Source organism: Oncorhynchus kisutch, linkage group LG8, assembly GCF_002021735.2.
Source record: "Oncorhynchus kisutch isolate 150728-3 linkage group LG8, Okis_V2, whole genome shotgun sequence".
In the NCBI taxonomy this organism is placed as follows: Eukaryota; Metazoa; Chordata; class Actinopteri; order Salmoniformes; family Salmonidae; genus Oncorhynchus; species Oncorhynchus kisutch.
In genome coordinates, this window is record NC_034181.2 from 10,384,973 (window position 1) to 10,457,061 (window position 72,089).

At 42.6% G+C, this 72,089-nt stretch overlaps 2 protein-coding genes across 2 annotated transcripts; both read left to right on the plus strand.

Annotated features, from left to right (window-relative positions):
* Positions 1 to 5,018: 5,018 nt before the first annotated feature.
* On the plus strand, positions 5,019 to 8,232 carry LOC109896202 (interleukin-1 beta-like). The gene is made up of 6 exons (XM_020490499.2): positions 5,019 to 5,137; positions 5,419 to 5,470; positions 5,658 to 5,850; positions 6,237 to 6,410; positions 6,736 to 6,872; positions 7,377 to 8,232. Exons 2-6 carry the CDS (start codon positions 5,438 to 5,440, stop codon positions 7,641 to 7,643), a joined length of 804 nt encoding a protein of 267 aa, XP_020346088.1. The 5' UTR covers positions 5,019 to 5,137; positions 5,419 to 5,437; the 3' UTR covers positions 7,644 to 8,232.
* A 1,278-nt stretch (positions 8,233 to 9,510) lies between these two features.
* Positions 9,511 to 43,035, plus strand: ckap2l (cytoskeleton associated protein 2-like). Its single transcript, XM_020490498.2, has 9 exons — positions 9,511 to 9,695; positions 10,199 to 10,265; positions 11,791 to 11,851; positions 12,182 to 13,803; positions 14,219 to 14,417; positions 24,013 to 24,168; positions 24,568 to 24,628; positions 31,031 to 31,202; positions 42,260 to 43,035. Exons 1-9 carry the CDS (start codon positions 9,626 to 9,628, stop codon positions 42,588 to 42,590), a joined length of 2,739 nt encoding a protein of 912 aa, XP_020346087.2. The 5' UTR covers positions 9,511 to 9,625; the 3' UTR covers positions 42,591 to 43,035.
* Positions 43,036 to 72,089: the final 29,054 nt, after the last annotated feature.

A 72,089-nucleotide genomic window follows, 5' to 3' on the forward strand; every position in this document is an offset into this window, starting at 1 on the left:
TGGTATGTGACATGGGCTCTAAAGCCATTCAGATGTTACAATAATATTACACTTACGAACACGCTATGCAGACACATCGACTGACACAACTTCTTCAAACATGAATGAGGTGTCATTGTGTGACAGTCTCTTTTTGTGTATTCTTCTTTTCTGTTGTCAGAAATGGCATGGCCCGTAAACCGATACCATGTGTGTAAATCAGGAAGTGAAATTCAAAGATTAAGAGCTGAAGTGCGGTAGTGCCTGTCAAATATCATCTTGAGAAATACTTGACATGTTTCCAAAGATGTTGCATCACTGGGAATTCTGTTCCTTGTTCGGTTCTGGGATATCCATAACAACAAAGACCCAGTCTGAATCCAAAATGGCACCCTATTCCCTAAGTAGTGTTCTACTTTTAAAGGAGGTGGGGAAATAATAGATTAAGTTAATTGTGACTTCACAATATGACGAGCCGAGATGATAAAAGGAACTATCTCACATCTGAAAGTCCTCGAAATGTAAGCAGGCTTGACATCACAGGATATTTTGATTGACGATATTAAGAAATGATAGAATAGAATCAAAATTTCATTTCACCTGAGGAAACAACATGCTCACTCTCCATTTAGCTCTATGACCTCGGACGTCTTCAGGAATGAAGTTTCATTTCCAAGGCCTTTAGGAAGAAAGGTCGTGATTTAAACATTCAGTAGATGCAGTGGTGTAGTGCAATTTGTATTTTTTTAATGATGTCAATTTCTCAATCAAAGTTTGTACCGACAGATGTAGCCTATTGAATATTGTGGAATAGGCCCACATACAGTGGGGCAAAAAAGTACTCAGTCAGCCACCAATTGTGCAAGTTCTCCCACTTAAAAAGATGAGAGAGGCCTGTAATTCAATCATAGATAGACTTCAACTATGACAGACAAAATGAGGGGAAAAAAATCCAGAAAATCACATTGTAGGATTTTTAATGAAGTTATTTGCAAATTATGGTGGAAAATAAGTATTTGGTCACCTACAAAAAAGCAAGATTTCTGGCTCTCACAGACCTGTAACTTCTTCTTTAAGAGGCTCCTCTGTCCTCCACTCGTTACCTGTATTAATGGCACCTGTTTGAACTTGTTATCAGTATAAAAGACACCTGTCCACAACCTCAAACAGTCACACTCCAAACTCCACTATGGCCAAGACCAAAGAGCTGTCAAAGGACACCAGAAACCAAATTGTAGACCTGCACCAGGCTGGGAAGACAGAATCTGCAATAGGTAAGCAGCTTGGTTTGAAGAAATCAACTGTGGGAGCAATTATTAGGAAATGAAAGACATACAAGACCACTGATAATCTCCCTTGATCTGGGGCTCCACGCAAGATCTCACCCCGTGGGGTCAAAATGATCACAAGAACGGTGAGCAAAAATCCCAGAACCACACGGGGGGACCTAGTGAATGACCTGCAGAGAGCTGGGACCAAAGTAACAAAGCCTACCATCAGTAACACACTACACTGCCAGGGACACAAATCCTGCAGTGCCAGACGTGTCCCCCTGCTTAAGCCAGTACATGTCCAGGCCCGTCTGAAGTTTGCTAGAGAGCATTTAGATGATCCAGAAGAAGATTGGGAGAGTGTCATATGGTCAGATGAAACCAAAATGTAACTTTTTGGTAAAAACTCAACTCGTCGTGTTTGGAGGACAAAGAATGCTGAGTTGCATCCAAAGGACAGCATACCTACTGTGAAGCATGGGGGTGGAAACATCATGCTATGGGGCTGTTATTCTGCAAAGGGACCAGGACGACTGATCCGTGTAAAGGAAAGAATGAATGGGGCCATGTATCGTGAGATTTTGAGAGAAAACCTTCCATCAGCAAGGGCATTGAAGATGAAACGTGGCTGGGTCTTTCAGCATGACAATGATCCCAAACACACCGCCCGGGCAACGAAGGAGTGGCTTCGTAAGAAGCATTTCAAGCTCCTGGAGTGGCCTAGCCAGTCTCCAGATCTCAACCCCATAGAAAATCTTTGGAGGGAGTTGCAAGTCCGAAAACATCACTGCTCTAGAGGAGATCTGCATGGAGGAAGGGGCCAAAATACCAGCAACAGTGTGTGAAAACCTTGTGAAGACTTTCAGAAAACGTTTGACCTCTGTCATTGCCAACAAAGGGTATATAACAAAGTATTGAGATAAACTTTTGTTATTGACCAAATACTTAGTTTCCACCATAATTTGCAAATAAATAAATTAAAAATCCTACAATGTGATTTTTCTGGATTTTTTTCCCCTCATTTTGTCTGTGATAGTTGAAGTGTACCTATGATGAAAATTACAGGCCTCTCTCATCTTTTTAAGTGGGAGAACTTGCACAATTGGTGGCTGACTAAATACTTTTTTTGCCCCACTGTATATTGTCAGAAGGACATTTTTCTATTTTTGAATAACCTCAAAAACCAAAATAGGCATACGTATTTCAAAATAAGCCATCGCTGTCGATCATGAATGATAATATCAGAAAGTGAAATTCCGATGTTAAGAGCGAAAGCAGGGTAGTCAAGTATCATCTTGAGAAATCCTTGACGTGTTCCCACACGTTGCATCACTGGGAATTCCGTTGCTGATCCGGTTCTGTAAGATCCGTAACAGCGAAAGACCCAGGATGCGTCCGAAATGGAACCCTATTCCCTACGTAGTGAACAAATGTTTTATTCGACCAGGGTTCATATTCCCCTATAGGCCCAGGTCAAAAGTAGCGTGTTGTACAGGGAATAGGATTGGCATTTCAGACACACCCCAGATATACATTGGGATGGTTCTGGGATATAGTCAACATTCTAATGCCATGTGTTTCACCCAGTTTACAGAGCTGATTATGATTGATTTACTGTTCCACCACTTTTTTTTTATTGAGAGTACAGTAGTTATTCTTTCCAGGTGAAACCTTATTGAGCCAAACACAATATACTAGAATAATACTTGTTTTGTGGTATATTATTGAACATACTGACCGGATATTAAGCAGAGCTCCATAGGGAGCCTACATATTATAGACATAGTCCTGATATTTTAGTGAATTGGGGAGATTCCCCTGAACGAGTCTTAACAATGTCTAACACCTTATTGGCAAGGGTAAAGGCTAATATAGTAGTAGGAAGTTGGACACAGTCCAAGAGTCTGCCCGTCTGTACTGGAAATCTATCCAGCTGGCAGATTCTAGACTCTCGTGACATCACACAGGAAGTGAGGAAATAATGTAGTCAGTTCCTTGTTATTTCACAATATGGTGAGGAATTTTCTCACATCTGAAAGTCCATGAAATTTAAGCAGGCTTCGCAGAATATTTGATTGACAAATTAGGAAATTAAAGAATAGAACCAAAATGTTGATGTCAAAGGGTAACATAAAAACTCAGACATCTTTAGAAATGGTTGAAGTTTAGTTTCCTAGGACTTTAGGAAAAAAGGTAATGATTAAAACACAGTATATTGTATTAGCACTTACATTTGCATTATATGACATTTCAGTCATTTAGCAGAGGCTCTTATCCAGAGCAACTGACAGTCAGTGCATTCATCTAAGTTTAGTAGGAAAAAACAACCACATATGATATTACAGTCATTTAGCAGAGGCTCTTATCCAGAGCGACTGACAGTCAGTGCATTCATCTAAGTTTAGTAGGAAAAAACAACCACATATGATATTACAGTCATTTAAAGTGTAGACCCGTCCAGTAGCGGATGTAGGTATAGGTGACATGGGCAGCCGCCCAGGTCGGCATCTTGCCGGGGGCGACACGGGGCGCCCGCACAAAAACATTTGGAACAGTGACATTCGCGCGATCGGTTTTCTATCGCTCATTTGCACGTCGTGTCAATGATATCATGTCACCGTGTGGGACTGTGGGTCAATTAACCTTGTCGGAGTCGGCGCCCTGATTCTAGTTTGTGAGCTAGGCAGGTTACTGCCTGGGAAGGTCTCCCACTCAGAAGTACAAGATGGGGAGGGGGGCGGGGGTAGGTTGACCTCAGGTCTCCCACTCAGAAGTACGAGATGGGGAGGGGGGCGGGGGTAGGTTGACCTCAGGCCTCCCCACTGCAAGCCTGAGGTAGCGGGGCAGGGGTAGGTTGACCTCAGGTCTCCACACTGGAAGTCCGAGGTAGGGGGCGGGTGAATCTATCAAATAGCGAGCCTCTAACTTTGTACAGTACTGCTACCAGTACTGCTACCAAATGCTACCAAATAGACCACAATTCATTCATAATACTGTGAATATATAGTTTCACAGACATATTGTTGCATTTTTTTCTGGTTTGTGTGAAATCGTTAAGAATAATATAAAACCAGTCTGCACACCACCAAGGTGAATTGGCTCAGTCATGACTCTTGGTTAACAGTGTTGTGGGATGAGTAATGTATTGATGCTCGAGAGCCAAATCAACACATATTTGTTTCTATTTGTCTTTGTTACTTCTTTTTTTGTGTCTTATTTTTGTATATATTTTTATATTTATATAGTTTTAAATGTTATGATTTATTTATTTGTGTTGTTCCAAATGTCTGAATAAAATGAAGGTTAGAAAATAGCCCTTATCAACTCTTTAAACGCATAATGTATGAGAAGTCCTTTAGAAAAGGAAGTTATGCAAAGTATATTATAATACAGACATGTACATGTGTCTAATCGTAACTCATTTTACGTAGTGTTGACATGAACAATATATAATATTTTGTTCATCCAGTAATATTGAGATCTGAAATACAATTTCTCAGGGAATCCTGGCCAAGAACAGCATGAAAACACAACATCAATTCTTTGAATAAAGTATATTGGCAATATTACAAAACAATTACACCCCATCCCCCCATCCTGTTGGGTGTGAGTCCAGTATTTCATCACCAAAGTCATTAAAAAATACCTTGTCACTCATTGGTCTGGTGAGACTAAACCATCGTCCTTCCTCCCGTGTGCGTAGAGGGGAATTTCTGGAGAGTGTGGCCAGGATGTATATAAGACATACAGGTTACCACATGTAGTCAGAAAACATTGGTTCAGAGAACAAGTTGGGACTCACAACAAGGACCAAGGACTAGAAACAAGACGTTAGTACCTACTATCTACAAACTACAAAACAGCCAACTACAAACCTATTCATCCAGGTAAATGAAATGTAGAGTCTGTTTTTATTCACATTGGCAACCATAAACTTACTCTTACTGTACGGCTGACCATGTATTATGTTGTTGATCTGTTGTGGCAGTCTTTATTTCTATATAGTGTTTAGTAAAAACTTTTATTTAGGACTAACTGTATATTGATTGCCTGTTTACACCAGATCTCTGAATGTGTTTTCAGATCTTGGCCATCTTTAAGCAACTGACTAAGCATGATACAATCTATGATGGACAGGAGTTTTAAAATATCTGGTTTTATTTTCCAGATCTAACTACAAAGACAATATGGAATTTGAGTCAAACTGCAGTCTAATGAAGGTGAGTCCCAACTTAGACATGATGATAAGACAGACCTACAATATTCAGGCATGACAGACATTCAAATGTTATTATATAGTAAACGTTAAAACAGAAGAAAGGGAAAGAACAGACCAACCACAATTCTCCATACACTGATGCAGCAATGTTAGATGAATGTTGAATCGACTTTCTCTGTCCTGGTCAGAACACCTCTGCCAGTGTAGCATGGAGCTCCAAACTGCCTCGGGGTCTGGATGTGGAGATATCCCATCACCCCATCACCCTGCGCTGTGTGGCCAACCTCATCATCGCCATGGAGAGGCTAAATGGTGGCAAGGGGTTTACCCTGGGAAGAGATGAGAGCCTGTTAAATTTCTTGCTAGAGAGCGCAGTGGAAGGTAGGTCAAAGATCACTGGACTGGATTAGAGGAGCCCCTTCGGGGCTAGCCTGGCCCCATGTCTGATTGTACTGTCTTGCTTCTGATGACAATGACCATAGGAGTTGACAAGACAGCACAAACAGAACGGGGTATTTTCAATGTGTACCACTATAATACCATTAGCTATCACCACTGGGCTATGTTCCAATGTTCACACTATAGAATACCACTTAGAATGCATGCCCAACACATCGCTTAATTCTAACTGGCATACTGCTAGTGTGGATATCTTAGCACAACTCACGGACTAGTAGTTCTGGAATTCAATCAAGCGTATTTATTCAATCATTCACTCATCTCCTACATGCTTTCTCCTCTCTCTCTCTCCTCATCAAAACATATAGTGTTGGAGTTGGAGTCGGCGCGCACTGAAGCCAGAAGCAAAGCTGCAGGGTTCAGCAGTAAAGGAGAGTACGAGTGTAGTTTCACTGACTCTGAGAATAAGTGCTGGGTGCTCAATGAAGGGTCTATGGAGCTGCATGCTATGATGCTGCAGGGAGGCAGCAGCTACCATAAAGGTATGTTAACAACCAAGGCTCTGTACCAATTTGCATTTGTCTTAACATAGTGCGTTACATTTTGCCAAAGAATTTTGAGTGTGTTCTTTGGCGACCATAGATCATTAAATTAATGAAATTACAATTTGCCTTGGGGCACTAAGCAGTGGCACTTCCTATGCATCTGAAATAATTGGAAAGGTTAGGTACATATGAGCAATATGAGATTCAGTGGAGAGTTTAAAACCAACCCCACCCTGAGACTGACAGATAGGTAGCGTACTTTAGTTCACAGTTGAGTTCTGATGAATGATGCTGACTGACTCTCTTCTCCTTTTGAAACTAGTGCATTTGAACCTGTCTACGTACATCACGCCTGTCCCCAGTGAGACTAAAGCAAGACCTGTAGCCCTGGGCATCAAGGGATCCAAACTCTACCTATCCTGCATCACATCAGAAGGCACGCCCACCCTGCACCTAGAGGTAAATAGCACTACTACTGCTGAATATATTGTGATTCAGTATTGATAGATAGGATAATTGGCTGTTGAGGCTGGAGTTGTTTGAGTCAGACCTGGACCGTATCATGCACCACGTAGAGATGGCAATGGAGATGGTGTCTGAGCTGAAGAATACTGACATCATCAACATTGTGTCTGAATCATATGTGGAATGTAAAAGGTTGAGTTGCAGTGTAATTAAAGGAAACTGCCAGAGAGACCAAGAGAGACCGACCCTGGTGAAATGTGACTGGGAATGGGATACAGCGAGGATGACTATTAAGTAGTCCTGGAGAGTGACAGTGTGTCGGCTTGTTCCAACCAATGATGTGTTGATTATATAAGTCATTGGTTCCAACAGCCACAAACTCAAACCAATAGCCAGAGTAACATTTCTATCCACCCCTGGTGTATTTGACCTTTAAGTCCGTTTTGAGTCAGACCATTGATTTTAACCCCCTGACCATCTATCTCTCTCTCTCTCCAGGAGGTGGCAGACAAGGAGCAGCTGAAGTCCATCAACCATGAGAGCGACATGGTGCGCTTCCTCTTCTACAAACAGGACACCGGAGTTGACATCAGTACCCTGGAGTCTGCCCATTACAGGAACTGGTTCATCAGCACGGCCCTACAGCAGGACAACACCAAGATGGTGAACATGTGCCAGAGTGCAACCCCCAACCGCTTCACCACATTCACTGTCCAGCGCCACACTAAGGTGGGTGCCGAAATGGACACCACAGATCTCTCATAGATATCCTATATAATTCAATGTTATTTTTTATTTTTGTTGAACCTTTATTTAACTAGGCAATAGAGATTCTATATGTGATTCTATAGGACCTTTGTGGTCAGGGCTGGATTGTCACTGTCTGTACGTCTAAAGATTAGGTGTATGTTTGTAAGACACAATAACCTCTTCAGGGTGTATGTATGTATGTGTGTGTGTGTGTGTGTGTGTGTGTGTGTGTGTGTGTGTGTGTGTGTGTGTGTGTGTGTGTGTGTACTACTAGAGCAATTCACCATTGTGGTGTATTGACTTTGTCAAATTTTACCACAAGATGGCGCCGTTGAGTCAGATTGTGGCAAGCGCCCATGATATTTATTGTACCGTATTTATTGCTGAAAGCCAAAATGAACGTATTGCTTACTGTAATTACATTTCTACTAGTCATAATATTGTTCTACTATTTATTCATGTATTTATATTTCAGTGATTATACTTATTTATCATTGTATTTATTTGTCAATATGTTGATGTTGCACTTATTCATTGATGCATGCAAACATTTGAATTGTCCTACATATGTGCTCTTTTGAATAAATATTCAAATGAAAATTGATATTCTCTGTCATCGATTATTATGGTTGGCTACTGTAATAACATGGTTATTGGAAGAACAATGTGAAGAATCAGACAACATCCATCAAATACCAGAACCACAATAAGAACAAATATGAGAGGTATACCTACATTATACCAGTAATAATATCAGTGGTGTAAAGTTACACTACTTTAAAGTACTACTTCAGGAGTTTTCTGGGGTATCTGTACTTCAGTACTTATATTTTTGACAACTTTTCCTTTTACTTCAATACATTCCTAACGAAAATACTGTACTTTTTTACTCCATACATACATTTTCCCTGACACCCAAAAGTACTTGTTACATTTTTGAAAACAAGGACTGGAAAATGGTCCAATTCACTCACTTATCAAGAGAACATCTAGGCTCTTAAACATCCCAATGTTGAGATGGAATTGTTCATCAGTAAAGCAGACGCCAAGGGATTAGTAACAACAGAGGTTACAAATGAGTGGCAAGAGTTGTGGATCAGGAAGAGTAAGGGAAGACACCTGTATAAGATCTTGGAAAAGGTGGTGGCAGGGGGGTCCTCAGACCAAGAGAGAAGGGAGGAAAGTGTAGGTACAAGGCTGAGACTGGGACACACAAGGCTGAGACTGGGACACACAAGGCTGAGACTGGGACACACAAGGCTGAGCCTGGGACACACAAGGCTGAGCCTGGGACACACAAGGCTGAGACTGGGACACACAAGGCTCAATAGTAAGTTGAAAGTGGTGGGGAAACATGATCATGGTCACACGTCTCAGAAGGAGACAGTGGAACATGTTCTCTTTCAGTGCCAGAAATACATGAGACAAAGGGAGCGGTTGTTATTAGATTTGAGGAGTAATGAGGTTGAAGAGCATGGATTAAGTGAACTGCTGGGGGAATCTTCAGGGGATGATTTGAAATCCTACCCAATAATCTCGTCTCCCTAACGAAACTAAATACATAATTAAAAACTACATCACCTAAAGATTTCCCCAAAAATGCACTTAATCCTGGCTCTTCAACCCCACTACTCCTCAAATCTAAAAACAATCGCTCCCTTTGTCTCATATTTCTGGCACTGAATGTTCCACATGTTCCATCATCTCCTCCTGACAATGATCACACCTCCCAGTCAGATGTTCCCCACCACTTTCAATGTTACCATCCATATAAAACCTACAGAATTAAAAGAAGCATTGGAGTAGCTGTCTGATTGGGCGTGTTTTTTTTTTCAAATATTTGAACGAGCCAATGGGAGAAGAGTGGCGTTGCCCCGGCAATTTCAAAACAGACCACGAAATAGATGAAGTCGGTTTGTTTATGTTAGCTCGCTAGCAAACCATAACTTGTATTCCACTAAAATAGCGAAAAATTTTGCTAGCTACACTAAAATAACATGTCTCAAGTGACTAGATTACAAATAGCAATGGACGCGGAAGAAATTGTTGCCCAACTTAACAGAAAAGGTATGGTGTAGCTAACATGAACTAATATTCCGCTAGCTCTATTTGCTTGCTAACAATGCTTGCTAGCTTGTTAGCAGGCTTCTTCAGCTTACTAACTATAGTTGTCGTTAGTCATAATACAATGTAAACAATACGTTTTTTATTTATCATTCGGTCAAGTTACAGTGGAAAAACTAGATATAGGCTAAGGTACACACTAACGTTAGCTTAGTTCAGAGGAAACTTATGGAGTCTTTTGGGACATTGGGCTGTCTTATTGACTCCATAAACGAGTAACGTTAGCGTAACTAGCTAGAACCATCACCTGTTAGAACAACAATGTTACAGCTAGCTGTCTGACGTTGGCCAGCTAATTTAATGGTAATGTTAACTAGCTAGTTATCTTTGCCACTATTGAACAAATAGTGGTAATGTTAATTAGCTAGCTATCTTTACCACCATTGACCAAATAGTGGAGGAGTAAATTTAGGGTTTGTTTTAAAGTTGCTTCTTGTCATTCACAGAATTGCGCAAGCAGCAGTTGATAGAGTACTTAGCAGCAAAAGGAAGACTGAAGCCACCAAACCCAAAGTAAGAAATCATCATGGCTTGACGGCTATCTTCTTGGCCATTATATAGCCTATATAAGATGATTAATTCATTCAAGGTTTATACAAATGTCTATATGTTTATACAAAATCAGTCAAACAAACAATAGTCCAAACCCCATGTCTCTACCATATATGGTTTAAAAGTTGCCGAAGATTTACTCTGAGAATTTAGCGTTAATGGGATTGTTATGATCAAAATCTGGTCATTGCTCCGCGGCAGCCGCTAACTACGAACATCAAACTGACAAACTATCTCGTGGCTGCAGGTTCGTGAGTGAAAACATGGCATTTTTCAAAATTAAATCCGCTGAATAGAGAACTGAATAGCTTTGTAAATAAATAATTAACCCTAACGGACTGAATTGCAATATCCACTCACCGCTAAAACAATCGGTTCTTGTTTGCATTGTATATTATTATTCTGTGGATTTTATATGGCGGTTGGTAACCAACTTTAAACTGCATTAATGGCACCAACTGGACTGGGGTGTGGATCAGAGACAGTGAAGGTCTAAATCCAACCCAATAATCTTCTCCCCCTAAGGAAACAAAATACATAATTAAATACTTCATCCCCTGAAGATTTCCCCAGCAGTTCACTTAATCCAGGCTATTCAACACCCATTACTCCTCAAATCTAATAACAACCGCTCCCTTTGTCTCATGTATTTCTGGCACTGAAAGAGAACATGTTCCACTGTCTCCTTCTGAGACGTGTGACCATGATCATGTTTCCCCACCACTTTCAACTTACTATTGAGCCTTGTGTGTCCCAGTCTCAGCCTTGTGTGTCCCAGTCTCAGCCTTGTGTGTGTCCCAGTCTCAGCCTTGTGTGTGTCCCAGTCTCAGCCTTGTGTGTCCCAGTCTCAGCCTTGTACCTACACTTTCCTCCCTTCTCTCTTGGTCTGAGGACCCCCCCCCGCCCCCACCTTTTCCTGGATCTTATACAGGTGTCTTCCCTTACTTCCTGATCCACAACTCTTGCCACTCATTTGTAACCTCTGTTCTTATGAATCCCTTGGCTTCTGCTTTACTGAAATGATGAAAGCCAAGGATCTGGAGGTGAATCATCTCCAAATGATACCATCTCACAACACCTTAAATGAAAGGGATACAACCAAGAGAGGCGCCGTTTAAACTAGTAACGGTCACAGCAAATGAACATTCTTATTTCATCAACACTTGTCAAGTACTAGTATGTTAACGTTGTTCTCTACAATATTATAATCTAATGATTATTAGCACTTTGGGACATCGGCTGATGTAAAAGGAGAAAAAAAGGACTTGATAAATAAATTAGATGAATTATATGTAATTTATGATGACATTAGGCAACGAGAATGACGTTTTCACATTCATTTTGGTGCTCCCTCTTGAATTGCCCTGTTTTTCTATACATGGTATTGTATTGCAGCGAGTGAAAGCCCTACGGTATTAACTAGTTGCAATATGTTTTATCCATTGTCTTTTGTAAATAATGTCCTATCACACATGACTGATTTCAGACCTTATCTTCGAGATGCCGTTAAAGCAAAGCAGATCACCATGTCTACCGTGAAGGATGATGTAAGTATTGTAGCCAATCACTTTCCTCTCCTTGACACCATCTCTCGCAAAGCAAACCTGGCAGTTTGCTCACTATCAATTATATAGTGAGGCTTGAATTATAGTAGGTACCGTGTGGCTCAGTTGATTGAGCACGGAGCTTGCAATGTCAGGTTTGTGGTTTTGATTCCTACGAGGGACCAGTATGGACATTTTTTAAATTAAAAAGTGTGCACTCACTACTGCATCTGCTAAGTGACATCTAAAATACTAATTAACTGACACGTTGAGGTGTCTTTAAGCAGGAAATAGTTACGAACTATATCAACTGATATTGTTTTGTAATTACAGCTGGACCCGGGAAAAGAGAACAGGGGTCCAAATACTCTCAAGATGAAAAAGAGAGTGGTGAAGGTTCAACCTCTGATGGCCAACGCCGTTTCCCAAACCACAGGCACCTTCTGCAGTACCACCAACAAACAGAGCTCCGCCAACGGTCTCCTCTCTGCAGCATCGAGTACCGCACATCTCAACGTGCTCAAAGGCATTACAAAGCCTTCTGCGATTGCCCCAAGTCACTCAACCAGCCTGAAGATGGCTCCAGCCAGATCACAATCTACTGTCCCTACCAAAAGATGCCCAGGCACCACCAACCAACCCAGAACACAGCCTAATCCAGCTGTTAAAGTCGGCAACACACGCCCTAGCTCAGCCATACCCCTGGCAAACACTGGTAGAACACATTCAGCCAACACAACCAGACCAAAGTCAAATATTACTGTGAAACCCGCTAACACTCTCCACACAGCCGGCACGCGGCCCAGCACAGCCGGCACGCGGCCCAGCACAGCCGGCACGCGGCCCAGCACAGCCGGCACGCGGCCCAACACAGCCGGCACGCGGCCCAACACAGCCGGCACGCGGCCCAACACAGCCGGCACGCGGCCCAACACAGCCGGCACGCGGCCCAACACAGCCGGCACGCGGCCCAACACAGCCGGCACGCGGCCCAACACAGCCGGCACGCGGCCCAACACAGCCGGCACGCGGCTCAACACAGCCAGCACGCGGCCCAACACCGGTAGTGCCAGAATGAGTCTGAGCACAATGGTTAAAACCAAGACAAGTCTTGTGTCTGTCCAGGTGCAGCCTAGAAGCACCACCGTCCCTGCTCCAGCATCAGTCTCCTTCACCCCCCTGGTCTTGAACAGAGCATGCCCAAGCACCAGCCCAGTCCCAGCTGTGACCCAAAAGCCACCAGTTACTACTCAGAGGAGAACGAATCCCTTCACTGGCGTGAGTGAGACTAACCAGAGGACAACTGCCTTGGCTGCGGACAATGGGCAAAGGAGGAGCCAAGCTGTGAGCAGGACTGATTCCAAACCACTCCCAGAGAGATCCAGTAAACCAGCAGGGCAGAAACAACCTGTCACTGGACCTAAACCCATCATCCAAGGCCCTACTGGTCCTGGGCACAAGACTGCAGCTACGAAGCCAGGTGATATTCAGAGGGCTGCATCACAGCACAGGGCCGAGGCTAGAGGAGCAGGAGCCAGCACTCGGATATGGAAGGCTGCCTCTCGAGCCTCCACCGGGATAACAGGAAGCCAATGGCAGAACATGGCTCTGAGTAGGGCCATGCATGCAGCTGTGGCTGCGATGGGACAGAAAAGCAGCGCAGAGGAAAACCGAGACATGGAGAGTGGGTCGGCAGACACCGACACCAAGAATGAACCCAATGCTCCATCGCCCTCATCAACACCTCCGGCGTGTTGGCCTAGGCCTCACAGCAGCACAGCAAGTGGTGTGTGGATCCCCCAGACGGTGCCTCGCTCTGCCAAAAAGTCCAGCCATGGCCAGGAGGAGGTGGGGTGGGAGGCTGGTGTTGGCCTTAAGACACCCAGAGACCAGGCCAGGGTCGTGCCCAAGACCGAGGGCCGCAGGAAGATGACAGCTGCCCAGGAAGAGAGAATGTACGTTTTTTTATTTTTTATTGTCAATTAGATAAGTACTAGGAGGTAGAATACAGTCAATTTAAATTTTTGTGATTTTAGCAGACAATCTTATACAGAACGACTTGAAGTCTTAAAATATTAAACTCTAGACTGGTTGAATAAGGCCTTGGATTACACAGTGCACATAACTACTGTGATTTTGTTTGTTGAAATAACAAAATAACACCAAGATAACATTGTCATTTCACTTCAGTAAAAGGTATGTGTGTTGGTATCGTAGCATATGAATGTGCTGGGTCTTTTCCATTATACCACCATATTCTTTCCACCCAGCACCTCATTTAATAGTGTGGTTGAATTGGACTACAAACATCTGACTTTACCCCAACATTTTACTGAACAACCTTATATTCCACTCTGTGTGTGTCTTCAGGCAGAAGCTCCAGGAATGGCGTGAGAACAGGGGCATCTCCTACAAGCGTCCCCCCATGCCGGTGAGGCCTCCTCGGGTGCGGCGCACCTTGGCCCTTCCTCAGGCTTACTGGGACGGTATGGAGGAGGAAGTTGAGGCCAGGTCTCTGGTTGAAGCTGTGGACCGGTGCCTGGCTGACTGCATCAAACTGCTGAATGAGGTGTGGCAGAGGAATGGGTTGGGTTAGATTACATGAATTGACAGGAATTGAAAATGTATGACAAATCAACTGTCAATTGTGATCTGCCTGGAGCCGTCTTCAGGCTGGTTGAGTGACTTGGGGTAACCGCAGAAGGGCGGCAGGGTAGCCTAGTGGTTAGAGCGTTGGACTAGTAACTGGAATAACAAGTTCAAATCCCCGAGCTGACAAGGTACAAATCTGTCGTTCTGCCCCTGAACAGGCAGTTAACCCACTGTTCCTAGGCTGTCATTGAAAATAAGAATTTGTTCTTAACTGACTTGCCTGGTTAAATAAAGGTAAAATAAATCAATAACAACTGGGGGGGTTGATTGTTGCTCTGTTGGCGTTGTGGCTGTTCACGTGGCGTTTTCCCTCACTCAGCCCACCCGCACATTCTCCCGACCGGCAACACTAAAGCTGCCAGTCGTCAGCAAGACACTTTTTCGTAGCTATTAAGTAGTAGATTACCAAATTCCCAATAAATAAAAAAATTCTGTTAGCTTTCTCATACCAGCAACCAGTGTGTTTCCACTAGAGGTCGACCGATTAATCGGAATGGCCGATTAATTAGGGCCGCTTTCAAGTTTTCATTACAATCGGAAATCCGGATTTTTGGGCGCAGATTTTGCAAATTTGTTTTTTATTTAACTAGGCAAGTCCGTTAAGAACACATTCTTATTTTCAATGACGGCCTAGGAACAGTGGGTTAACTGCCTTGTTCAGGGGCAGAATGACAGATTTTCACCTTGTCAGCTCGGGGGATTCAATCTTGCAACCTTAACTAGTCCAACACAATAACGACCTGCCTCTTTCTCGTTGCACTCCACAAGGAAGACTGCCTGTTATGAGAATGCAGTAAGCCAAGGTAAGTTGCTAGCTATCATTAAACTTATCTTATAAAAAACAATCAATCATAATCACTAGTTAACTACACATGGTTGATGATATTACTAGATATTATCTAGCGTGTCCTGCGTTGCATATAATCTGACTGAGTATACAAGTATCTGACTGAGCGGTGGTAGGCAGAAGCAGGCGCGTAAACATTCATTCAAACAGCACTTTCATGCGTTTTGCCAGCAGCTCTTCGTTGTGCGTCAAGCTGTTTATGACTTCAAGCCTATCAACTCTGAAGATGAGGCTTGTGTAACCGAAGTGAGATGGCTAGCTAGTTAGCACGCCCTAATTGTCGTTGTGTTGCTGGTTCGAGCCCAGGGAGGAGCGAGGAGAGGGACGGAAGCTATACTGTTACACTGGCAATACTAAAGTGCCTATAAGAACATCCAATAGTCAAAGGTTAATGAAATACAAATGGTAGAGGGAAATAGTCCTATAATTCCTATAGTAACTACAACCTAAAACTTCTTACCTGGGAATATTGAAGACTCATGTTAAAAGGAACCACCAGCTTTCATATGTTCTCATGTTCTGAGCAAGGAACTTAAACATGAGCTTTTTTACATGGAACATAATGCACTTTTACATTCTTCTCCAAACACTTTGTTTTTGCATTATTTAAACCAAATTGAACATGTTTCATTATTTACTTAAGGCTAAATTGATTTTATTGATGTATTATATTAAGTGTTAATTCAGTATTGTTGTTATTGTCATTATTACAAATTTTTAAAAAAAATGGCCGATTTAATCGGTATTGACTTTTATGGTCCTCCAATAATCGGTATCGGCGTTGTAAAATTATAATCGGTCGACCTCTAGTTTCCACTGCTGTTCTGCCTGTCTAACGTCCAGTCTAGACCACGTCCCGTGTGTCTCAGTTGGTAAAACATGGCACTTGCAACAGTTGTTGGTTCAATTTCCACGGGGTACCAGTACAATAATATATGCCCTCACTACTGTAAGTCGCTCTGGATAAGTGACTGTTACTGGATCCCTTCTGTGACATTCCTCTGGGACCGATGGGGTGGTGCGTTTCAGTGGAAGAGACCAGCACAGTAGCTGAATGTAGACCCAGCCCTTCTTACACAGTGTGCTTTGAGGTTGCTTGGCCGGTTGCTTTGTGTGTTGTGTGCTTTGTGTGTCGCCATTAATCCAACACATGGTCAGGTCAGATGATGTAGTTTCTATTATTCAGGGAATAATGGCCTAGTAAAACAGACAGGGCTTTGGTCAAAAGTAGTGCACTACTTAGTGCGGTGGTTCTCTAACCTTTCCTTAGGGACCCACAGATGTTTCGCAATTTCGCTGTCGCCAAATGGCTCACCTTGGTGATTCAGTGAGTCGGGTGTGATTAGTAGAGAACCACTGATGTAGGGGCATAGGGTGACATTTGGAACACAGCCTCTGCCTTCACTGCGAGAGCAAGACACTTGAAGGAACAGGTATATTGTTCCGCAGGTGCTATTCATTCGTGGTGCAACTCTTCCAGGTTGTGTAAGACGTACATAAACTCAACAAAAAAAGAAACATCCTCTCATTGTCAACTGCTTTTATTTTCAGGAAATTTAACGTGTAAATATGAATAAGTAATGTCGTTATCATTAGTAGGCTTTGTATAGCAGCCTTGTATAACCACCCCTTTGAGCTGTAGGCCTAAGAACGCGTCCTGTTAGGTCTTCAAACAGTAGGCCTATATTTCTATATAAACTCAGCAAAAGAAGAAACGTCCTCTCACTGTCAACTGATTTTATTTTCAGGAAACTTGACGTGTGTAAATATTTGTATGAACATAACAAGATTTAACATCTGAGACATAAACTGAACAAGTTCCACAGACATGTGACTAACAAATGGATGAATGTGTCCCTGAACAAAGGGGGGGGGGGGTCAAAATCAAAAGTAACAGTCAGTCTCTGGTGTGGCCACCAGCTGCATTAAGTACTGCAGTGCATCTCCTCCTCATGGACTGCACCAGATTTGCCAGTTCTTGCTGTGAGATGTTAACCCACTCTTCCACCAAGGCACCTGCAAGTTCCCGGACATTTCTGGGAGGAATGGCCCTAGCCCTCACCCTCCAATCCAACAGGTCCCAGATGTGCTCAATGGGATTGAGATCCTGGCTCTTTGCTGGCCATGGTAGAACACTGACATTCCTGTCTTGCAGGAAATCACACAGAACGAGCAGTATGTCTGGTGGCATTGTCATGCTGGAGGGTCATGTCAGGATAAACCTGCAGGAAGGGTACCACATGGGGGAGGAGGATGTCTTCCCTGTAACACACAGCGTTGAGATTGCCTGCAATGACAACAAGCTCAGTTCGATGATGCTGTGACACACCGCCCCAGACCATGACGGACCCTCCACCTCCCAATCGATCCCCCTCCAGAGTACAGGCCTCTGTGTAACGCACATTCCTTCGACGATAAACGCAAATCCAACCATCACCCCTGGTGAGACAAAACTCAACAAAATCTATAAAGGTGTCTGCATGGAGAGAGTCTCCTCCATGAATGGGGAAGTGGTGTATTTATCCTGGGAGACACCGGGCCCAGGTGTTTCCCATGTAGCTGACGACCCTCCCAACTCCGCCCACCGGCATCCTAATAAGGAAACAACAAAGAGAGAATAAGGCAGACAGTGGGAGGGTGGGATAGATATAGCTCTGTAGTAGAGGTCGACCGATTTTATTTTATTTTTTTACCGCCGATACCGATTATTTGAGGACCAAAAAAGCCGATACCGATTTAATCGAACAATTTGTATTTTTATTTTTCAATTTTATTTCTGTAATAATGACAATTACATCAATACTGAATGAACACTTATTTTAACTTAATATAATACATCAATAAAATCAATTTAGCCACAAATAAATAATGAAACATGTTAAATTTGGTTTAAATAATGCAAAAACTAAATGTTGGAGAAGAAAGTAAAAGTGGAATATGTGCCATGTAAGAAAGCTAACGTTTAAGTTCTTTGCTCAGAACATGAGAACATATGAAAGCTGGTGGTTCCTTTTTTTAAACATTGTCACGAACCGGCTCAAAGCCCGTAACAAAAGGAAGACAACGTGGAGATAAGGGGTAATAAAATATATATTTATTAACTAAAGCAACTAAGGAAAATATACAATGGTGTGTGTAATCAGTAATCAGTAGTGTAAGTGAGTGTTTTGCATGCATGAATGTGATAATGCAGGGTGTTGAAAAGATGCTAAAGCAAACAACTCAAAAACCACCAAGAAACACAACAAAATCTATAAAGGTGTCTGCATGGAGAGAGTCTCCTCCATGAATGGGGAAGTGGTGTATTTATCCTGGGAGACACCGGGCCCAGGTGTTTCCCATGTAGCTGACGACCCTCCCAACTCCGCCCACCGGCATCCTAATAAGGAAACAACAAAGAGAGAATAAGGCAGACAGTGGGAGGGTCGTCACAACATCCGTCTTCAATATTCCCAGGTAAGAAGTTTTAGGTTGTAGTTATTATAGGAATTATAGGACTATTTCCCTCTACCATTTGTATTTCATATACCTTTGACTATTGGATGTTCTTATAGGCACTTTAGTACAGTGTAATTGTATAGCTTCCTTCCGTCGCCTCGCTCCTCCCTGGGCTCGAACCAGGAACACAACGACAACAGCCACCCTCGAAGCAACATTACCCATGCAGAACAAGGGGAAACAACCACTCCAAGGCTCAGAGCGAGTGACGTTTGAAACGCTATTAGCGCGCGCTAACTAGCTAGCCATTTCACTTCGGTTACACCAGCCTCATCTCGGGAGTTGATAGGCTTGAAGTCATAAACAGCGCAATGCTTGACGCACAACGAAGAGCTGCTGGCAAAATGCATGAAAGTGCTGTTTGAATGAATGTTTACATGCCTGCTTCTGCCTACCACCGCTCAGTCAGATTATATGCAACGCAGGACACGCTAGATAATATCTAGTAATATCAGAAACCATGTGCACTTATCTAGTGATTATGATTGATTGATTGTTTTTCATAAGATAAGTTTAATGCTAGCTAGCAATTTACCTTGGCTTACTGCATTCGCATAACCGGCAGTCTCCTTGTGGAGTGCACAAGGACTAGTTAACTGTAAGGTTGCAAGATTGGTCCCCCGAGCTGACAAGGGGGAAAATCTGTCGTTCTGCCCATGAACAAGGCAGTTAACCCTCCGTTCCTAGGCCGTCATTGAAAATAAGAACGTGTTCTTAACTGACTTGCCTAGTTAAATAAAGGTGTAAAAATGGCAAAATCGGTGTCCAAAAATACCGATTTCCGATTGTAATGAAAACTTGAAATCGGCCCTAATTAATCGGCCATTCCGATTAATCGTCGACCTCTAGTCTGTAGCAGTTTGGGTTACGAGTGTCCCCGCCCTTTGAAGAGGTTGATGACCCAGCTGCTTTCTAATTTTTGGGAATCTCAGACGACACGAAATCGAGGTTGAACAGGCTAGTAATAGGGGTGGCAACAATTTTGGCAGATAATTTTAGAAAGAAAGGGTCCAGATTGTCTAGCCCGGCTGATTTGTCGGGGTCCAGATTTTGCAGCTCTTTCAGAACATCGGCTGACTGGATTTGGGAGAAGGAGAAATAGGGAAGGCTTGGGCGAGTTGCTGTGGGGGGTGCAGTGCTGTTGCCAGGTGGAAAGCATGGCCAGCCGTAGAAAAATGCTTATTGAAATTCTCAATTATAGTGGATTTATCAGTGGTGACAGTGTTTCCTATCTTCAGTGCAGTGGGCAGCTGTTCTTATTCTCCATGAACTTCACAGTGTCCCGGAACTTGTTTGAGTTAGTGTTGCAGGAAGCACATTTCTGCTTGAAAAAGCTAGCCTTGGCTTTTCTAACTGGCTGTGTATATTGGTTTCTAGCTTCCCTGAAAAGCTGCATATCACGGGGGCTGTTCGATGCTAATGCAGAACGCCATAGGATGTTTTTGTGTTGGTTAAGGGCAGTCAGGTCTGGGGAGAACCGAGGGCTATATCTGTTCCTGGTTCTAAATTTCTTGAATGGGGCATGCTTATTTAAGATGGTTAGGAAGGCATTTAAAAAATAAATAAATTGCCAGGCATCCTCTACTGACAGGATGAGATCAATATCCTTCTAGGGTACCCCGCCAAGGTCGCATCAAAAGGCCTGCTCGTTGAAGTGTTTCAGGGAGCGTTTGACAGTGATGAGTGGAGGTTGTTTGACCGCTGACCCATTACGGATGCAGGCAATGAGGCAGTGATCGCTGAGATCTTGGTTGAAAACAGCAGAGGTGTATTTAGAGGGCAAGTTGGTCTATGAGGGTGCCCGTGTTTATGACTTTGGGGTGGTACCTGGTAGGTTCATTGATAATTTGTGTGAGATTGAGGGAATTAAGTTTAGATTGTAGGATGGCTGGGGTGTTAAGCATGTTCCAGTTTAGGTCGCCTAGCAGCACGAGCTCTGAAGATAGATGGGGGGCAATCCGTTCTAGAGGTCGACCGATTATGATTTTTTCAACGCCGATACCGATTATTGGGGGGCCAAAAAGGCTTGTTTAAAAATAAATACGTTTTATTTGTAATAATGACAATTACAGAAATACTGAATTAACACTTATTTTAACTTAATTTAAAACATCAATAAAATAAATTTAGCCTCAAATAAATAATGAAACATGTTAAATTTGGTTTAAGTAATGCAAAAACATTGGAGAAGAAAGTAATATGTGCCATGTAAAAATGTGTGCCATGTAAAAAAAGCTCATGTTTAAGTTCCTTGCTCAGAACATGAGAACATATGAAAGTTGGTGGTTCCTTTTAACAATGAGACTTCAATATTCCAAGGTAAGAGGTTTTAGGTTGTAGTTAATATAGTATTTATAGGACTATTTCTCTCTATACCATTTGTATTTCATATACCTTTGACTATTGGATGTTCTTACAGGCACTTTGTTTTTTATAAGATAAGTTTAATGCTAGCTAGCAATTTACCTTGGCTTCTACTACATTCACGTAACAGGCAGGCTACTCGTGAAGTGCAATGGTTAGAGCGTTGGACTAGTTAACTGCGGTTGCAAGATTGGAACCCCTGAGCTGACAAGGTGAAAATCTGTCGTTCTGCCCCTGAACAAGGCAGTGAACCCACAGTTCCTAGGCAGTCATTGAAAATAAGAATCTGTTCTTAACTGACTTGCCTAGTTAAATAAAAGGTATAAAAAAAAATCTTAAATCGGATATCGGCGCCCAAAAATACAGATTTCCAATTGTTATGAAGACTTGAAATCGGCCCTAATAAATCGGCCATTCCGATTAATCGGTCGACCTCTAATCTGTTCACATATGGTGTCCAGAGCACAGCTGGGGGCAGAGGGTGGTCTATAGCAGGCGGCAACGGTGAGAGACTTGTTTTTAGAGAGGTGGCTTTTTAAAAGTAGAAGTTGAATTTATTGCCCTGGCCACATCTGCGGTCCTCATGCCTCCTTGCAGCATGCCTAAGGCACGTTCACGCAGATGAGTAGGGACCCTGGGCACCTTTCTTTAGGTGTTTTTCAGAGTCAGTAGAAAGGCCTCTTTAGTGTCCTAAATGTTCATAACTGTGACCTTAATTGACTACCGTCTGTAAGCTGTTAGTGCCTTAACTAGTGTTCCACAGGTGCATGTTCATTAAATGTTTATGGTTCATTGAACAAGCATGAGAAACAGTGTTTAAACCCTTAACAAGTAGGGAGGGTAGCCTAGTGGTTAGAGCGTTGGACTAGTAACCGGAAGGTTGCAAGTTCAAATCCCCGAGCTGACAAGGTACAAATCTGTCCTTCTGCCCCTGAACAGGCAGTTAACCCACTGTTCCTAGACTGTCATTGAAAATAAGAATTTGTTCTTAACTGACTTGCCTAGTTAAATAAAAAATCAAATAAACAATGAAGATCTGTGAAGCTATTTGGATTTTTACTAATTATCTTTGAAAGACAGGGTCCTGAAAAAGGGATGTTTATTTTTTTGCCGAGTTTACATAACCTAGGGCTACTAACGTCCCCAGATGGACTTCCCCTTGGTTTTTTTGCCATGGAGGAATTTTGTGTGTGAGGTGTGCAATTTTAATTTCTCGTAGCAAGATTAGTGAGGGGGAACATGATCCATAAATGATCAATTTGATTATATATTTCAATATGTTTTTTTTGCGCTAGTTGGCTGTACCTGCACCAAAATGTTTCCTTCATAGCTTGTTCTCCATCTTCTTTTTAAATAGTGAGCCCATTTTCTTTTCAGCACTTATTTCCATGACTTATCAAAAGTTGTTTTCTCATGGCTTTCTTGTCCCTTTGCAGCAGATATATGGTGAGCAATATGTTTGGAACATCAAATCGTAATATAATTGGGATACGTTTTGTATTGTTAGGTACCTGGCAATTCCCAGCCCTAGCATGAATAGAACTTCCTGAAGTTCACATGGAAGCAGTAACAAAATAGTTTCCCGTAGCAATTTTGAAGCCGTTAAGTTGTTTACAGTAATACGATGGGAAAGTGACTAGCCATTTTGTGTTTTTTTGTTGTTGCTTGAAGACCATTCCAAAAAGTTCCCATGCTATTGTAAACTGACTATGGTTGTCTCTGCTCTCTGTTTTCCAGTCAAGGAGGTGTGCGTCACCATATCTCCTTTCACCTGAAGTGCGCGGTTATTTCCACATTTGTGATGCCATTCATTTCCTTTCAAGTCAGTGAAAGGGAAGGGAACGCTTGCATACTTTGGGAGGAAGCCAAGATAATTTGGACATAACCTCACTACTTTTTTTTTGTTTGATCTGTTCCAACACACACCGTAAACCTCGAGACCAAACAGAAGAGTTGGTTGGCCCCTCATCTTTCCAGCATGGTCTGCCTCACGGCCCCCCTTTACTGAATAGCACATTTGGCCATCATTAGCTGTAGGCTACTGATAATAGCTCACCTAATATTTGTGTAATTTGTTAACAGCCTTAAAGATTTGGGTAAACAGACTTAAATGACTCTGACTTTTTCTGTGTCTGAGTCTGAGTCTGCTTTGTCTATACTGATGTTTAGCCTGTTTTATCACATAGGGAATAACTACACTGTTTGTATTCGGCCATATTCCCAGTCACCTTGCCATGGTTAAATGCGGTGGGTCGCGCGACTGCTCCCATCTATCCACGGTATGATACAATCCCTGATGTCTCTCTGGAAGGAAATCCTCACCCTGAGCTTGTCAACTTTATTATCCAGACACTGAACATTTAGTAATATACTCTGAAGTTGTGGGTGGTATGCGCGCCCCCTGAGTGGGACTAGAAGCTTACTTGCAGTACGTCTTCTCCACCGGTAATGTTTTGGATCAGCCTTTGGGATCAGTTCAATTGCCTGGGGGGGGGGGGGGGGGGGTACGAACAAAGGATACGATTTGGGAAAGTTGTACTCCTGATGAGTTACCGCCGCTCTGATATCCAAAAGTTCTTCCCGGGCTGTATGTAATAACACAACATTTGCGGTATTTACTTTGTATTATTTCCTACATTATTAGGCAAGCAGAGTGGCCAAGGGGCTAGAAGCACGGCTGCCCTCTATCGACGCCATCTATGTTTCTGACTGTTTCTGTGTCTCTGCCTGTGCTTCTGTGTCTGACTGACTGCTCCTGTGTCTGACTTTCTGTGTTTCTGACTGTTTCTCCCACCCCGTACAGGGCTGCCAGTCCTCCCAGGTGCAGGAGATGCTGTCCACTGTGCCCATGGCCGAGAAGTTCTCCAAGTACTGGATCTGCCAGGCCCGTCTGATGGAGCGCCAGGGCAACCTGGAGGTGCTGCCGCTGTTTGAAGAGGCTGTACGAGTGGTGTTAGAGGTATAGCATACTCCCTTTACCTCACCCCTCGCTCTCTCTATACCTCTACCTCTCCATCTCTATACCCCATGCCTCTCTATCTGCTGCCCCTGTTAGAGGAGGCAGGCCTAGTCTTCCTACAGGTGAAAGCTACTCTCATCCCTCTCTGCTTTGTTTTTCTTTTATCATTCTCTCTCCTTCCCCACCATGGGGAATCTTAGTCTAGCAACATCAATCCTCTCTCTCTCTCTCTCTCTCGAGCTCTGTGTGTGTGTGTTTGATTAGACCTCTGAAGAATTCTCTAAACTAAATTTAGAGCTGCCTACTTTGGTATCTATTTAATTTAAACTATATATATATATATATATATGATGGTTTGGTATCTATTTCCTGATTTGATATCTATTTCCTCTCTTTCAGCCAGTAGACGAGCTGCGGACTGTTGTGTTTGAGATGCTGAAAAAGAAGGAAGAGACACAAGGTAATGAGGAAACTAGAAAGGCAGCAACATCCCTAATAATTGTCTCTGTCTCGATTCCTCACATCCTATCTCCTTGCCACTTTCTCAAAAGGTATTGGAGAAGGTCAGAGGGGAGGGACCTTGGACCTTCTCCTCCAATATGGTTGAAAAGGAAGCGAGGAAAGACAAATTGAGATAGAAATTTGAACCAGTCTGCATTTGATTCCCCATCTAAACTTCATGCCCCTACAAGGTCTGTCTCACTAATGTGACAGTTTTTACACTTGTTTAGGATACTTTGTTCCTGCCAAAACCAGCACGTAGATCTAGGAAGACATACTGCTGTGTCCATGACTTTCTCTTTCTTTTGGCCGTACCAGGGTCACACATCTTGAAAATGTTCAAATCAGGTTGCTGCTGTATTTGCTGTTATAGAAAATATGAAGTAAATATTCTTTCCACTGTCAAGATGTGTGGAAGGAATCCAACCGAGGCTCAAATCCTAAAAGAATGTATTATAGCTATTGCCTTGCTGTTCCATGTGTTGAGTCAGTTCTAGTATTCTTATCGTATGTTTTAATCATGTTGTCGTCATGGATTTGGACTTAAGTAATAATGGGGGGAAAGTGTCCAGACATGCAGTGAATAGCTGTGGTTCATAATTACTGAACATCTGCTGAAAGCCCCGAGACGTTTGATTTCACAAGAGAGCAGGTTTCTGACTCATGTTACCAGTTACTAGTGAATAATATCATTGAGAGGGGTTAAGTATGGATGTTGTTGTTGTTATTATTAGTGTCAGGAGTAGAGGTCGACCGACTATGATTTGTCAACACCGATATCGATTATTGGAGGTTTGTATATATTTGTATATATTTTTTGTATATATTTGTATATATTTTTTTATATATACAGTGGGGGGGGGGGGGTGTATTTAGTCAGCCACCAATTGTGCAAGTTCTCCCACTTAAAAAGATGAGAGGCCTGTCATTTTCATCATGGGTACACTTCAACTATGACAGACAAAATGAGAGAGCCAAAATCCAGAAAATCACATTGTATGAATTTTTTAATGAATTTATTTGCAAATTATGGTGGAAAATAATTATTTATTTTTATTTTCCACCGTAATTTGCAAATAAATTCATTAAAAATCCTACAATGTGATTTTCTGGATTTTTTCCCTAATTTTGTCTGTCATAGTTGAAGTGTACCTATGATGAAAATTACAGGCCTCTCTCATCTTTTTAAGTGGGAGAACTTGCACAATTGGTGGCTGACTAAATAGTTTTTTTGCCCCACTGTGTGTATGTGTGTATATATATATATATATATATTTATTTATTTATTTATTTGTAATAATTACAATTACACCAATACACACTTATTTTAACTTAATGTAATACAGAAATAAATGAAACATGCTCAATTTGGTTTAAATAATGCAAAAACAGTTGGAGAAGAAAGTAAAAGTGCAATATGTGCCATGTAAAAAAAGCTAACGTTTAAGTTCCTTGCTCATAACATATGAAAGCTGGTGGTTCAATATTCCCAATTCTTCAATATTCCCAGTTAAGTAGTTTTAGTTTAGTTATTATAGGAATTATGACGCGTTGACTATTTCTCTCTACAATTTGTATTTCATATACCTTCTGACTATTGGATGTTCTTATATGCACTATAGTATTGCCAGCCTAATCTCGGGAGTTGATAGGCTTGAAGTCATAAACAGCGCTGTGCCTCAAGCATTGCTAAGAGCTGCTTGCAAACGCAGTAAAGTGTTGTTTGAATGAATGCTTATGAGCCTGCTGCTGTCTACCACCGCTCAGTCAGACTGCTCTATCAAATATCAAATCGTAGACTTAATTATAATATAATAAACACAGAAATACGCGCCTTTGGTCATTAATATGGCAAAATCTGCAAACTTTCATTTCGAAAACAAAACGTTTATTCTTCATTTTATCGAACGGGTGGCAACCCTAAGTCTAAATATTGCTGTTACATTGCACAACCTTCAATGTTATGTCATAATTATGTACAATTCTGGGAAATGAGTTACGGTCACACAGTTCGCAACGAGCCAGGCGACCCAAACTGTTGCATATTCCCTGACTCTGCTTGCACTGAACGCAAGAGAAGTGACCCAATTTCTCTAGTTAATATTTCCTGCTAACATTAATTTATTTTAACTAAATATGCAGGTTTTAAAAAATATACTTCTGTGTATTGATTTTATGAAAGGCGTTGATGTTTGTCAGGTACATTTTTTACCCCTTTGGCGAAGTTGAAGTAGGCTGTGATTCGATGATAAAATGAACAGGCACCGCATTGATTATATGCAATGCAGGACTAGCTAGTTAACCTAGTAATATCATTAACCATGTGTAGTTTACTAGTGATAATGTGAATATTGATTATTTTTTATAAGATAAGTTTAATGCTAGCTAGCAACTTACCTTGGCTCCTTGTCGCCACACGGTCCTTTTTACCCTGCACTCGCGTAACAGGTGGTCAGCCTGCCATGCAGTTTCCTCGTGGATTGCAATGTAATCGTCGTCCAAAAAGGCCTATTGCCGTTTGTTATGAGAACTTGAAATTGTCATGATTCGAAACCAAAGTTTGAAGGCAACATTTTTGTGAAAGTAGATGATGCAAACTAGCCACTTGTGAAATGCACTCAAAAGATACTAAACTCCATCTCGCTCGCTAGCTAGCTACTACGTTGTCTGGTCATCACTGGTTACCACAGCCACAAAATCATTAACTCTGCCTATTTCTAAAATGTATCTTCTTAAAATCTGATGTTAAACCTAACCTTAACCACACTGCAAACCTTATGCCTAACCTTAAATGATGAACAAAAAGGACATTTTTGTTTTCCAGATTCCCCCCCCCCCCCCCCCCCCCCGATATAACCAATTTACAATTTTATGGCTGTTGTAACTAGTGGAAACTTATCCGGCTAGGATGTTTGCACTAGGGCAACAACTGGATAAGGTAGCTTGCCTGTTCTGAAGACTCCTCTCTGTCCCAATTAGTGGCCCAACGTTCCTAACCGCTAGGGTACCTGCCCCAACCAATGGTTGTGACTCGAGGGATTACAGCTACGACCAGAAGTGACATTTCGTAGCAGGTTAGGAGAATGTTTTAGCTAACCCTAATCCTTTTCCTATTATTAACCTTAGTCACCTAACCTGCCACATGAATTATCCTAACCTGCTATGAAAAAGTCACTTCCAGTTGAAGCTGTGTTCCCTCTTGTCACAACCGTTGGTGGGTATGGAAAACAATTCACATTTTGCACATCGTTTTGGGCTCCCAAGTGGCACAGCAGTCTAAGGCATTGCATCTCAGTGTAAGAGGTGTCACTACAGACACCCTGAATCGATTCCAGGCTGTTTCACAACCGGCCCCGATTGGGAGTCCCATAGGGTGGCGTACAATTGGCCCAGGGTCGTTTATCAATGATAGAGGTACATATGGTCATAAAGAATTATATCCGTTTAGAATCTAAACGTTGTCAATAAAGCAGTGAATTTGGAGCATAAAAACAGTGTGTAGCCCTTCATACCTCCCACAGTGTACCAATGTTCCATCTTAAATGTCTAAACCTGTGTCAGTTGGGACAGGTTCTGACTAGAAAGGGAAAGGGTTTACAAACAGTTGTCAGTTGCACAACTGAATGCATTCTACCAGAACGCAGGTGAAAGGTGAAATAAATACTTTCACAATGTCCTGTGATTTAGCCACCACAAATGTCTTTGCTAGCAAGTGCGACAGTGTCTTGCCAAACTGCAAGGTGTGTCCAGCGATTTTTTTAAACATTTTGACGTTCTATGATATCTCCACTTTCCAAGCGTATAATATGTTAGGTTCTAAATGAACCGTGTAAAAACTCACAGATGATTAATTAAAGCTCAAACCAAGTTTATTCACCCAACGGGTCAGACAGCTGGTCAGAGCAAGGCATGTTCCCACCAGCACAAGTGTGTGTTTATATACTAGAGGTTGACCGATTAATCGGAATGGCCGATTAATTGGGGCCGATTTCAAGTTTTCATAACAATCGGAAATTGGTCATTTTGAATGCCGATTTAAATAGATGGGTTTTTTTTTTACGAGGCAAGTCAGTTAAGAACACATTCTTATTTTCAATGACGGCCTAGGAACGGTGGGTTAACTGTCTTGTTCAGGGGCAGAACGACTGATTTTTACCTTGTCAGCTCAGGGGTTCCAATCTTGCAACCTTACGGTTAACTAGTCCAATGCTCTAACCACCTGCCTCATGAGGAGCCTGTTACACGAATGCAGTAAGAAGCCAAGGTAAGTTGCTAGCTAGCATTAAACTTAATCATAATCACTAGTTATAACTACACATGGTTGATGATATTACTAGTTTATCTAGCGTGTCCTGCGTTGCATATAATCGATGCAGTGCTCATTCGTGAAAAAGGACTGTCGTTGCTCCAACGTGTACCTAACCATAAACACCAATGCCTTTCTTAAAATCAATACACAGAAGTATATATTTTTAAACCTGCATATTTAGCTAAAAGAAATCCAGGTTAGCAGGCAAGATTAACCAGGTGAAATTGTGTCACTTCTCTTGCTTTCATTGCACGCAGAGTCAGTGTATATGCAACAGTGTGGGCCGCCTGGCTCATTGCAAACTAATTTGCCAGAATTTTACGTAATTATGACATAACATTGAAGGTTGTGCAATGTAACAGGAATATTTAGACTTATTGATGCCAACTGTTAGATAAAATACCGAACGGTTCCGTATTTCACTGAAATAATAAACGTTTTGTTTCCGAGATGATAGTTTCCGGATTCGACCATATTAATGACCAAAGGCTCGTATTTCTGTGGGTAATGTTATAATAATAATAAGTCTATGATTTGATAGAGTAGGTAGGCACCAGCAGGCTCATAAGCATTCGTTCAAACAGCACTTTTGTGCGTTTTGCCAGCAGCTCTGCTCTTTATGACTTCAAGCCTATCAACTCCCGAGATTAGGTTGGTGTAACAATATGATGTGAAATGGCTAGCTAGTTAGCGGTGTGCGCGCTAATAGCGTTTCAAACGTCACTCGCTCTGAGACTTGGAGTGGTTGTTCCCCTTGCTCTGCATGTAACGCTGCTGCGAGGGTGGCTGTTGTCGTTGTGTTCCTGGTTCGAGCCCAGGTAGGAGCGAGGAGAGGTACGGAAGCTATACTGTTACTGGCAATACTAAAGTGCCTATAAGAACATCCAATAGTCAAAGGTATATGAAATACAAATGGTATAGAGAGAAATAGATCTATAGTAATAACTACAACCTAAAACTTCTTACCTGGGAATATTGAAGACTCATGTTAAAAGGAACCATCTGCTTTCATATGTTCTCATGGTCTGAGTAAGGAACTTAAACGTCAGCTTTCTGACATGGCACATATTGCACTTTTACTTTCTTCTCCAACACTTTGTTTTTGCATTATTTAAACAAAATGGAACATGTTTCATTATTTATTTGAGGCTAAATTCATTTTATAATGTATTATATTAAGTTAAAATTAGTGTTCATTCAGTATTGTTGTAATTGTCATTATTACAAACAAACTAAAATTAATCGGCCAATTAATCGGTATCTGTATCTGCGTTGAAAAATCATAATCGGTCGACCTCTAATATATACCCCTAATTTAGATGAAGTCTCCTTCCCTCTAAACATCTTCCTGTCTGGCAATAAAGCTGTAAAGTGATGTGGGTAATAAACTGTTCCTTCTCTTACTGTGACCTGAGCTCAGCCTACATTCCTCACTAATCTACAGCTCTCCACCCTTATCAGTGACCACAACCATGTTATTGCCTTTCCCTTACCCAGTAACATTCCAAGCCCTGGCTCATATCCAACCTTAATTGACTCCACCTTATACATTCCTCCTACAGATAACCATTCACTTCTGGTGTAGCAAGTATTTCAAATTACAACCCAACAACTAATTGGAGTACTGATTGGGGTGGCAGGTAGCCTAGTGGTTAGTGTTGGGCCAGTAACCGGAAGGTTGCTAGATCGAATCCCCGAGCTGACAAGGTACAAGGTCGTTCTGCCCCACTGTTCCTAGGCCGTCATTGAAAATAAGAATTTGTTCTTAACTGACTTGCCTGGGTTAACATTTTTAAATGTAATAAAACTGAAACCCGACTGGTCTTTCTCCTCTCCAGTATATTTAGTAGATTTCATATTTCCTGTTAAGAAGTCAGAATCCATCAAATAGAATATAGTTTCGGTGGTGGTGTCATGGATGAGTTTACGACACCAGGACATTGTGATATCCTGAAGAGGTGGGTGGATATATTTGAAAGGGGACTTAGCAGTGTGTGTGTACATCTCAGTAGGTGACTATAACATTCTTCTTCTTATTGCTACTACTTCCAGGTCAGTCTCCCGTAACATCGGCGCAGCAGCAGCCTGTAAGAGAGCAGGATGACTTTCTGGAGCTTCACTCTACACCAGACCCCATGGCCACACCCACAGCCGTCAAAGCCCTGATCCGTGGTGACCGAGGAGGCTCGTCTGTGGTCAAGTACAAGATCACCGCCACTCCAGGGTACTCTATGACCTCAGACCTGACTGCCTATGGCATCTTCCTCCTGTTTTGATCTTTCTCTGATCCGGGTTACCATCAACCATTTTAAAGCTACAACCTGATATTTGAAAAACAAAGGCAGCCCCATTACTTGTTTATATATACAGTCATTTTACCTTAAGCAGAGACTTGTATCTCTAGTCTGGCAGGTCCTTGCCTGCGTTAAAACCTTACACAAAGTAGAAATTGACCTACAGTGCATTCAGAAGGTATTCAGACCCCTTCTTCTCTGCAGATCCTCTCAAGCTCTGTCAGGTTGGATGGGGAGCATCACTGCACAGCTATTTTCAGGAATCTCCAGAGATGTTTAATCATTTAAGTCCGGGCTCTGGCTGGGCCACTCAAGGACATTCAAAGACTTGTCCTGTAGCAGGTTTTCATCAAGGATCTCTCTGTACTTTCCTCTGTTCATCTTTCCCTCAAGTCTGAATAGTCTCCAAGTCCTTGCCGCTAAAAAACATCCCCACAGCATGATGCTGCAGCCACCACCATGCTTCACCGTAGGGATGTGCCAGGTTTCCTCCAGACATGACGCTTGGCATTCCGGCCAAAGAGTTCAATCTTGGTTTCATCATGGTCGGAGAGTCCTTTAGCTGCCTTTTGGCAAACTCCAAGCGGGCTGTTGTGCCTTTTACTGAGGAGTGGCTTCTGTCTGGCCACTTTACCATAAAGGCCTGATTGGTGGATTGCTGAAGAGATGGTTGTCCTTCTGGAAGGTTCTCCCATCTACACAGAGGAACTCTGGAGCTCTGTCAGAGTGACCATCGGGTTCTTGGTCACCTCACTGACCAAGGCCCTTCTTCCCCAATTGCTCAGTTTGGCCAGAAAGCCAGCTCTAGTCTTAGTGGTTCCAAACTTCTTCCATTTAAGAATGATCAAGGCCACTGTGTTCTTAGGGACCAGAACATAATTTTTTTCGTTCCCATCCCCGGATCTGTGCCTCAACACAATCCTGTCTCGGAGCTCTATGGACAATTCCTTCGGCCTCATGGCTTGTTTTTTTTCTGACATGCACTGTCAACTGTGGGACCTTATATAGACAGGTGTACGCCTTTCCAAATCATGTCCAATCAATTGAATTTACTACAGGTGGACTCCAAGTTGTGGAAACATCTCAAGGGTGATCAATAGACACAGGATGAACCTGAGCTCAGTTTTGAGTTTCATAGCAGAGGGTCTGAATACGTATTTAATAAGGTTTTTTATTTAGTAAATTATGAAAATCATTTTTCATTGTGGGGTATTGTGTGTAGATTGAGGAACGTATATTTCATAGAATAAGGCTGTAAAGTAACAATGTGGAAAAGGGAAGGGGTCTGAATACTTTCCGAATGCACCGTGGGTATTCCTCTTATCTAGTTGTGTGAAATTCAGATTATGCCTTCAATGGATCTGTGGGGGTAAGTATACATATCGGAGTAGGTAAGGCATGATGGAGTTGTTTGCCATAACCAGCCTCTCAAAGCACTTCATGATTACCGATGTGAGTGATGGGTCTAACTGGTTTCTCCAAGGGGGCTGACCCCATTTAGTCAACTGGTTTGATTGTTTGGTCGATAGGCTCTTGGTCGACCAAGATTTCTTTAGTCGAGCAGTCGCTATTTATTTATTTTTTTTCCCCCAATTGTGCACAAGACACCTGTCTGAGTCGCGCCTGTCTCTGGACTAATCCATTGGAGGACACGGGGGTGGCACAATCATCACTCTTACAACGTGATACTGAAATTGTGTTTGGTTATGTAAAAATAATGGTGCAACGCTAAAATCTAATATTATTTTATAATACGCTTTCTCCCACTTTGTATTGGTCGCTGTCCACGGTTCAGAAACATAATATTCAGTGCCGTTACTATGTGCATAATAGCAGAATTAACTAGCATATTGGGATTGAGAACAATGTGGCGGAGGAAACTGCCTTAGCTTTTAAATATCTATTCGGACTGGATTAGTTTTTCTGGGGATGGTCTGGGGATTTTAATTATGTGCACAAACACCACATCTGTCATTTTAGTCCCGTCCGAATCTGCCATGTCAGTAATTTGTACAGGGCAGGAGAATAACAATTCCAGCCAAAATAACCTGCATTTTTTTGGTGAACTCTAAAGGTTCTCTCGACATCCTTGTGTTTTGAAATGTTTGAGTTTGACAGGTGTTGCTCACGGTTTGAGCAAGAAAACTATAACTGATTTGATAAATTGAACGAACTGTTACCCATAGCCTATTCTGTAACCCTTGCTGTTAATAGATTGCGAAGCAGCATACAACTGACCTAAATGTTTGGAAATGATGTATTCACTTTCTCAACCATAGCCTTAGAACGCATCTCAAGTGTACGTTTAGCTCACATCTGAAGGCTATGGGACAACTTTTCACTGCAGAGCGCAAAAATATCCTAATGATTATGATCACACTTCCACAATTGAAATATAATGGTGGCACTATAACAACGCTGATTTTGGTATGGTTTAGAAACTTGGGAAATCGAGTTATCAGTGTAGCCTTGTTATTGTCTGGACTTGTTGAAATTTCTTCATGCCTAGAAAGATAAAAATCCAGGCTTCTGTCATAACTGTCTTGGAGAAAATAATTATAAATACAGGGTGCGGTTTCGGAAAAAAGAATCCCGTCCGTATTTTCCTCTGGAATAACAGACATTCTGGAGTAATAATTACATGACCAACATTCTCCTGTAATACTTTTTTTTTAAAGTTTATATTTTACCTTTATTTAACTAGGCAAGTCGGCTAAGAACAAATTCTTATTTTCAATGACGGCTGAGGAACAGTGGGTTAACTAACTGCCTGTTCAGGGGCAGAACGACAGATTTGTACCTTGTCAACTCAGGGATTTGAACTTGCAACCTTCCAGTCACTAGTCCAACGCTCTAACCACTAGGCTACCCTGCCGCCCCACTACTAGTCCTGTGCACATACGACTTAGCCTTAATGTCTAAGAAAATTGTGGAGTGGGCAAACCCCAACTTAATTAGGTCTATAATAAATAACCTAACTGTTAAATGTGCATGGCTTTTACAAATTACCCATATACAATACCAGTCAAAAGTTACCCATATACAAATTAAAAGTTACCCATATACAAATTACCCATATACAATACCGCCCCACTACTAGTCCTGTGCACATACGACTTAGCCTTAATGTCTAAGAAAATTGTGGAGTTGGCAAACCCCAACTTAATTAGGTCTATAATAAATAACCTAACTGTTAAATGTGCATGGCTTTTACAAATTACCCATATACAATACCAGTCAAAAGTTAGGACACATCTACTCATTACACGAGTTTGAATTTGTTACATATTTTTACATTGTAGAATAATAAGACGTCAAAAACATGAAATAACACGTGGAATCATGTAGTAACCAAAAAAAGTGTTAAACAAATCAAAATATATTTGAGATTCTTCAAAGTAGCCACACTTTGCCTTTGACAGCTTTGCACATGAACAGGTGTGCCTTGGTAATTTGTGGAATTTCTTTCCTTCTTAATGCATTCAAGCCAATCAGTTGTGTTGGGACAGGGTAGGGGTGGTATACAGAAGATAGCCCTATTTGGTAAAAGACCAAGTCCAAATTATAGCAATAACAGCTCAAATAGGCAAAGAGAAACAACAGTCAGTCATTACTTTGACTGACCTCCATGTCTTATAATCTGGAAAATTTCTAAAACGTTTAAAATTTCAAGTGCAGTTGCAAAAACCATCAAGCGCTATGATGAAACTGGTTCTCATGAGGACCGCCACAGGAAAGGAAGACCCAGAGTTACCTCTGCTGCAGAGGATACGTTAGAGTTAACAGCCTGAAGAAATTGCAGCCCAAGTAAATGCTTCAGAGTTCAAGTAAAATACACATCTCAACATCAACTGTTCAGAGGAGACTGCGTGAATCAGGTCTTTGTGGTCAAATTGCTGCAAAGAGAAACCACTACTAAAGGACAGCAATAAGAACAGATTTGCATGGGTCAAGAAACACGAGCAATGGACATTAGACCGGTGGAAATCTGTCCTTTGGTCTGATGAGTGCAAATTTGAGATTTTTGGTTCCAACTGCCATGTCTTTGTGAGACGCAGAGTCGGTGAACGGATGATCTCTCCTCATGTGTGTTCTCACCGTTAAGCATGAAGGAGGGGGTGCTTTGCTGGTGACACTGCCAGGGATTTATTTAAAATTCAAGGCACACTTAACCAGCATGGCTACCACAGCATTTCTGCAGCGATACGCCATCCCATCTGGTTTGCGATTAGTGGGACTATCATTTGTTTTTCAGCAGGACAATGACCCAAAACACACCTCCAGGCTGTGTAAGAGCTATTTGACCAAGAATGATGGAGTGCTGCATCAGATGACCTGGCCCCACAAATCACCCAACATCAACCCAATTGAGATGATTTGGGATGAGTTGGACCACAGAGGGAAGGAAAAGCAGCAAACAAATGTTCAGCATATGTGGGAACTCCTTCAAGACTGTTGGGAAAGCATTCCAGGTGACGCTGGTTGAGGGAATGCCAAGAGTGTGCAAAGCTGTCATGGCAAAGGGTGGCTACTTTGAAGAATCTCAAATATAAAATATATTTTGATTTGTTTAACACTTCTTTGGTTGTTACATGATTCCATATGTGTTATTTCATAGTTTGGATGTCTTCACTATTATTCTTGAATGAGTAGGATTGTGTCCCAACTTTCGATTGGTACTGTATATCTACAAAAATAAGATTATCTTGCTTCTGTTGCCTGTGAGTGTTTTGCAACGGCAAAATGTCGGATAAAGATATTTTCACAGATTTGGCTGTTTTTAATCATGGTTGAGCTTTACCACCCCCCCCCCCCCCCCCCCAGAAAAATACGATTGTAATCTAACTGCACCTGTTTGTCACACATGTACACAGCTCTAGCTCCTATACCCCCCTTATTCTTGTTCTCTTTCTTATTATTATCAAAATGATGATTAATAAGTAATGTCGTTATCATTAGTAGGCTTTGTATAGCAGCCTTGTATAACCGCCATGGAGCTGTAGGCCTAAGAACGCGTCCTGTTAAGTCTTCAAACAGTAACTTACTTAGGCTTATATTTCTATTTAAACTCAGCAAAAGAAGAAACGTCCTCTCACTGTCAACTGCTTTTATTTTCAGGAAACTTGACGTGTGTAAATATTTGTATGAACATAACAAGATTCAACAACTGAGACATAAACTGAACAAGTTCCACAGACATGTGACAAACATAAATAGAATAATGTGTCCCTGAACAAAATCTGAAGTAACAGTCAGTATCTGGTGTGGCCACCAAGCTGCATTAAGTACTGCAGTGCATCTCCTCCTCATGGACTGCACCACATTTGCCAGTTCTTGCTGTGAGATGTTACCCCACTCTTCCACCAAGGCACCTGCAAGTTTCTGGACATTTCTCGGGGGAATGGCCCTAGCCCTCACCCTCCTATCCAACAGTTCCCAGAGGTCTTTGCTGGCTATGGCAGAACACTGACATTCCTGTCTTGCAGGAAATCACTCACAGAACGAGCAGTATGGTTGGTGGCATTGTCATGCTGGAGGGTCATGTCAGGATGAGCCTGCAGGAAGGGTACCACATGAGAGAGGAGGATGTCTTCCCTGTAATGCACAGCGTTGAGATTGCAGGTAATGACAACAAGCTCAGTCCGATGACACCGCCCCAGACCACGACGGACCCTCCACCTCCAAATCGATCCCACTCCAGAGTACAGGCCTCGGTGTAATGCTCATTCCTTCGACGATAAACGTGAATCCAACCATCACCCCTGGTGAGACAAAACCGCGACTCGTCAGTGAAGAGCACTTTTCGTCAGTCCTGTCTGGTCCAGCGACGGTGGGTTTGTGCCCATAGGCGACTTTATTGCCGGTGATGTCTGGTGAGGACCTGCCTTACAACAGGCCTACAAGCCCTCAGTCCAGCCTCTCAGCCTATTGCAGACAGTCTGAGCACTGATGGAGGGATTGTGCGTTCCTGGTGTAACTCACGCAGTTGTTGTTGCCATCCTATACCTGGCCCGCAGGTGTGGTGTTCGGATGTACCAATCCTGTGCAGGTGTTGTTACACGTGCTCTGCCACTGTCCGTCCTGTCTCCCTGTAGCACTGTCTTAGGTGTCTCACAGTACGGACATTGCAATTTATTACCCTGTTAACATGTGCATTCCTCCTTACAGCATGCCTAAGGCACGTTCACACAGATGAGCAGGGACACTGGGAATCGTTAGTTTGGTGTTTTTCAGAGTCACTAGAACGGCCTCTTTTACTGTCCTAAGTTTTCATAACTGTGACCTTAATTGCCTACCGTCTGTAAGCTGTTAGTGTCTTAACGACCGTTCCACATGTGCATGTTCATTAATCGCTTGTTTCATTGAACAAGCATGAGAAACCATGTTTAAACCCTTTACAATGAAGACCTGTGAAGCTATTTTGATGTTTATGATTATCTTTGAAAGACGGTCCTGAAAAGGGGTGTGTGTGTGTGTGTGTGTGTGTGTGTACACAGTTAGTCGGGAGTTTGCATACACCTTGGCCAAATACATTAATTCAGTTTCACGATTCCTGACATTTAATCCTAGTTAAAATGCCCCGTCTTAGGTCAGTTAGGATCTCCACTTTCTTTTCAGAATAATAGTAAAGGAAAACTATTTATTTCAGATTTTATGTCTTTCATCACATTCCCAGTGGGTCAGAAGTTTACATACACTCAATTAGTATTTGGTAGCATTGCCATTTAAATTGTTTAACTTGGGTCAAACGTTTCAGGTTGCCTTCCACAAGCTTCCCACAATAAGTTGGGTGAATTTGTCACATACCTCCTTACTGTGCTTTTGTAACTGAATCAGGTTTGTTGGCCTCCTTGCTCGCACACGCTTTTTCAGTTCTGCCCACACATTTTCTATGGGATTGAGGTCAGGCTTTGTGATGGCCACTCTAATACCTTGACTTTGTTGTCCTTAAGCCATTTTGCCACAACTTTGGAAGTATGCTTGGGGTTAATGTCCATTTGGAAGACCCATTTGTGACCAAGCTTTAACTTCCTGACTGATGTCTTGAGTTGTTGCTTCAATATATCCACATAATTTTCTCTCCTCGTGATGCCATCTATTTTGTGAAGTACACCAGTCCCTCCTGCAGCAAATCACCCCCACAACATGATGCTGCTACCCCTGTGCTTCACGGTTGGGATGGTGTTCTTCAGCTTGCAAGCCTCCCCCTTTTTCCTCCAAATATAACATTGGTCATTATGGCCAAACAGTTCTATTTGTTATTTCATCAGACTAGAGGACATTTCTCCTAAAAGAATGATCTTTGTCCCCATGTGCAGTTGCAAACCATAATCTGGCTTTTTTCATGGCGGTTCTGGAGCAGTGGCTTTTTCATTGCTGAGTGGCCTTTCAGGTTATGTCAATATAGGACTTGTTTTGCTATGGATATAGATACTTTTGTACCGGTTTCCTCCAGCGACTTGACAAGATCCTTTGCTGCTGTTCTGGGATTGAAAGTACGTCTCCAAAGTACGTCTCCTTTCTGAGCGGTATGACGGCTGCGTGGTCCCATGGTGTTTGTACAGATGAACGTGGTACCTTCAGGCGTTTGGAAATTTCTCCCAAGAATGAATCAGACTTTTTTTTTCTGAGGTCTTGGATGATTTATTTGGATGTTCCCATGATGTCAAGCAAAAGGGCACGGAGTTTGAAGGTAGTCCTTGAAAGCCATGATGTCATTTTCTGGAATTTTCCAAGCGGTTTAAAGGCACAGTCAACTTAGTGTATGTAAACTTTTGACTTACTGGAATTGTGATCCAGTGAAATAATCTGTCTGTAAACAATTGTTGGAAAAATGACTTGTGTCATGCACAAAGTAGATGTCCTAACCGACTTGCAAAAACTACTACTACAAAGAAATTTGTGAAGTGGTTCAAAAAAGTAGTTTTAATGACTCCAACCTAAGTGTATGTAAACTTCTGACTTCAATTCAGAACTGCTGTTAGTCAAAACCAATACTGCACTGTGGTGATGTAATGTATATCTTACTGTGCTCAATTGAAGTGCTTATCAGTGTCCAAATGTTTCAACTCTTATATGGATCCAAGTGTAAAGGGCTACCACACTGAATAGGGCTTCATTTTACCATATCCTTGTACCCAGACACTAACACTGCCATTGGCAACAGGTTGTCCAGTTCGGGCATGTCCCTTATTCCCATACATTTTTATTGAATTAGTCAAGTCAGTTAAGAACAAATTCTTATTTACAATGACAGCCTAGGAACAGTGGGTTGACTTCCTTGTTGAGGGGCAGAATTACAGCTTTTTACCTCGGCTCAGGGATTTGATCTAGCAACCTTTCGGATACTGGCCCAACTCTCTAACCACTAGGCTGCCTGCCGCCCCGCTAAGCTTCCTGTCGCCCCAATCACCTTGTCTATGTTCCGATTGGCACCCTATTCCCTATATTAGGGCTGTCCCCGACTAGCAAATATCTTGGTTGGCCGAAAGTAGTCTGTTCTTTCGACCAAATAGAATAGTCTACATTTTAAACGCGTATTTTCCGTACAGACACACCCTATGTGTTTTAATAAGACAAAGAAAAATTCAAACCGTAACCCGACAACTATTCTCCTGCTGGCTTTCTTGGGTCTGTCCTGAAGCTTGGCTCGTGAACATGCAACGTTGCATAACATATTCTGGACCCTCGGTTTCTTGCACCAGTGAGCTCGGGACAGACACAGCTGTTGGCTATATGTGCTCGTGTAAGGGGTCCTATGTGTAGCTGGTGTTGGAGTCCGGCGCAGGACAGCAGATATGAGTAATCAAAGTATTTTACTCATAAAACACAAATATTCAAGGCAAACATGAAAGCCCTGTATCACAAATAAACAATCACTCACAAACACAACATGGGGAACAGAGGGTTAAATAATAAACAAGTAATTGGTGAGTGAAGCCAGGTGTGAATAGGCACAGACATGAAGAGTGGATCGACGGTGGCTAGAAAGCCGGTGACGTCGAACGCCTCCCGAACAAGGAAGCGGGACCGACTTCGGCGGAGGTCGTGACAGCCTGACTTCGGCAGAAGCTCACCAGAGCTGAGAAACGGCACGTCAAATGTTCTACTGCTTGACCTCTTCCTCTTTTTATAAAATATTACACTAAATATAAACTGCACCTAAATATAAACTGCACCTAAATATAAACAGTACCGGCACCCAAAATCCGTACCGGAACCTATTTCAGTTCAAGTCCTGCACTGATAACAAGTAATTAAGTCGGCCTATTTTATGACGTTTCAGAGCATTACATTTTTCCCTTTCAAGCTGAGTGGTTATTGAAAGGGAGAGAGCTTGAAATATATTGAGGAACTATTGTAATTCTCAATGGATGTAAAAAAAAACAGACTGTTTGCCTGCTGTTTGAGGTGGTGAAAACATTACGTCGATCTCCACAGGTCATTAGTGGTGGTGAAAACATTACGTCGATCTCCACAGGTCATTAGTGGTGGTGAAAACATTACGTCGATCTCCACAGGTCATTAGTGGTGGTGAAAACATTACGTCGATCTCCACAGGTCATTAGTGGTGGTGAAAACATTACGTCGATCTCCACAGGTCATTAGTGGTGGTGAAAACATTACGTCGATCTCCACAGGTCATTAGTGGTGGTGAAAACATTACGTCGATCTCCACAGGTCATTAGTGGTGGTGAAAACATTACGTCGATCTCCACAGGTCATTAGTGGTGGTGCGTTAAGCCAATAAGAAATATCAGATCCTCAAATGGGCACATTTTATATGCCCACGTTTGCCCTCTGGCCAGGTGTCTATAGGCCCACTTCTACTCAACAATGACAGGAGGCCCCTCAAAGGACACTGACTAAATTGACAAAATTGGTAAATGGAAATAAGCCTAAATGTGTTAATGACAAGTGTAGCATAGGTTGTGCACTCTGACAATGATAGCTGGAAGACTGGAATAATATCGATTGCATTAACAGAAATGACCATAACCAAAGTAACAAACATTGTAGATTTAGATATATTATAGGAATTAACTGGGGATGTGTGTAATGGGGAATTGATAGACGCTAACAATCAACACAAACAATTCACACAATGAAGTTATAAAACAATGAATGTGCACATATTGGCTGGAGAGGCAAGTGCATTGTGCATCTGGGCGCATGGTCAATCTGCTTTGGCCATGCAGCATTTACAGTGATACGGCCTCAGAAGTCAGGGCATTCATACTCGCTGAGCAGTGCAGAGCTGTCGTCAAGGAAGTGAGTGTGTTTTCTACAGGATGTACCGCCCCCCACCTACCGTCAACCAATCATGTCAATTACGGAGATATACAGAGCCCTCTGCATTGTCCCACCCTCCCATATGGAGCCTCTGACCACATTTTAGTCTAGGCCTCCACAATGGATTAGTTCACTGAGATGGGTGCAAATGTATATAGAGAGATTTGTTACTGCTGGACTAAAAAACAAACATCTTGGTCGACCAACAGCGTTACGACCAAACAATTGACCTGTCGACTAATTGGGGGCAGTCCTACCCTATATAGTGCACAACTATTGACAAGAGCTGCCATTTCAGTCCCATCACCATGTGTACTGTTATTTAACCCGTGTTCTGGGATTCAAACCCATCACCGCGTGTACTGTTATTTAACCCGTGTTCTGGGATTCAAACCCATCACCATGTGTACTGTTATTTAACCCGTGTTCTGGGATTCAAACCCATCACTGTGTGTACTGTTATTTAACCCGTGGTCTGGGATTCAAACCCATCACCGCGTGTACTGTTATTTAACCCGTGTTCTGGGATTCAAACCCATCACCATGTGTACTGTTATTTAACCCGTGTTCTGGGATTCAAACCCATCACTGTGTGTGTACTGTATTTAACGTGTGCTCTGGGCTTGTAACCCATTGCCATGTGTATGTACTGTTCATACTGTAACCTGTTCTCTCTGATCTCTCCCAACCACAGTGGTTTCAGGAGCCAGAAGAGGGAGTCGGCGGTGGCCCGCGTGTTGGACGGACAGGAGCTGAGATTCTTCACGCCCGTCAGGCGCTCGGTGAGGATCGAGAGGTCTGCGCTCTTCTACCCCGCCTCCCTGCAGGAGCACGACCTATGTGTGGCCTCCTTCAATGACCTGATGGCCCAGCAGGATGAGAGAGAGGGGGAAGGGGAGGGAGACAAAGAGGGGGGAGGCAGCGCCGGGCCCGTCCCAAACGGTCATCTGTACGTGTACAGAGAGAACGGTGCGCTGAGAGACAAGGTCAACATCCAGCTGGTCTACGCTGAGGAAGAAGACTAACGGGCTGTGTCCAAGTAGTGTAAAGTGGCTTCCTCTCCTGCTTTAGCCTGATCTACCAGTACAGGAAAAGGGAGGTGCTGGATATGATGCCCATATCCAGCACCTGTCCTGTCCTCACCTGGGAATGTAGCTTACACCTGTCCAGTTGTATGTCCTTCAGTGCATGGTCACATTCCTTAGTGGCGAGCTGTAGTAAAACAAACAGTTCTGAAAGACACCTGGGGGGTGAGTTTGTCAATCTAAACTTTTCTGTACAGAATGGTGCAGGAAGAGCCTGTCGATCCATCTGTCTGGGGGTCATGCATAGATGGGTTTCCAACTCGACAGTTACTCATTTGTATGTCAAACCAAAAGCATCCATTGACTTTTTAGATGGACTTTTGTTTTTTAATGCAAACTGTGGTACGGTTTTTTATAAAGATTGTACATACAGTTGAAGTGGGAAGTTTACTTAAGTGTAAGTTGGAGTAAAAAAAAAACTCGTTTTTCAACCACTCCACAAAATTCTTGTTAACAAACTATAGTTTTGGCATCTACTTTGTACATGACACAAGTAATTTTTCCAACAATTGTTTACAGACATATTATTTCACTTATAATTCCAGTGGGTCAGAAGTTTACATACTCTAAGTTAACTGCCTTTAAAAAGCTTGGAAAATTCCAGAAAATGACGATGGCTTTAGGAGCTTCTGATTGGCTAATTGACATTGTTTGAGTCAATTGGAGGTGCACCTGTGGATGTATTTCAAGGCCTACTTTCAAACTCCGCCTCCGCTTGACATCATGGGAAAATTGTACAAATAAAATAAAAATTGTAGACCTCCACAATTCATCCTTGGGAGCAATTTCCAAACGCCTGAAGGTACCACATTCATATGTACAAACAATAGTATGCAAGTATAAACACCATGGGACCACGCATCCGTCATACCGCTCAGGAAGGAGACGCATTCTGTCTCCTAGACATGAACGTACTTTGGTGCGAGAAGTGTAATCAATCCCAGAACAACAGCAAAGGACACTGATGCTGGAGGAAACCGGTTCAAAATATCTATATCCACAGTAAAACGTGTACAATATAACCTGAAAGGCCGCTCAGCAAGGAAGAAGCCCCTGCTCCAAAACCACCATAAAAAAGCCAGACGACGGTTTGCAACAAAAGCTCAGGACAACTGAGCTTTGGAGGAATATGCAGATTTAAAGAGGAGTCCGTAATTTGCTTTCTAATGATAATGTTATTTTCCTCAAAGAAGTTCTTGAATTTATCACTGCTGAAGTATAAGCCATCCTCTGCTTTTTAGTTAGCTTTGCGACAGTATCAAAAACACATTTCGGATTGTTCTTATTTTCCTCAATTAAGTTGGAAAATATAGGATGATCGAGCAGCAGTGAGGGCTCTTCGATACTGCACGGTACTGTCTTTCCAAGCTAGTCGGACGACTTCCAGTTTGGTGTGGCGCCATTTCCGTTCCAATTTTCTGGAAGCTTGCTTCAGAGCTCGGGTATTTTCTGTGTACCAGGGAGCTAGTTTCTTATGACAAATGTTTTTAGGGGTGCAACTGCCTCTAGGGTATTGGGCAAGGTTTAATTGAGTTCCTCAGCTAGGTGGTTAACTGATTTTTGTCCTCTGACGTCCTTGGGTAGGCAGAGGGAGTCTGGAAGGGCATCAAGGAATCTTTGGGTTATCTGAGAATTTATAGCACGACTTTTGATGCTCCTTGGTTGGGGTCTGAGCAGATGTTTTGTTGCGATTGCAAAAGTAATAAAACGGTGGTCCGATAGTCCAGGATTATGAGGAATAGCTAAGGGGATAGCTGAGCTGACTACACTGACTGTGCTAGTGGCAGACTCCAGTTAGCTGACAGGCTGGCTAACAGCCTGCTGCCTGGCCTGCACCCTATTTCATTGTGGAGCTAGAGGAGTTAAAGCCCTGTCTATGTTGGTAGATAAGATGAGAGCACCCCTCCAGCTAGGATGGAGTCCGTCACTCCTCAACAGGCCAGGCTTGGTCCTGTTTGTGGGTGAGTCCCAGAAAGGGGGACAATTATCTACAATTCTTATCTTTTGGGAGGGGCAGAAAACAGTTTTCAACCAGCAATTGATTTGTGAGACTGCCGTAGAGCTCATCACTCCACCTAACTGGGAGGGGGCCAGAGACAATTACTCGATGCCGACACATCTTTCTAGCTAATTTACACGCTGAAGCTATGTTGCACTTGGTGACCTCTGACTGTTTCGTCCTAACATCGTTGTTGCTGATGTGGATAACAATCTCTATACTTTTAGCTTTAACCAGCACCATCTTCAGATTAGCCTTAACGTCGGTAGCCCTGCCCCCTGGTAAACAATGTACTGTATGATTGCTGGATGATTTGTTTTAAGTCTAATACTGTGGGTAATGGAGTCGCCAATGACTAGGGTTTTCAATTTGTCAGAGCTAATGGTGGGAGGCTTCGGCATCTGACCCCGTACTGGGAGGAGTAGAGGCCAGAGAAGGCTCGGCTTCTGACTCCGACTCGCTGCTTAATGGCGAGAACCGGTTGAAAGTTTCTGTCAGCTGAATGAGTGACACCGGTTGAGCGTTCCTACAGCATTTCCCTCCAGAAGCCATGAGAAAGTTGTCCGGCTGCGGGGACCGTGCGAGGGGATATATATCACTATGTGTACTTACTTGTGGCAGTAACGCTGTTTCATCATTTCCTACACTGAAATTACCCTTGCCTAACGAATGGGACAAAATTCACTGATTGTGGGAAGCTTGTGGTAGGCTACCAGAAACGTTTGACCCAAGTTAAACAATTTAAAGGCAATGCTACCAAATACTAATTCAGTGAATGTAAACTTCTGACCCACTGGGAAGGTGATGAAAGAAATTAAAGCTGAAATACATAATTCCCTCTGCTATTATTCTGACGTTTCACATTCTTAAAATAAAGTGGTGATCCTAACTGACCTAAGATGGGGTTTTTACTGGATTAAATGTCAGTAATTGTGAAAAACTGAGTTTAAATGTATTTGTCTGAGGTGATTGTAAACTTCCCACTTCAACTGCACCTGTTTTATTGTTTAATGTCGTTTTTTTGTAATTTAGAGGCATGAATGATGTCTGTATTTATGTATAATAAATCATTAACTTTGGTAATTTCAGTGTCCGTCAATTTTATAAGTGAAAGCATTTTGTTAGTCCTAACCAGACTTGTGTTTTCACCTCACCATGAACGAAGCCTGGGAAGGAGGCTTGTCCTAACCAGACTAATTGTCAAACTATTGAAATCAATTAATTGGATCTGCTGATGCAAACAGAATGAATGATGGGGAATTTGTGAGTTCTCACAAACTAACATACACATTTTACATTCCAAAGTTAATTACAGAGCTGATACATTTAGGACACACTAAATACATCATATTCCAGATTCTGTTTTACCCGTGAATGTCATTCTAGAAGACAATCATATATGTGTGTGTTGCAACTGTTTGACTCTAACCCAAGACTGGCAAAAGAAGACATCTCTACATACTGTCATTTACATGCCAAACTGCCGTCCCACCCTTCCATATAAAATGTACTTGGAATGCTCAATATATTTTCTATAAATGACGTGTCTGGTTTAACTTCTCACCAATCTGGGTGCCATTTGCGTGCGAATGCTTTCGCATTCCGGTGTGCGCTCTATAAAATTGTTGGGGGGCGCGGTGAGCGTGCAGACATTGCAGATCCTACAACCAAGAAAGCACAACAGCATTGCAGCACCAAACTTTTACAACTCAGCATCCACAAGACGAGGCAACGGAGAAAGTATGTCAATTCCTCTTTCTCTAACTTATTTTTTAACAAGTGTATTTTATTCGTTTAGAATTATTTGTTTTTATTCTACAGAATGTGATATTTGCAGCGTAGCATTGTCCTGTTTTGGACCCCAGGAATCCCAATGAAATACTAACCATTTCTAGACGTATTTTCTTTATCAATTATTTTATTTAATGGATTGGATTCATTGCCATTTGTGTAAATGAAGAAACGTGTTATTTAATCATGTACGTTTATAAAGGTTATAAAATGTAAAGGTGCAAGTTGCAATATTTCCTGCTGTTCAGAGTTATTTTTATTAATGATATAGTTTACACATTGATTGCTGGAGAATACAACTTGGTGGGTTGTTCCACCTCTGCCGTTTGAGAAGTATAACATTCTGTCATAAAGAGCTCATTTTGAACTTAATAAAAAACACGTTCTCTCATTTCAAGAGGTTAAATAAATAAATATAAATACTGTAGTAAATGCCTATTAAGTGCCAAATAAAGTATCAGGGTTGTTGATTTCATCTTAAATCAGGCATAAATCCCCTTGGGACAGGAGGGAATGGAAGGTTCATGTGTGCAACAGGGAGGGGCCCATTGAATGCAAGCTTCACGAAAATATAGAATGTTGTGAGCACATTATTTGCTCAAGGTGTTTAAAATGCTGAAACCAAAGAGAGGAAATGATGATGGTTTAAAAGACAAACAATAGACCATAGAGAATGATAGAGAGCTATAGTGGCCAAAATGACTCATTAGCATGGGCAGTGCCATTAAGGACCTCCATTTTTTATTTCATTTTGGCAACTGGGTGGGACTTCCAACTTCATAATGTTTTTAAGCTGGGCTGAATGTTTTTAAGCTGGGCTGAATGTTTTTAAGCTGGGCTGAATGTTTTTAAGCTGGGCTGAATGTTTTTAAGCTGGGCTGAATGTTTTTAAGCTGGGCTGAATGTTTTTAAGCTGGGCAGAATGTTTTTAAGCTGGGCAGAATGTTTTTAAGCTGGGCTGAATGTTTTTAAGCTGGGCAGAATGTTTTTAAGCTGGGCAGAATGTTTTTAAGCTGGGCTGAATGTTTTTAAGCTGGGCAGAAGCGTGTTTGCATATACTTTTTTCCAGATAAAGAGTATTTATGCCTGCCTGCCTTTAAGGAGGTTGGCAGATTGCTACACTAGGCTGAACCTTTCAGCATGAATGACCAAATCAAATCACATTTTATTTGTGTCAAATGCGTGGAATACAAAGGCTGTAGACCTGACAGTGAAATGCTTACTTACAAGCCCTTAACCAACAATGCACTTGTAAGAAAAAATATGTGTTAAGACTAAAATAAACAAGTACATTAAAATAAAAAATAAAAAAATGAAAGTAACAAATAATTCAAGAGCAGCAGTAAAATAACAATAGAGAGGCTATATACAGGGGGTACTGGTATAGAGTCAATGTGGAGGCTATATACAGGGGGTACCGGTATAGAGTCAATGTGGAGACTATATACAGGGGGTACTGGTATAGAGTCAATGTGGAGGCTATATACATGGGGTACCGGTACAGAGTCAATGTGGAGGCTATATACAGGGGGTACCGGTATAGAGTCAATGTGGAGGCTATATACAGGGGGTACCGGTATAGAGTCAATGTGGAGGCTATATACAAGGGGTACCAGTACTGAGTCAATGTGGAGGCTATATACATGGGGTACCGGTACAGAGTCAATGTGGAGGCTATATACAGGGGGTACAGGTTAGTCAAGGTGGAGGCTATATACAGGGGGTACCGGTACAGAGTCAATGTGGAGGCTATATACAGGGGGTACCGGTATAGAGTCAATGTGGAGGCTATATACAAGGGGTACCGGTATAGGGTCAATGTGGAGGCTATATACAGGGGGTACCGGTATAGAGTCAATGTGGAGGCTATATACAAGGGGTACCGGTATAGAGTCAATGTGGAGGCTATATACAAGGGGTACCGGTATAGAGTCAATGTGGAGGCTATATACAAGGGGTACCGGTATAGAGTCAATGTGGAGGCTATATACAAGGGGTACCGGTATAGAGTCAATGTGGAGGCTATATACAAGGGGTACCGGTATAGAGTCAATGTGGAGGCTATATACAAGGGGTACCGGTATAGAGTCAATGTGGAGGCTATATACAAGGGGTACCGGTATAGAGTCAATGTGGAGGCTATATACAAGGGGTACCGGTATAGAGTCAATGTGGAGGCTATATACAAGGGGTACCGGTATAGAGTCAATGTGGAGGCTATATACAAGGGGTACCGGTATAGAGTCAATGTGGAGGCTATATACAAGGGGTACCGGTATAGGGTCAATGTGGAGGCTATATACAGGGGGTACCGGTATAGGGTCAATGTGGAGGCTATATACAAGGGGTACCGGTATAGAGTCAATGTGGAGGCTATATACAAGGGGTACCGGTATAGAGTCAATGTGGAGGCTATATACAAGGGGTACCGGTATAGAGTCAATGTGGAGGCTATATACAAGGGGTACCGGTATAGAGTCAATGTGGAGGCTATATACAAGGGGTACCGGTATAGAGTCAATGTGCGGGGGCACCGGTAATTGAGGTAAATTGTACATGCAGGTAGAGTTATTAAAGTGACTACATAGATAATAACAGAGAGTAGCAGCAGCGTAAAAGATGGGGGGGGGCGGGGGCAATGAAAATAGTCTGGGTAGCCATTTGATTAGCTGATCAGTAGTCTTATGGCTTGGGGGTAGAAGCGCAGTACCGCTTGCCGTGTGGTAGCAGAGAGAACAGTCTATGACTGGGGTGACTGGAGTCTGACCATTTTTAGGGCCTTCATCTGACACCACCTGGTATAGAGGTCCTAGATCACAGGAAGCTTGGCACCAGTGACTGGGCCGTACGCACTACCCTCTAGTGCCTTGCGGTTGGAGGCCAAGCAGTTGCCATACCAGGCAGTGATGCAACCAATATGCTCTCAATGGTGCAGCTGTAGAACTTGAGGATCTGAGGACCCATGCCAAATCTTTTCAGATTCTTGAGGGGGAATAGGCTTTGTCGTGCCCTCTTCACGACTGTCTTGGTGTGTTTGTACCATGATAGTTTGTTGGTCATGTGGACGCCAAGGAACTTGAAGCTCTCAACCTGATCCACTACAGCCCCGTTGTGAACGTCATTCACTGTCAACTGCATTTATTTTCAGGAAACATAACATGTGTAAATATTTGTATGAACATAACAAGATTCAACAACTGAGACATAAACTGAACATGTTCCACAGACATGTGACTAACAGAAATGGAATAATGTGTCCCTGAACAAAGGGGGGGGGGGGTGTCAAAATCAAAAGTAACAGTCAGTATCTGGTGTGGTCACCAGCTGCATTAAGTACTGCAGTGCATCTTCTCCTCACGGACTGCACCCGATTTGCCAGTTCTTGCTGTGAGATGTTACACCACTCTTCCACCAAGGCACCTGCAGGTCCCCGGACATTTCTTGAGGGAATGGCCCTAGCTCTCACCCTCCGAGCCAGCAGGTCCCAGACGTGCTCAATGGGATTGAGATCCAGGCTCTTTGCTGGCCATGGCAGAACACTGACATTCCTGTCTTGCAGGAAATCACGCACAGAACGAGCAGTATGGCTGGTGGCATTGACATGCTGGAGGGTCATGTCAGGATGAACCTGCAGGAAGGGTACCACATGAGGGAGGAGGATGTCTTCCCTGTAACTCACTGCATTGAGATTGTCTGCAACGAAAACAAGTTCAGTCCGATGATGCTGTGACACACCGCCGCAGAACATGACGGACCCTCCACCTCCAAATCGATCCCGCTCCAGTGTACAGGTCTCAGTGTAACGCTCATTCCTTCGACGATAAACATGAATCCGACCATCACCCCTGGTGAGACAAAACCGCGACTCGTCAGTGAAGAGCACTTTTTGCCAATCCTGTCTGGTCCAGCGACGGTGGGTTTGTGCCCATAGGTGACATTGTTGCCGGTGATGTCTGGTGAGGACCTGCCTTACAACAGGCCTACAAGCCCTCAGTCCAGCCTCTCTCAGCCTATTGCAGACAGTCTGAGAACCGATGGAGGGATTGATGTTCAGATGTACCGATTCTGTGCAGGTGTTGTTACATGTGGTCTGCCACTGCGAGGATAATCAGCTGTCCGTCCTGTCTCCCTGTAGCGCTGTCTTAGGTGTCTCACAGTACGGACATTGCAATTTATTGCTCTGGCCACATGTGCAGTCCTCATGCCTCCTTACAGCATGCATAAGGCACATTCACGCAGATGAGCAGGGACCCTGGGCATCTTTCTATTGGTGTTTTTCAGCGTCACTAGAAAGGCCTCTTTAGTGTCCTAAGTTTTCATAACTGTGACCTTAATTGCCTACCGTCTGTAAGCTGTTAGTGTCTAAACAACCACTCCACAGGTGCATGTTCATGAATTGTTTATGGTTCATTGAACAAGCATGGGAAACGGTGTTAATACCCTTTACAATGAAGATCTGTGAAGTTATTTGGATTATTATGAATTTTCTTTGAAAGACAGGACGTTTCTTTTTTTTGCTGAGTTTAGAAGCTATTTTAGGTCATAAGAGACAGTGGCAGAAACACTATGTACAAAATAAGTTAAAAATAATGAGAAAAAGCACACAATAGCACAATTGGTTGGGGGACCGTAAAACGTCAGCCCTCTCCTACTGCGCCATTACTAGGAGGGAATGATTCATCAGCGCTTAGGCTATCAGATCTACACAGGAACTAGTGCTTCTTTTTCTTCAATCTCCCGGGTAGTCCCCAGTTGAAGTGTCCTGGGGTAAGGGATGAGAGTGTCCTGGGGGTAAGGGATGAGAGTGTCCTGGGGGTAAGGGATGAGAGTGTCCTGGGGGTAAGGGATGAGAGTGTCCTGGGGGTAAGGGATGAGAGTGTCCTGGGGGTAAGGGATGAGAGTGTCCTGGGGTAAGGGATGAGAGTGTCCTGGGGTAAGGGATGAGAGTGTCCTGGGGTAAGGGATGAGAGTGTCCTGGGGGTAAGGGATGAGAGTGTCCTGGGGTAAGGAATGAGAGTGTCCTGGGGATAAGGAATGTTTTTTTTGATACTCTGACTTATCTGTTCCTTCTCCAAATGTTCCAGGTCCCTGGTCAAAACATTAATCAAGGTCATCTACTCTGGGTCAGAGACAGAGTAGACCATATATTTGAAAGTGCCTATAACTGGGTTACAGCTATTGGCCTTCACCAAGTAATGAGCTAATTGGGTAACACCCTACTTTGTGGCAGTGAAAGGCGCTGCATGGTCAATCCGACGGTGATACAGCCTAAGCAGAAGTCAGGTCATTCATACTGCTTGCGCTTCACGGAGCAGCGCAGAGCTGTTGTGAAGGAACTTGTCAAGGATGTGAGTTTGTGTTTATACAAGACCTCCCATCCTCACCTACCGTCAATGAGTCATGTCAATGCAGAGCTATACGGGAGTCCTCCGCATTGCTACAACATTTGGGAGGTGCAAGCAACATGATACGGAGCTCAATTTGGTCTTTGCATGTCTCCGCAGGCTCTGCAATTGAATCACACCCTCCGTGCAGTGCCTCCGACCACATTGTCAGATCAAGCATATATTTGTTTTAAACATATCAGGTTTGCGGAGGCGAGTCATGGTAGGGCGAGTGTAACCTAATGGGCCAATGGACGGCTGTGGTGTGCGTAGGAGAGTCTGGCTGTGAGTTGGGTGTACTGAGGTAATTAGATAGCAATAACTTCAGTACAAACTACCTCTAACATAAAAATGGTATTCACACGTTCAACTGACTCTGGGGTACAAATCTGTCGTTCTGCCCTTAAACATGCAGTTAACCCACTGTTCCTAGGCCATCATTGTAAATGAGAATTTGTTCTTAACTGACTTGCCTGGTTAAAGAAAGGTTAAAAAACATAAAGTAAAAGTACATTTTTATTTTATTTTATTTCACCTTTATTTAACCAGGTAGGCAAGTTGAGAACAAGTTCTCATTTACAATTGCGACCTGGCCAAGATAAAGCAAAGCAGTTCGACACATACAACAACACAGAGTTACACATGGAGTAAAACAAACATACAGTCAATAATACAGTAGAAACAAGTCTATATACGATGTGAGATAAGGGAGGTAAAGGCAAAGAAAAGGCCATGGTGGGCCTCATTGCATAAAGGGCCTCATTGCATAAAGTATACCTTTAAGAGGAGCAGGTCAATCTGGTGGTGCCAGTGAGAGCTGTGAATGATGTGATGAGTAACATGTTGAGATGTTGATGCTGGGGGGGGGGGGGGGGGTCAGTTTTCTCTTATAAAAGTTTCTGGTTTAAAACTGTAATCCTTAATGGTGAAACTGCCACGTCCGTTTGCCATGTTACAACATCAAAGTTACAGACAGTGACAGACAGTAGACAGGAACAGACAGTAGACAGGAACAGACAGTAGACAGGAACAGACAGTAGACAGGAACAGACAGTAGACAGGAACAGACAGTAGACAGTGACAGACAGTAGACAGTGACAGACAGTAGACAGGAACAGACAGTAGACAGTGACAGACAGTAGACAGGAACAGACAGGAACAGACAGTAGACAGGAACAGACAGTAGACAGGGACAGACAGTAGACAGGAACAGACAGTAGACAGGAACAGACAGTAGACAGGAACAGACAGTAGACAGTGACAGACAGTAGACAGGAACAGACAGTAGACAGGAACAGACAGTAGACTGGAACAGACAGTAGACTGGAACAGACAGTAGACAGTGACAGACAGTAGACAGGAACAGACAGTAGACAGGAACAGACAGTAGACAGGAACAGACAGTAGACAGGGACAGACAGTAGACAGGAACAGACAGTAGACAGGAACAGACAGTAGACAGTGACAGACAGTAGACAGTGACAGACAGTAGACAGGAACAGACAGTAGACAGTGACAGACAGTAGACAGGAACAGACAGTAGACTGGAACAGACAGTAGACAGGAACAGACAGTAGACCGGGACAGACAGTAGACCGGGACAGACAGTAGACAGTGACAAACAGGAACAGACAGTGGACAGGAACAGACAGTAGACAGGAACAGACAGTAGACAGGAACAGACAGTAGACAGACAGACAGACAGTAGACAGTGACAGACAGGGACAGACAGTAGACAGGGACAGACAGGAACAGACAGTAGACAGGAACAGACAGTGACAGACAGTAGACTGACAGACCGGAACAGACAGTAGACAGTAACAGACAGGGACAGACAGTAGACAGGGACAGACAGTAGACAGGGACAGACAGGAACAGACAGTAGACAGTAACAGACAGGAGACAGTAACAGACAATAGACAGGGACAGACAGTAACAGACGGGCACAGACAGTAGACAGGGACAGACAGGAACAGACAGTAGATGGTGACAGACAGTAACAGACAGTAGACAGTAGACAGTGACAGACAGTAGACAGTGACAGACAGTAGACAGTGACAGACAGTAACAGACAGTAGACAGTGACAGACAGTAGACAGGGACAGACAGGAACAGACAGGAGACGGTAACAGACAGTAACAGACAACAGACAGGGACAGACCGGAACAGCCCGGAGACAGGAACAGACAGTAGACAGTGACTGACAGGAACAGAAAGTGATAGACAGGGACAGACAGGAACAGACAGTAGACAGGAACAGACAGTAGACAGTAACAGACAGTAGACAGTAACAGACAGTAGACAGCAACAGACAGTAGACGGTAACAGACAGGAACAGACAGTAGACAGTAACAGACAGTTAAACAGCAACTGACAGTAGACAGTAACAGACAGTCGACAGTAACAGACAGTAGACAGTAACAGACAGTGACAGACAGTAGACAGTAACAGACAGTAGACAGTAACAGATAGTGACAGACAGTAGACAGCAACAGATAGTGGCAGACATTAGACAGTAACAGACAGTAGACAGACAGTAGACAGACAGTAGACATTAACAGACAGTAGACATTAACAGACAGTAGACATTAACAGACAGTGACAGACAGTAGACAGTGACAGACAGTAGACGGTAACAGACAGTGACAGACAGTAGACATTAACAGACAGTAGACATTAATAGACAGTGACAGACAGTAGACAGTGACAGACAGTAGATGGTGACAGACAGTGACAGACAGTAGACATTAACAGACAGTAGACAGGAACAGACAGTAGACAGTAACAGACAGTAGACAGCAACAGACAGTGACAGACAGTAGACAGTGACAGACAGTAGACAGTGACAGACAGTAGATGGTGACAGACAGTGACAGACAGTGACAGACAGTAGACATTAACAGACAGTAGACATTAACAGACAGTAGACAGGAACAGACAGTAGACAGTAACAGACAGTAGACAGCAACAGACAGTAGACGGTAACAGACAGGAACAGACAGTAGACAGTAACAGACAGTAACAGATAGTGACAGACAGTAGACAGGGACAGACAGGAACAGACAGGAGACAGTAACAGACAATAGACAGGGACAGACCGTAACAGACGGGCACAGACAGTAGACAGGAACAGACAGTAGACGGTGACAGACAGTAACAGACAGTGACAGACAGTAGACAGTAGACAGTGACAGACAGTAGACAGTGACAGACAGTGACAGACAGTAGACAGTGACAGACAGTAGACAGGGACAGACAGGAACAGACAGGAGACGGTAACAGACAGTGACAGACAACAGACAGGGACAGACCGGAACAGCCCGGAGACAGGAACAGACAGTAGACAGTGACTGACAGGAACAGAAAGTGATAGACAGGGACAGACCGGAACAGACAGTAGACAGGAACAGACAGTAGACAGTAACAGACAGTAGACAGTAACAGACAGTAGACAGCAACAGACAGTAGACGGTAACAGACAGGAACAGACAGTAGACAGTAACAGACAGTTAAACAGCAACTGACCGTAGACAGTAACAGACAGTGACAGACAGTAGACAGTAACAGACAGTGACAGACAGTAGACAGTAACGGACAGTAGACAGTAACAGATAGTGACAGACAGTAGACAGCAACAGATAGTGGCAGACATTAGACAGTAACAGACAGTAGACAGACAGTAGACAGACAGTAGACAGACAGTAGACATTAACAGACAGTAGACATTAACAGACAGTAGACATTAACAGACAGTGACAGACAGTAGACAGTGACAGACAGTAGACAGTGACAGACAGTAGACAGTGACAGACAGTAGACATTAACAGACAGTAGACATTAACAGTGACAGACAGTAGACAGTGACAGACAGTAGACAGTGACAGACAGTAGACGGTGACAGACAGTGACAGACAGTGACAGACAGTAGACATTAACAGACAGTAGACATTAACAGACAGTAGACAGGAACAGACAGTAGACAGTAACAGACAGTAGACAGTAACAGACAGTAGACAGCAACAGACAGTAGACGGTAACAGACAGGAACAGACAGTAGACAGTAACAGACAGTTAAACAGTAACTGACAGTAGACAGTAACAGACAGTCGACAGTAACAGACAGTAGACAGTAACAGACAGTGACAGACAGTAGACAGCAACAGACAGTAGACAGACAGTAGACATTAACAGACAGTAGACATTAACAGACAGTGACAGACAGTAGACAGTGACAGACAGTAGACATTAACAGACAGTAGACATTAACAGACAGTAGACAGTGACAGACAATAGACAGTGACAGACAGTAGACAGTGACAGACAGTAGACATTAACAGACAGTAGACAGTAACAGACAGTAGACAGTAACAGACAGTAGACAGTAACAGACAGTAGACGGTAACAGACAGGAACAGACAGTAGACAGGAACAGACAGTGACTGACAGTAGACAGGAACAGACAGTAACAGACAGTAGACAGTAACAGACAGTAGACGGTAACAGACAGGAACAGACAGTAGACAGTAACAGACAGTAACAGACAGTAGACAGGAACAGACAGTAACTGACAGTAGACAGTGACAGACAGTAACAGACAGTAGACAGTGACAGACAGTAGACAGTAGACAGACAGTAGACAGTAGACAGACAGTAGACTGTAGACAGGAACAGACAGTAGACAGTATCAGACAGTAGACAGTATCAGACAGTAGACAGTAACAGACAGGAACAGACAGTAGACAGTGACAGACAGGAACAGACAGTAGACAGGAACAGACAGGAACAGACAGCAGACAGTGACAGACAGGAACAGACAGTAGACAGTGACAGACAGGAACAGACAGTAGACGGTGACAGACAGGAACAGACAGTAGACAGTGACAGACAGGAACAGACAGTAGACAGGAACAGACAGTAGACAGTGACAGACAGGAACAGACAGTAGACGGTGACAGACAGGAACAGACAGTAGACAGTGACAGACAGGAACAGACAGTAGACAGGAACAGACAGTAGACAGTGACAGACAGGAACAGACAGTAGACAGTAACAGACAGTAACAGACAGCAACAGACAGTAGACAGTAACAGACAGTGACTGACAGTAGACAGGAACAGACAGTAACTGACAGTAGACAGTGACAGACAGTAACAGACAGTAGACAGTAGACAGACAGTAGACAGTAGACAGACAGTAGACAGTAGACAGACAGTAGACAGGAACAGACAGTAGACAGGAACAGACAGTAGACAGTATCAGACAGTAGACAGTAACAGACAGGAACAGACAGTAGACAGTGACAGACAGGAACAGACAGTAGACAGGAACAGACAGGAACAGACAGTAGACAGTGACAGACAGGAACAGACAGTAGACAGTGACAGACAGGAACAGACAGTAGACAGTGACAGACAGGAACAGACAGTAGACAGGAACAGACAGTAGACAGGAACAGACAGGAACAGACAGTAGACAGGAACAGACAGTAGACAGTAACAGACAGGAACAGACAGTAGACAGTGACAGACAGGAACAGACAGTAGACAGTAACAGACAGTAGACAGGAACAGACAGTAAGACAGTAGACAGTAACAGACAGTAGACAGTAACAGACAGTAGACAGTAACAGACAGTAGACAGTAACAGACAGTGACTGACAGTAGACAGGAACAGACAGTAGACAGTAACTGACAGTAGACAGTGACAGACAGTAACAGACAGTAGACAGTGACAGACAGTAGACAGACAGTAGACAGTAGACAGACAGTAGACAGTAGACAGTAGACAGGAACAGACAGTAGACAGTATCAGACAGTAGACCGTAACAGACAGGAACAGACAGTAGACAGTGACAGACAGGAACAGACAGTAGACAGGAACAGACAGTAGACAGTGACAGACAGGAACAGACAGTAGACAGTGACAGACAGTAGACAGGAACAGACAGTAGACAGGAACAGACAGTAGACAGGAACAGACAGTAGACAGTGACAGACAGGAACAGACAGTAGACAGGAACAGACAGTAGACAGGAACAGACAGTAGACAGTAGACAGTGACAGACAGGAACAGACAGTAGACAGGAACAGACAGTAGACAGGAACAGACAGTAGACAGGAACAGACAGTAAGACAGTAGACAGTAACAGACAGTAGACAGTAACAGACAGTAGACAGTAACAGACAGTAGACAGTAACAGACAGTAGACAGGAACAGACAGTAGACAGGAACAGACAGTAGACAGCAACAGACAGTAGACAGCAACAGACAGTAGACAGCAACAGACAGTAGATGGTAACAGACAGGAACAGACAGTAGACAGTAACAGACAGTTAAACAGTAACTGACAGTAGACAGTAACAGACAGTCGACAGTAACAGACAGTAGACAGTAACAGACAGTGACAGACAGTAGACAGTAACAGACAGTAGACAGTAACAGATAGTAACAGACAGTAGACAGTAACAGATAGTGACAGACAGTAGACAGCAACAGATAGTGGCAGACATTAGACAGTAACAGACAGTAGACAGACAGTAGACATTAACAGACAGTGACAGACAGTAGACAGTGATAGACAGTGACAGACAGTAGATGGTGACAGACAGTGACAGACAGTGACAGACAGTAGACATTAACAGACAGTAGACAGGAACAGACAGTAGACAGTAACAGACAGTAGACAGTAACAGACAGTGACAGACAGTAGACAGTAACAGACAGTAGACAGTAACAGATAGTAACAGACAGTAGACAGTAACAGATAGTGACAGACAGTAGACAGCAACAGATAGTGGCAGACATTAGACAGTAACAGACAGTAGACAGACAGTAGACATTAACAGACAGTAGACATTAACAGACAGTGACAGACAGTAGACAGTGATAGACAGTGACAGACAGTAGATGGTGACAGACAGTGACAGACAGTGACAGACAGTAGACAGGAACAGACAGTAGACAGGAACAGACAGTAGACAGTAACAGACAGTAGACAGTAACAGACAGTAGACAGTAACAGACAGTAGACAGCAACAGACAGTAGACGATAACAGACAGGAACAGACAGTAGACAGGAACAGACAGTAGACAGGAACAGACAGGAACAGACAGTAGACAGTGACAGACAGGGACAGACAGTAGACAGGAACAGACAGTAGACAGGAACAGACAGTAGACAGTAACAGACAGGAACAGACAGTAGACAGTAACAGACCGTAGACAGTAACAGACAGTAGACAGGAACAGACAGTAAGACAGTAGACAGTAACAGACAGTAGACAGTAACAGACAGTAGACGGTAACAGACAGTAGACAGTAGACAGTAGACAGTAGACAGTAACAGACAGTAGACAGTAACAGACAGTGACTGACAGTTGACAGGAACAGACAGTAGACAGTAACTGACAGTAGACAGTGACAGACAGTAGCCAGTAGACAGACAGTAGACAGACAGTAGACAGGAACAGACAGTAGACAGTATCAGACAGTAGACAGTAACAGATAGGAACAGACAGTAGACAGGAACAGACAGGAACAGACAGTAGACAGTGACAGACAGGAACAGACAGTAGACAGTGACAGACAGGAACAGACAGTAGACAGTGACAGACAGGAACAGACAGTAGACAGTGACAGACAGGAACAGACAGTAGACAGGAACAGACAGTAGACAGGAATAGACAGGAACAGACAGTAGACAGTGACAGACAGGAACAGACAGTAGACAGGAACAGACAGTAGACAGGAACAGACAGTAGACAGTAACAGATAGTACACAGGAACAGACAGTAAGACAGTAGACAGTAACAGACAGTAGACAGTAACAGACAGTAGACAGTAACAGACAGTAACAGGCAGTAGACAGTAACAGGCAGTAGACAGTAACAGACAGTAGACTGTAACAGACAGTAGACAGGAACAGACAGTAGACAGTAACAGACAGTAACAGACAGTAGACAGGAACAGACAGTAGACTGTAACAGACAGGAACAGACAGTAAACTGTAACAGACAGTAGACTGTAACAGACAGTAGACAGGAACAGACAGTAGACTGTAACAGACAGTAGACAGTAACAGACAGTAAACTGTAACAGACAGTAGACAGGAACAGACAGTAGACAGGAACAGACAGTAGACAGGAACAGACAGTAGACAGGAACAGACAGTAGACTGTAACAGACAGTAGACAGGAACAGACAGTAGACAGGAACAGACAGTAGACAGGAACAGACAGTAGACAGTAAACTGTAACAGACAGTAACAGACAGTAGACAGTAACAGACAGTAGACAGGAACAGACAGTAAACTGTAACAGACAGTAGACAGGTACAGACAGTAACAGACAGTAAACTGTAACAGACAGTAGACTGTAACAGACAGTAGACAGTAAACTGTAACAGACAGTAACAGACAGTAGACAGTAACAGACAGTAGACAGTAACAGACAGTAGACAGGAACAGACAGTAAACTGTAACAGACAGTAAACTGTAACAGACAGGAACAGACAGTAAACTGTAACAGACAGTAGACAGGAACAGACAGTAGACAGGAACAGACAGTAAACTGTAACAGACAGTAGACAGGAACAGACAGTAGACAGGAACAGACAGTAGACAGGAACAGACAGTAAACTGTAACAGACAGTGTCATGGAGGATCGTTTCAAAATATAACACTTACAAGAACTTGTGAATTCAAGAAATGCTTTTAATACAAACATATCAGAAGCCTAGATGGTCCGTGGAACACACACCTTCCCAGAGCACTGGCTCTGTATTTATACACACACAGTATATGAGTCCATTCCATGTGTTAATGGAGTTACTTCCCTCAGGTCGTCGGCCACCATTATCTTTCAGTCCAGGCTTCCTCCATGTTCATGCCTAATAACGCCTGTATCCACTCTTGATTAGATTACAATGGTGGCAGAACCCTCTCGTGTCCTAAAATTAATATATGTCTATCTTACCCTAAGCACTTATGTCCTTTACCGTAAGCACTTATGTCCTTTACCCAAAGCACTTATGTCCTTTACCCTTCGCACTTATGTCCTTTACCCTAAGCACTTATGTCCTTTGCCCTAAGCCCTTATGCACAGTAAAGCACGTATGACTTCGGCCATTACACTTATGTCTGTTTAATGTTTGGTTTCCTGTCCGCTTTCTGTTTGTGGTCTAATGTACACCTATCTTTGCTCAATAGTGTCATATCTGTCTCTATATGTAACAATAACTACAACAACAGTGACAGACAGTAACAGACAGTAGACAGACAGTAAAAGACAGTAACAGACAGTAGATGGTAATAGACAGTGACAGACAGTAGACAGGAACAGACAGTAGACAGGAACAGACAGTGACTGACAGTAGACAGGAACAGACAGTAGACAGTGACAGACAGTAGACAGTGACAGACAGTAGACAGTGACAGACAGTAGACAGTGACAGACAGTAGACAGACAGTAGACAGTGACAGACAGGAACAGACAGTAGACAGGAACAGACAGTAAACTGTAACAGACAGTAGACAGTAACAGACAGTAACAGACAGTAAACTGTAACAGACAGTAGACAGTAACAGACAGTAAACTGTAACAGACAGTAAACTGTAACAGACAGTAGACAGTAACAGACAGTAAACTGTAACAGACAGTAGACAGGAACAGACAGTAGACAGGAACAGACAGTAGACAGGAACAGACAGTAAACTGTAACAGACAGTAGACAGGAACAGACAGTAGACAGGAACAGACAGTAGACAGGAACAGACAGTAGACAGGAACAGACAGTAAACTGGAACAGACAGTAGACAGGAACAGACAGTAGACAGGAACAGACAGTAGACAGTAACAGACAGTAGACAGGAACAGACAGTAAACTGTAACAGACAGTAACAGACAGTAGACAGGAACAGACAGTAAACTGTAACAGACAGTAGATAGTAACAGACAGTAAACTGTAACAGACAGTAAACTGTAACAGACAGTAGACTGTAACAGACAGTAGACAGGAACAGACAGTAGACAGGAACAGACAGTAGACAGGAACAGACAGTAGACAGGAACAGACAGTAGACAGGAACAGACAGTAGACTGTAACAGACAGTAAACTGTAACAGACAGTAGACTGTAACAGACAGTAGACTGTAACAGACAGTAGACTGTAACAGACAGTAGACTGTAACAGACAGTAGACAGGAACAGACAGTAGACAGGAACAGACAGTAGACAGGAACAGACAGTAGACAGGAACAGACAGTAGACAGGAACAGACAGTAGACAGGAACAGACAGTAGACAGGAACAGACAGTAGACTGTAACAGACAGTAAACTGTAACAGACAGTAGACTGTAACAGACAGTAGACTGTAACAGACAGTAGACTGTAACAGACAGTAGACAGTAACAGACAGTAGACAGGAACAGACAGTAGACAGGAACAGACAGTAGACAGGAACAGACAGTAGACAGGAACAGACAGTAGACAGTAACAGACAGTAGACAGGAACAGACAGTAGACAGGAACAGACAGTAAACTGTAACAGACAGTAGACAGTAACAGACAGTAGACACGAACAGACAGTAGACAGGAACAGACAGTAGACAGGAACAGACAGTAGACAGGAACAGACAGTAAACTGTAACAGACAGTAGACAGGAACAGACAGTAGACAGTAACAGACAGTAGACAGTAACAGACAGTAAACTGTAACAGACAGTAACAGACAGTAGACAGGAACAGACAGTAAACTGTAACAGACAGTAGACAGTAAACTGTAACAGACAGGAACAGACAGTAAACTGTAACAGACAGTAGACAGGAACAGACAGTAGACACGAACAGACAGTAAACTGTAACAGACAGTAAACTGTAACAGACAGTAGACAGTAAACTGTAACAGACAGGAACAGACAGTAAACTGTAACAGACAGTAGACAGGAACAGACAGTAGACAGGAACAGACAGTAAACTGTAACAGACAGTAAACTGTAACAGACAGTAGACAGTAAACTGTAACAGACAGGAACAGACAGTAAACTGTAACAGACAGTAGACAGGAACAGACAGTAGACAGGAACAGACAGTAAACTGTAACAGACAGTAGACAGGAACAGACAGTAGACAGGAACAGACAGTAAACTGTAACAGACAGTAGACAGGAACAGACAGTAGACAGGAACAGACAGTAGACAGGAACAGACAGTAGACAGGAACAGACAGTAGACAGGAACAGACAGTAAACTGTAACAGACAGGAACAGACAGTAAACTGTAACAGACAGTAGACAGGAACAGACAGTAGACAGGAACAGACAGTAAACTGTAACAGACAGTAAACTGTAACAGACAGTAGACAGGAACAGACCGTAGACAGGAACAGACAGTAGACAGTAACAGACAGTAAACTGTAACAGACAGTAGACAGTAACAGACAGTAGACAGGAACAGACAGCAGACAGGAACAGACAGTAGACAGTAACAGACAGTAAACTGTAACAGACAGTAACAGACAGTAACAGACAGTAGACAGGAACAGACAGTAGACAGTAACAGACAGTAGACTGTAACAGACAGTAACAGACAGTAAACTGTAACAGACAGTAGACAGTAACAGACAGTAGACAGTAACAGACAGTAGACTGTAACAGACAGTAACAGACAGTAAACTGTAACAGACAGTAGACTGTAACAGACAGTAGACAGTAACAGACAGTAGACAGGAACAGACAGTAGACAGGAACAGACAGTAGACAGTAACAGACAGTAAACTGTAACAGACAGTAAACTGTAACAGACAGTAGACAGGAACAGACAGTAGACAGGAACAGACAGTAGACAGGAACAGACAGTAAACTGTAACAGACAGTAGACAGGAACAGACAGTGGACAGGAACAGACAGTAGACAGGAACAGACAGTAGACAGGAACAGACAGTAAACTGTAACAGACAGTAAACTGTAACAGACAGTAGACAGGAACAGACAGTAAACTGTAACAGACAGTGTCATGGAGGATCGTTTCAAAATATAACACTTACAAGGACTTGTGAATTCAAGAAATGCTTTTAATACAAACATATCAGATGCCTAGATGGTCCGTGGAACACACACCTTCCCAGAACACTGGCTCTGTATTTATACACACACAGTATATGAGTCCATTCCATATGTTAATGGAGTTACTTCCCTCAGGTCGTCGGCCACCATTATCTTTCAGTCCAGGCTTCCTCCATGTTCATGCCTAATAACGCCTGTATCCACTCTTGATTAGATTACAATGGTGGCAGGACCCTCTCGTGTCCTAAAATTAATATATGTCTATCTTACCCTAAGCACTTCTGTCCTTTACCCTAAGCACTTCTGTCCTTTACCCTAAGCACTTCTGTCCTTTACCCTAAGCACTTCTGTCCTTTACCCTAAGCACTTCTGTCCTTTACCCTAAGCACTTATTTCCTTTACCCTAAGCACTTATGTCCTTTACCCTAAGCACTTATGTCCTTTACCCTAAGCACTTATGTCCTTTACCCTAAGCACTTATGTCCTTTACCCTAAGCACTTATGTCCTTTACCCTAAGCACTTATGTCCTTTGCCCTAAGCCCTTATGCACAGTAAAGCACGTATGACTTTGGCCATTACACTTATGTCTGTTTAATCTTTGGTTTCCTGTCCGCTTTCTGTTTGTGGTCTAATGTACACCTATCTTTGCTCAATAGTGTCATATCTGTCTCTATATGTAACAATAACTACAACAACAGTGACAGACAGTAACAGACAGTAGACAGACAGTAAAAGACAGTAACAGACAGTAAAAGACAGTAACAGACAGTAGACAGTGACAGACAGGAACAGACAGAAGACAGTGACAGACAGTAGACAGTGACAGACAGTAACAGACAATAGACAGGAACAGACAATAGACAGGAACAGACAATAGACAGTAACAGACCATAGACAGTAACAGACCATAGACAGTAACAGACAGTAGACAGGGACAGACAGTAACAGACAGGAGACAGTAACAGACAATAGACAGTAACAGACAATAGACAGCGACAGACAGTAACAGACAGTAGACAGTGACATGCGGTAACAGACAGTGACAGACAGTAGTCAGTGACAGACAGTAGACAGTGACAGACAGTAACAGACAGTAGACAGCAACAGCTAGTAACAGACAGTAACAGACAGTTAAACAGTAACAGACAGTAGACAGCAACAGACAGTAGACAGTGACAGACAGTAGACAGTAACAGACAGGAGACAGTGACAGACAGTAGACAGTAACAGACAGCAACAGACAGTAGACAGTGACAGACAGTAGACAGCAACAGACAGTAGACAGTGACAGACAGTAGACAGTAACAGACAGCAGACAGTGACAGACAGCAACAGACAGTAGACAGTAACAGACAGCAACAGACAGTAGACAGTGACAGACAGTAGACAGTAACAGACAGTAGACAGTAGACAGTAACAGACAGTAGACAGTGACAGACAGTGACAGACAGTAGACAGTGACAGACAGTAGACAGTAACAGACAGTAGACAGTGACAGACAGTAGACAGTAACAGACAGTAGACAGTAACAGACAGTAGACAGTAACAGACAGTAGACAGTAACAGACAGTGACAGACAGTAGACAGTGACACAGTAGACAGTATCAGACAGTAACAGACAGTAGACAGTGACAGACAGTAACAGACAGTAGACCGTAACAGACAGTAGACAGTAGACAGTAACAGACAGTAGATAGTAACAGACAGTAGACAGTAACAGATAGTAACAGACAGTAGACAGTAACAGATAGTAACAGACAGTAGACAGTAACAGATAGTAACAGACAGTAGACAGTAACAGATAGTAACAGTGGTGCTGTTTCCCACTACTGTTGATTCCATCTTAAAATGAAGATGATGTGGAGAGTATGTATGTACTGCTGAGTTCATAAACAAAGTGTTGAGATAGTGGTTTGTAATTGTGTTATGGGTAATGCAAGAACCTACTGAGACCCACAATTTTTTTCACCCATTTTGTTGCTCTACAAAATGGGATTGAAATAGATTCAGGTGGGCTTTCCTGCGACAACAAGCAAAGTTAAGGACCAATTCGAGTTCAAATAGAGTTGGAGCACTCAACAAAAACAAGGGAAGAGATTCATGTATTTTTGCTCACGTTAACTCATTGTACAGAATGCGAACAGGTGACTGGCGTCTCGAGCTGACGTCTTCCTCACAGCGACCTGACCATTGCACATAGCTCCTATTTATAGCCTAGTGGCTCATTGAGACACAACCATGTAAAGAAATACATCATTATAATACGTTCAGGGAAATTATTACACAACTTAATAAAATACATTGTGTGTCTCGTTAATCAACAGGTCAAATTATACATGGCTGATATTTGGGTGTCTGTGAATCCGGAGAGACAGAGACCCCAAAGAACAAGGCAACAACATTATAGAAACAAGAACATTGAAAAATCCTCATTTAGCCCCTTTGGTTCCACAGTGTCTAAGGAGTACTGCCATTATGCCTGTCTTGGTTTTAGTTTACGCACGGTCAGTGAGGACCCGTCTTTCAGGGCCGGTGGGGCAGTACCCCAGCTGTTTTGAGCCCCGTCTGTTTAGCTAAAATGTGTGTGTGTGTATTATTTAATCAAGTTTTGTTGCCTGTTTTTCATGTTATTTTGGCATTAATGTGTCATGTATCAGTTTGCAAACACTATAAAAAAGTTTGAAAAGTTCTCAAATTTCCCCAAGAACATTAAGAACACTTTCTATAAAATGTTTAGAATGTTCTCTGAACTTTACTAAGAATGTTATTTAAAAACATACACATTCCTCGGCATCAACAAAACTTTCTCCATCCTGTATCTTGTTAATTTATCGTTTTGTTGTTCTACAGATCTACCATGTCAGGAGAAGAAATCATCCACACCACCTACAAGCACATGGAAGTAACAGGGAAGATAGCGTCAGTCAGAAATTCCTTATCTCGAAACCAACCAGTCATCATTGTCAAGGATATGCAAATGAATGAGAAAATCAATCATGAAGGTAGGAGTATGAATTAAAGTGGTGCTGTTTGCTGCATTGTGTAAAATGTGTGATTTCTGCAGAAGACCCATAAAGAATAGTGTATTTTGTCCCTTTAAAGCAGAGGGGTGTTAAATTCACTTCCTGGAGTGGAGGTGGATTTTGGCTCCTCCCCTTGTACTTTATCATTAATTAGTTAGGAACTCCCCTTACATGTTTTTTTTAGGTCTTAATTGAACACACATCGAAATTAAGAAAAAAAAAACAGCAGACACATGGCCCTCCACACCTGCTTTAAAGGGACATTCTAAGTGAATTCATTACTTAGTTAATTGTTTTTTGTGGCAACAAGAAAGAAAATACAACTATTGGTGGAAAAAATGTGCAGATCTTTATCACACCCTAGGAAGTAAAGAATGCTTATTTCGCTTTTCAGTGACCGTCTACCACTTGAAAAGGGATTCGAAATCTGTTGGATTGGCGTTCAGTTTCCGGCATAATGATCAGACCGTTTTCTCTGTTGTCGACGGGGATGACGTGAAGGTAATACATATATTTCATTGCATTTGAAAATACGTTTGTTGCGGACTCTTTTGGACTACAAGAATTGACCAACTCCATAGAAGTCAGAGAGTGTTATGTGCGGGACCTATGGGGCCTGGCCCGCCCAACCTCCTTACCCGTACAAATAAAATATTGATCATTTATTTGACCGAGACGCACGCTGACATAAAGGCTTATCAGTCTCAGATAAAGCCTCCGATTGAGTAGAACAGCACCACTCTGTCTCCGTAGACCACGTATCTGATGCAGTCTGGACAATAGGAGTATGGCATGGTCTTATCTGGCCAGACAGCATCAGATAGTAAGACAGAGGGGCGCTGTTTCACTCGCTAATTTTAGCAGAGAGGAAGAGGAGAAGCAAGATGGCTCACTCTTGCCAAAATCTATCCCCAATAAGCCCAATGCGATATGCAAATCTAAGCTTGTCACCTGCATTCCCACCTTTGGGACAATGACTCACATTGTTAGGGCGGAAACATGAGCATCTCGTCATCATTTACAGATCTCTGGTTTCAGCTAAGCTAATTAGAACTGAGAGTTGGAGGTTGCACAGTGCACTGTTTGGATGCTGGCTTACCCTAAAGTAAATTGATGGTTTGCCAAAATTATATAATTACCCCCGTCCAAATAAAATCATATCATATATCATATATATAAAAATGACTGGAAGTTCTTTTTTTCTGGCTATTTTGAGCCTGTAAACAAACCCACAAATGCTGACGTTGCAGATTCTCAGCTAGTCTCAGCTAGTCTTTATTGCTTCTTTAATCAGAAAAGTTTTCAGCTGTGCTATGTCACGAACCGGCTCAAAGTGTGTAACAAAAAGGGAGACGACGTGGAAATTAGTTAATATATTTTGTTATTCCTTAAGTAAACTAAATAAAAATGAATGGTGTGTGTAGTCAGTAGTGTAAGTGAGTGGTTGCGTGCATAAATGTGATAATGAGGGGTGTTGAAATGTGCCAACGCAAACAGCCACAAAACAGCCACAACCAAAATCTGTGTCTGCATGGAGAGAGTCTTCCCGATGAATGGGGAAGAGGTGCATTTATCTTGGGACACACCCGAGCCCAGGTGTGTCCCATTTCTCTGACGACCCTCTCTGCTCCGCCCACCAACATCCTATTAAGGAAAACAAGAGCAAAGAGAGAGAATTCGGCAGACAGAGTGGGAGGGTCGTCATAACTAACATAATTGCAAAAGGGTTTTCTAATGATCAATTAGTCTTTTAAAATTATTATCTTGGATTAGCTAACACAACGTGCCTTTAGAACACAGGAGTGATGGTGATAATGGGCCTCTGTACGCCTAAGTAGATATTCCACAAAAACATCTGCTGTTTCCAGCCACAAAAGTAATTTACAACATTATTAACAATGTCTACACTGTATTTATGATCAATTTGATGTTAATTTAATGAACAAGAATTGTGCTTTTCTTTCAAAAACAAGGACATTTCTAAGTGACGCCAAACTTTTGAAAGGTAGTGTGTGTGTGTGTATGTGTGCGTGTGTGTGTGTGTGTGTGTGTGTGTGTGTGTGTGTGTGTACAGTTGAAGTCAGAAGTTTACATACACTTAGGTTGGAGTCATTAAAACTTGTTTTTCAACCACTCCACAAATTTCTTGTAAACAAACTATAGTTTTGTCAAGTCGGTTAGGACAAGTCAGTTAGTGCATGACACTAGTAAATTGTCCAACAATTGTTTACAGACAGATTATTCCACTTATAATTCACTGTATCAAAATTCCAGTGCGTCAGAAGTTTACATACACTAAGTTGACTGTGCCTTTAAACAGCTTGGAAAATTCCAGAAAATTAATGTGAAAAAAAATAGAAGCTTCTGATAGGCTAATTGACATCATTTGAATCAATTGGAGGTGTACCTGTGGATGTATTTCAAGGCCTACCTTCAAACTCCGTGCCTCTTTGCTTGACATCATGGGAAAATCTAAAGAAGTAAGCCAAGACCTCAGAAAAAAATGGTAGACCCCCACAAGTCTAGTTCATTCTTGGGAGCAATTTCCAAACGTCTGAAGGTACCACGTTCATCTGTACAAACAATAGTACACAAGTATAAACACCATGGGACCTCGCAGCCATCATACAGTTCAGGAAGGAGATGCGTTCTGTCTCCTAGAGATGAACGTACTTTGGTGCGAAAAGTGCAAATCAATCCCAGAACAACAGCAAAAGACCTTGTGAAGATGCTGGAGGAAACAGGTACAAAAGTATCTATATCCACAGTAAAACGAGTCCTATATCAACATAACCTGAAAGGCTGCTCAGCAAGGAAGAAGCCACTGCTCTAAAACCGCCATAAAAAGCCAGACTACGGTTTGCAACTGCACATGGGGACAAAGATCGTACTTTTTGGAGAAATGTCCTCTGGTCTGATGAAACAACAAATAGAACTGTTTGGCCATAATGACCATCGTTATGTTTGGAGGAAAAAGGGGGAGGCTTGCAAGCCGAAGAACACCATCCTAACCGTGATGCACGGGGGTGGCAGCATCATGTTGTGGGGGTGCTTTGCTGCAGGAGGGACTGGTGCACTTCACACAATAGATGGCTTCATGAGGACAGAAAACTATGTGGATATATTGAAGCAACATCTCAAGACATCAGTCAGGAAGCTAAGGCTTGTTAGCAAATGGGTTTTCCAAATGGACATTAACCCCAAGCATACTTTCAAAGTTGTGGCAAAATGGCTTAAGGACAACAAAGTCAAGGTATTGGAGTGGCTATCACAAAGCCCTGACCTCAATCCTATAGAAAATTTGTGGGCAGAACTGAAAAAGTGTGTGCGAGCAAGGAGGCCTACAAACCTGACTCAGTTACACCAGCTATGTCAGGAGGAATGGGCCAAAACTCACTCATTGTATTGTGGGAAGCTTGTGGAAGGCTACCAGACACATTTGACCCAAGTTAAACAATTTAAACGCAATGCTACCAAATACTAATTGAGTGTATGTAAACTTCTGAGCCACTGGGAATGTGATGAAATAAATAAAAGCTGAAATAAATCATTCTCTCTTCTATTATTCTGACATTTCACATTTTAAAATAAAGTGGTGATCCTAACTGACCTAAGACAGGGAATTTTTTACAATGGTTAAATGTCAGGAATTGTGAAAAACTGAGATTAAGGTATATGTAAACTTCCAACTTCAACAGTATGTATGCATGTATGTATGTTTGTATATATTCTCCATTCCATATGTAACTAGTAGGCATATCTGCTGTACTTGAGAAAGAAGTATTTGTTCATTTCATAACTGTAATTTAAGAGTTTTGTCTCTTTTTTTTTCATTATTTTGTCTCTGTCCTGATAGCAGGTACCTCTGACGTTGAGTTGACATGTTGATGCACTTCACTAGCCATAGCTCAAATCAAGGCAGATTAGAAAGGGAGGCAGACAGGCAGAGTTGAGTTTTAAAGAACCTGAATTTATCCCTATATTTTCTACATGTTTTATTTATTTAGGCCTATGTATTTTACTTAGTTGATCATGGAAGTTGTAGGTCTACTGTTGCATTGGCCTATAGGCTGAGTTCCATGCACTCATTTCTTTAGATGCCAATGGGTCACGGTGTATCAATGTGTCCAGATGTTAAAGGGTGTTGTTCTAGCATTAGTTGAATTTAAATTTGAGATTTTTATCATTTTAATTCCTATTTTTATTATGAACCACCTGACAATTAATTTTGAGCAACGAAAACGTTATTGAAATGAAACTGTTCCATTAAAAACATGCATGTAAAAAGAATCATAACTGGCAAACAGATTGGCAGCATAAATTGTGAACTTCCCCAAACTATAAACTCAGGAGCTGCCTACGGTCTTTATTATAACACCTGTTAACAATGGGTCCACCTATGTAAATCTAATGCCTGTCCAACTGATTCATTCTGGCCCGGCCCTGGCACCAGCAGCACATAGAAGCCTTTGGTAGCACCAGCATATCTAATCTACATTTCAGACTCACTAGTACCATGTACCTCTCAGACATTGTTGCACGTGCAGCAGAAGAAGCACAATATGTACAGCAAAATAGTTTTGACCATGCTGTGGGAGAAAAACAATAATAGTGGCCAGTAGCCCTATTTCCCCTTACTGTGGTGTCCATCTATAATTGAGGCTAACGATAGTTTAATGCTTGGGACTATTTTGACACAGCAGGAACATGGCAGATGTAGCGCTTGACAAGTCCTACTGGAGCTAAAACTAAATGATAATCCGAATCACTAAAACTAAACGATGAACCAGATCACTAAAAGGAAAGAAAGTCCACATGGCAAGCAAATGGAAAACTGCTGTTTGTATTATCTCACTCCTGTGTGCTTGTCATGTGCCACTTGAATGATCGGTCCCCAGGATAAACTGGTGGACAAGTGTATCAGCCTTGTCTGAGCCAGAAGGCCAGGATCCTGTTTCTGTAGCATGAGACAGGCCCTGTATGTCAAGTTAACACCCAATCCATCTCCTGAGTGACAGTCTTTGGTTGGGCTTGACAGGGATCAAACCCCCACCCTAGAGCGGCAGACACTCTTACCACAAGCCCACTGAGTTTGTTGAGGTGTTTGTACTTATGCTCTCTCTATATCCACAGCTAGAGATTAAACCAGACGTGAAGACAGCCTGTTCAGACGAGAATTGCCTG

Bases quoted from the DNA above. Each gene is read 5' to 3' on its own strand.
- LOC109896202 (XM_020490499.2), top strand. From the start codon at position 5,438: ATGGAATTTGAGTCAAACTGCAGTCTAATGAAG. The intron at 5,851-6,236 runs GTAGGTCAAAGA...CAAAACATATAG, and splicing joins GCTAGAGAGCGCAGTGGAAG to TGTTGGAGTTGGAGTCGGCG. The intron at 6,873-7,376 runs GTAAATAGCACT...CTCTCTCTCCAG, and splicing joins CGCCCACCCTGCACCTAGAG to GAGGTGGCAGACAAGGAGCA.
- ckap2l (XM_020490498.2), top strand. From the start codon at position 9,626: ATGTCTCAAGTGACTAGATTACAAATAGCAATGGACGCGGAAGAAATT. The intron at 11,852-12,181 runs GTAAGTATTGTA...TTGTAATTACAG, and splicing joins TGTCTACCGTGAAGGATGAT to CTGGACCCGGGAAAAGAGAA. The intron at 14,418-24,012 runs GTGTGGCAGAGG...CACCCCGTACAG, and splicing joins GCATCAAACTGCTGAATGAG to GGCTGCCAGTCCTCCCAGGT.